Raw genomic sequence first — 72,089 nt, forward strand, 5'->3', positions numbered from 1 at the left:
ACATTTTTTCCATTAAAAAAACATCAAATTGATCAGAAATACAGTGTAGACATTGTTAATGTTGTAAACGGCTTTTTTTTATGGAATATTTACATAGGCGTACAGAGGCCCATTGTCAGCAACCATCACTCCTGTGTTCCAATGGCACGTTGTGTTAGCTAATCCAAGTTTATCATTTTAAAAGGCTAATTGATCATTAGAAAAAGCAATGACTAGCTGAGTATCTGGAGCATCAGCATTTGTGGGTTCGATTACAGGCTCAAAATAGCCAGAAACAAAGAACTTTCTTCTGAAACTCGTCAGTCTATTCTTGTTCTAATAAATGAAGGCTATTCCATGCGAGAAATTGGCAAGAAACTGACGATCTCGTAGATCACTGTGTACTTATCCCTTCACAGAACAGCGCAAACTGCTCTAACCAGAATAGAAAGAGGAGTGGGAGGCCCCGGTGCACAACTGAGCAAGAGGACAAGTACATTAGTGTCTAGTTTGAGAAACAGACGCCTTACAAGTCCTCAACTGGCAGCTTCATTAAATAGTACCTGCATAACACCAGTCTCAACGTCAACAGCGAAGAGGACTCCGGGATGTTGGCCTTCTAAGCAGAGTTGCAAAGAAAAAGCCATATCTCAGACTGGCCAATAAAAAGAAAAGAGAAAGATGGGCAAAAGAACACAGACACTGGACAGAGGAAGATTGGAAAAAAGTGTTATGGACAGACAAATCTAAGTTTGAGGTGTTTGGATCACAAAAAAAGAACATTCGTGAGACGCAGAAAAATGAAAAGATGCTGGAGGAGTGCTTGACGCCATCTGTCAAGCATGGTGGAGGCAATGTGATGGTCTGGGGGTGCTTTGGTGGTGGTAAAGTGGGAGATTTGTACAGGGTAAAAGGGATCTTGAAGAAAGAAGGCTATCGCTCCATTTTGCAACACCATGCCATAACCTGTGGATGGCTCTTAATTGGAGCCAATTTCCTCCTACAACAGGACAATGACCCAAAGCACAGCTTCAAACTATGCAAGAACTATTTAGGGAAGAAACAGTCAGTTTGTATTCTGTCTATAATGGAGTGGCCAGCATAGTCACCGGATCTCAACCCTATTGAGCTGTTGTGGGAGCAGTTTGGCCATAAGAAGTGCCCATCAAGCCAATCCAACTTGTGGGAGGTCCTTCATGAAGCATGGGGGGAAATCTCTGCCAAATGTCTGCAAGGCTGTAATTGCTGCAAATGGAGGATTATTTGACGAAAGCAACGCTTGAAGGACACTATTTCAATTTAAAAATCATTATTTATAACCTTGTCAACATCTTGACTATATTTCCTATTCATTTTGCAACTCATTTCATGTATGTTTTCATGGAAAACAAGGACATTTCTAAGTGACCCCCAACTTTTGAACGGTAGTGTGTATAACTTTTTCTAAATGAGAAAATATTAGATCAACTTACTTCAGAATCGTTTTGTTAGTGACTTGCATTTTTTATGAGAGCTATAGCATTTTCAGCTGAGCAAGAGTAGTGGCAGCCAGGGAAAGTGGTTTCTGTGAGAATTACAGGGGGCAGTTACCCAGGGGGGCTAGTTACCCTATTCAATGTGCACATGGCATTTACCTCCTCTACTTGACTTTTTATTGATTCTATTCTGCGAGGTCAAAGTAAAAAATGTGGGTGAATGACTAAACGGCTGTGGTGCAGAACTATGAACAAGTTGTAGGTCTTGAAAATGTGAAATAACTATTTTAAACAATACCTGTTTACTGTCACTTGGCAATAATAATTATTCATAGCTTATACAGTTACTTGATTTTTCAAGTGCATCTTTGCAATTCATTCATCTTGATATTATTGAGAGGTTGTGTCCATTCAGGTTGCATGCTATTGTCCCTTTTCACAGTGAAATAACAGGGCTATTCTTTCCTGTGTCGGTGTTGGTCCTCTGTCTGTCAGCAGCTCTGCTTGGCAGACCTATTTCACACACAATTGGACTGTTATTTAATTGCCTGTGAAAGAAAGGGAGAAAAAGACCTGATATTTTAAATTAGCCTTGGATAAAGAGCATTTGTAAGGCATTGTTATAACGTTGACTTCTCCTTCCCTATCACCATCAATCCCTGGTTACAAGCAATGAGCCATTTGCCATTACAAAGCTTGTTAGGAATGTCCAGGCTGTGTAATTACCTGTGTCAGCGGCAATGATTGTCTCCAGTGTCAGCTGATTCATCACTACATAATCTTACAGGTTGAAACATTTAAGAAATCTCTTGGAAGAGAGGTGTATACACTGAAAATGTTTGTCATATGTTCTTGAAAGATTGACATGGCTTGAAATAATCACTTAGCCACATTATACACATTCTGGATGCATCTTGCAATAACAAACACTTTGACAGCCCTCTTCAAGAACATATTTGTCGTATACATGTTATTTATAAACAAAATTGAGCTTTGAAAAATGTTTGGCTTTGGGATGAATTCTACAACTGAGTTTCATCATTGGATTCGGTCAATGTTGGTATTGCACATGGACCCTCTTTTTTTTTTTTTTTTTATTAGGGGGAGGCTGAGTTTGGTGCAAGCCACAACATCCCCCAGACAGCTAACAACTGACTCCACGTCCACGGCAGCAGCTGTCCTTTACAGTTCCCCGTGCCGCAAATATTTAAGTCGCAATATTTTGCTAATATAAAAACGTTATTTAATGTATCTGGCTCGACGAAACTCACGCTAAATTGCTGTTTTTCTGTCATTTACGCAGAGATAATAATGATGAGGTAAGTGCTTCCGGTCGCCATACTTGTGGTGCTTAATAATAGCAGCAGCACAGATAGAACAAGGACCGATTTCTGAATATATTTGGCAGAAGTGTGCAGAAATTGTATGGCATCGACCTACTTTTGTTCCTTATTGTGGATAACTATGTGTAAATAAAAGGATGTCTAGACGACATCGGTTGGGTTTGGGAGATTGTTATTCATCGAGTAAAAAGAGTCTTCTGATGGGTGTGTAAAGGGAATAATAGGGAGAGGATCCTTTTGTTTTCGTGTTTCATGGGCACTGCAGTGCAGGTGGTTTTTGGCTACAGCTAACGTCGTTCGCATGCTATCTAGCTAGATAAAATGTAAATGGCGAATGGACAAAACGTCCAGGGTTGTGCATGCGGCGAAAAAGTATTCTAGTCTAGTTACGTTAGTTAGCTATCTAGTCTTTTAAATAAACACGAAGTATAAGCTAACATAGCTAGAAAGCTCCTGAACCAGGCTAACGTTACAGAACAGTGCAAAAGATGCATCATTCATGCACGTGGGTAGCCAACTTAGGTATGTAGATAGCTAGTTAGCATCCAGTCAGTAGTATTGCTAATGCTAGCTAGACCGCTATCATGGCAAGTTAATGTTAACTAGTTATGTTAGCTAACTATATTATTTGTGTTTTTAAACAAGAAATGTAAGTGGCTAGCTGACATGCTTTAGGTGTGTTTTGATTAGAACTACCCGAAAAGCCGTCTGTCCATTGGGTATGCCAGTAGCATACCACCATGCATCCCACTGCTGGCTTACTTCTGAAGCTAAGCAGGGTTGGTCCTGATCAGTCCCTGGATGGGAGACCAGATGCTGCTGGAAGTGGTGTTGGGGTCGTTAAACGGGTGTCTTGACTCTTTTTGGTCACTAAAGATCCCATGGCACTCATCGTAAAAGTAGGTGTGTTAACCCCGTGTCATGGCTAAATGCCCAATTTGGCCTTCATACCATCATGGCCACCTATTCATCCCCCCCTCTCCCCTGTAACTATTCCCAAGGTCGTTGCTGTAGATGAGAATGTGTTCTCAGTCAATTTACCTGGTAAAATATGGGTTAAAGAAACATAACGCACTGTTAACTAGCTAAGTCACAGACTTTATACATTTCTATAATGGTTTATAAAATCCCTAGCTATATAAAATGTCATTTGTATGTCATCAGATGATTCAGTTGTCAGTGGACATCAACGTGGTGCTGAAACACATGGCCAACTTTGTCAGAACACTATTCATTCATTAATTAAGTCCTTTGCTATAATTGGGTACTGAAATGTCAACATTCTAGGCCCATAAGAACATGACACGAGTTCTGAAGGGTCAACTGGTGTGTGTATGTATGTACCCAAGCCAACATGATGTCCTAGGAAATAGTGCAGTTGCTCATGACACAGGCTACATTGCTAAGACCAGTTTTAGCTTTTTGCCAATTCTTCAAATGGAGTCTTCAACTTTGGTCTCATCAAAGAAGGAAAATCAATACTTTGGTTCTTGGGTGCAGACATGCATTGTAGCATAATAAAAAGGAAATAAAGATCTTGCCCTGCTACATTGCCACAACCAGTTTTAGCCTTTTGCCAATTCATCAAATGGAGTCTTGAACATTGGTCTGGTCAAAGAAGGAAATTCAATACTGGGGTGCAGACGTGTTGTAGCATAATAAAAAGGAAATAAAGATATCACCCATTTGTAAAAGGAAAGTGTTCCCCTTTTGACTTTTGATATTTTAGCCTATTAATTTCTTTATTAATGTGACCTTTGCATGCAACACTTGATTACATCCTTCTGCAGCGTGAAAGGGAAAAGCGCAGTAACCTTTTCATGTTATTTGAGGAAAAGGACATGACATAACCGAACCGCGGCACATTCTAGGATCTGAGCTGTCCTATTTCTGTGTTGGTTGTTGGGTTCATTCCATTTTGGAATGGTGATGGAAAAAGAGAAGGGAATGGGGCCTGGCCATATATATATATATATATATATATATATATATATATAAGAAGCTTTGTCTAGTCTGTCACACTACTCACATTCATGCCTCAACCACAGGCGAGACCGCGACAGGGACCGCGACGAGCGGTCGAAGGACAGGGACAGAGACCGGGATGTCAAGCCCTCTGGCATGGCCCTGAACCTGGCTGTTGGCAGCGCAGGCCTCTCCCACAAGCAGACAGCCATGCAGCAGCAGATCAACCCGTTCACCAACCTGCCCCACACGCCGCGTTACTACGAGATCCTGAAGAAGAGGCTGCAGCTGCCAGTGTGGGAGTACAAGGAGCGCTTCAACGACATCCTGGGACGCCACCAGAGCTTCGTGCTCGTCGGAGAGACGGGCTCCGGCAAGACCACGCAGGTAAGCAGGACAAAGGGTAGAGGCTTTACATTCATGTGGTGAGCTGGAATGTATCTATTCATTGTTCTCCAAGCAATATATCATTGTATTCACGAACAAACAGTAACACAGCCAACTGATAACTCAATACTGTTTCCTATGAGATGCCTTGATGCCCTCACACACTCTCCCGTTATTTTCAAAATAATCCTGCTACTGTGACTCATCTCCTTTTCCCTCCATCTTGATTTGTTGAAATGTTAAATGCAGAGTGTGTGTTTCCCTTCCCCGTAGCAAAGAGGTTGGTTGCCACTAACGGGCACTCATCCGAGCACAAGGCTAATCCGGCAGAAGAAACAGTTTCTAACTTTAGGCTGCTCTTAGCAGGTCCCCTCGTCTTTTGAACAGTGAGCGGGGGGATCCCCACCGGGAGTGCCTATCAGCAGAAAGCTGGCAGACTGTCTAATACAAGCTATCATCTCAACTTCTCTGGAGCTCGCAGTTGATTATCAGAGAGTGGAAGTGATCGGGGATGGTGGCATGGCGTTTACAGACAGTAACTGGCAGTTTTATTCTTTGCTCTCCAAAACATCCATGCTGTCTTCAGTGCCATTTTATAAAGCGCTTTTGAATGGTATTGGTTTGGTTGCTGATTTGTGGAAGGTCAAGGGATTGTAAAAGTGAGTGTGGTTGAGTAACTTCTTCCTCTCCATCTCCCTCCTCAGATCCCCCAGTGGTGTGTGGATATGGTGAAGGGGTTGGGTGGACCTAAGAAGGCAGTGGCCTGTACCCAGCCCAGGAGGGTGGCAGCCATGAGCGTGGCCCAGAGGGTGGCCGACGAGATGGACGTCATGCTGGGCCAGGAGGTCGGTTACTCCATTCGATTCGAGGACTGCAGCTCGGCCAAGACCTTCCTCAAGTAAGTGCCAGTCTCCACTGAAGTTGAACTGCCAAAACAACTGTTTTTTATTTCACTGGGGTTCAGTGGGGCACTTCGTAGGATATGTTTTCCATTGAAAAATGTATTGCTATCTGAACATTTAGCATGTTCAGATTAGAGGTCGACCGATTAGGATTTTTCAACGTCGATACCGATTATTGGAGGACCAAAAAAAAGCCGATACCGATTTAATCGAACGTTTAAAAAAAATAAAATGTTCCTTTTTTCTTTATTTGTAATAATGACAGTTACAACAATACTGAATGAACACTTATTTTAACTTAATGTAATACATAAATACTATCAATTTAGCCTCAAATAAATAATGAAACATGTTCAATTTGGTTTAAATAATGCAAAAACAAAGTGTTGGAGAAGAAAGTAAATGTGCCATGTAAAAAAGCTAACGTTTAAGTTCCTTGCTCAGAACATGAGAACATATGAAAGCTGGTGATTCCTTTTAACATGAGTCTTCAATATTCCCAGGTAAGAAGTTTTAGGTTGTAGTTATTATAGGAATTATAGGACTATTTCTCTCTATACGATTTGTATTTCATATACCTTTGACTATTGGATGTTCTTATAGGCACTTTAGTATTGCCAGTGTAACAGTATAGCTTCCGTCCCTCTCCTCACTTGAACCAGGAACACATCGACAACAGCCACCCTCGAAGCAGCATTACCCATGTAGAGCAAGGGGAACAACCACCCCCAAGTCTCAGAGCGAGTGACGTTTGAAACGCTATTAGTGCGCACCCTGCTAACTAGCTAGCCATTTCACATCGGTTACACCAGCCTAATCTCGGGGGTTGAAGTCATAAACAGAGCAATGCTTGAAGAATTGCGAAGAGCTGCTGGCTAACGCACGAAGGTGCTGTTTGAATGAATGCTTACGAGCCTGCTGCTGTCTACCATCGCTCAGTCAGACTGCTCTATTAAATATCAAATCATAGACTTAATTATAACGTAACACACAGAAATACGAGCCTTTGGTCATTAATATGGTCAAATCCGGAAACGATCATTTCGAAAACGAAACGTTTATTATTTCAGTGAAATACGGAACCGTTCCGTATTTTATCTAACGGGTGGCATCTCTAAGTCTAAATATTTCTGTTACATTGCACAACCTTCAATGTTATGTCATAATATGTACAATTCTGGCAAATTAATTACGGCCTTTGTTAGGAATAAATGGACTTCACACAGTTCACAATGAGCCAGGCGGCCCAAACTGCTGTGTATATACCCTGACTGCTTGCACTTCCCTAGTTATAAGAAATTCATGTTAGCAGGCAATATTAACTAAACATGCAGGTTTAAAAATATATACTTGTGTATTGATTTCAAAGAAAGGCATTGATGTTTATGGTTAGGTACATTGGTGCAACGACAGTGCTTTTTTCGCAAATGCACTTGTTAAATCATCACCCGTTTGTCGAAGTAGGCTGTGATTCGATGACAAATTAACAGGCACCGACCACATCGATGATATGCAACGCAGGACACGTTAGATAACTATACATGGTTGATGATATTACTAGTTTAGCTAGTGATTGTTAAGATTGATCGTTTTTTTATAAGTTAAGTTTAATGCTAGCTAGCAACTTACCTTGGCTTCTTGCTGCCCTCACGTAACAGGTAGTCAGCCTGCCACGCAGGCTCCTCGTGGAGTGCAATGTAAGGCAGGTGGTTAGAGCGTTGGACTAGTAACCGAAAGGTTGCAAAAACGAATCCCCGAGGTGACAAGGTAAAAATCTGTTGTTTTGCCCCTGAACAAGGCAGTTAACCCCCGTTCCTAGGCCGTCATTGAAAATAAGAATGTGTTTTTAATCTGACTTGCCTAGTTAAATAAAGGTGTAAAACATTTTTTTTAACCAAAAATACCGATTACCGATTGTTATAAAAACTTGAAATCGGCCCCAATTAATCGGCCATTCCGATTAATTGGTTGACCTCTAGTTCAGATAGTACCTCCCAGTTTTTCGCTGTTAGCAAAAAGAAGTTAGATTTCAAATATCTTTACGAGAGAGAGCTGGCTAATTTGGCAGTACACAGTTAGTAGTTAAATTGTTCGATGAAAATGTCCACTTTAAAGACTTACCCGTTGTGTTTCCTCCCTCGGTGCAGGTACATGACAGACGGTATGTTGCTGCGGGAGGCCATGAACGACCCTCTGCTGGAGCGCTACGGCGTCGTCATCCTGGACGAGGCCCACGAGAGAACGCTCGCCACAGACATCCTCATGGGCGTCCTCAAAGAGGTGGTCCGACAGAGGTCAGACCTCAAGGTACACGTCAATGTACTAAACCTTGCAGGTAGAAATGTCCTGAACAGAGCTGACCTTATTTGTACTTGACTCTACTTGTCAGAGGAGCATGTCAGTGCTATGGTGTGTTTCTATCTAAATGTTTCTTAACTTTGTGCACCACTTGAAAGCGATCTGATTCATGCCAGGTGAATGCAACCCTGGCCTTGCCAACAGTTTCCTCTCGGCAGTCTACATTCCACAGCATCTCATAGAGTCATGCCACAGAGTTTCTAAATCCAAAGGTGGACTTTTTTCTTTTATGGTTTGAGAAGTCAATGAGAGAAGTGAAAAGTTCTTCCTTATTTGTTGATTTTCTCAATTTCTAAAGGCACAACCTATATTCGAGCCAATGTCTCAAGTAGCTGAACCTGTCGTTACTACAACCTTGTGAAAGTGACAAACTGACACGTTTTCATTTGAATCAAAAACACCTTTATATCGGAAGAGTGCCTTTGATTTAACGGCCGCAGTTCGACACAACCTGCAGACTTATGACGTGTTTCTGCGCATGAGCTTAGCTAACTAACATCACCATGACATCGCCTACAAGCGATCAGGGATTTCTATTGGGGAAGCAGGTTCTGCTGTGTTCTTTACTGCTTCTCAAAGCCCTGTACCGTCTTCTCCTCAGCTCACTCTCCTAGAATCAAATCCTACCTCCAACCTACGCCTCTATCCTACACGAGAGCCTGCCTCTCTGTGTGCACACACCTGGTTTTGTACACACACACACACTCAATTATTACCCCCCCCCCAAAAAGCCTCAGTGTGGCAGCCTCTCCACGGGCTGACTGCTGTGTGTCTATTGAGGAAAAGACAAACGTCAGCCATTCAGCTCAGAAATGCACGGCGAGTCTCCTCTGCGGCAGCACTGAGATTGCTGCCCGGGTCAGCCCATTTAAGAGAATCAGACAGGGATGGGTGGGGTGGGGGTTCAGTTTTTATAGGCCGAATGTGCCGGACACAATTCTCATAAAACAGATGGGTAATGACTAGTTGTTGTCAGGGATGGCATCAAAGGTTACACACGTGTTCAGGGACTTTTAAATAAGGTCTAGGTGATCGAACCGGCCCTGCTCATGTCCCTCTTCCCAATCTCCCTCCTCTCCCAAATTTGAAGTGTAATTTGCCTTGATTAAGAGGAATTATAATGTCTTGTTATGCGTAAAGCGAAATAGTGCATAGACCGTGGACCGAAATATTTGAGAGTGAAAATGGGAGGAGAGAGGCGCGCCGCCCACCATCAGAATTTTTATGTGCTTAATGGGCCCTAGGGGAGAACATGGTGTGCCTGCGAGACTTATCCAGGCAGTGAGAGTTGTGATCCTCATGGGTCAGGGGTTCTGTCCTCCTGTGATATGTCCACCATCTTGTTTCCCCTCACTTGGCCAGGGTCCAATCTACAGTCTCTTTCTGGCTCACGCCCGCTTCCTATTCTCCTGCACAGAGGTTATTTATTATGTTTCCTTTTTTTTTATGGTTTTCACTTTGTCATTATGGGGTATTGTGTGTAGATTGATGATCATTATTGTTTATTTAATACATTTTAGAATAAGGCTGTAACGTAACAAAATGTGGAAAAAGTCCAGGGGTCTGAATACATTCCCAATGTACTGTATGTTCTACCTCCTAGGCCTTATCCATTTCATCAGTCACATGTGTCGACTATCACTCTTAACTACCCTGTGGTGAGACTACACCAGACCCTACCATTCGTCAACTTCTAAATACTCCTACCTTAACCTTTATCTACCTACACTATACTACCGTCGCTGTCCCCTGGTTATATGTAAGCTCCTCTCTTCACAGTATTGCTCCTGCTAAAAGCTGCTGTTTCGGGTAGCCCTTAGACACTGATCTAAGATAACGCTAATCAGAACCTGAACCATTAGGCCAAACTATAATCTAGAACTCTGATTAGTGTCTAGGGGCAACTTCATCCTATAGCATCATATAACCCCATCGGCAGCCATTTTCTCTTCCCAGTCCACCTCTCACCACCCTGTCCTTTGTCTCATCAGGTCATCGTCATGAGCGCCACGCTGGATGCCGGCAAGTTCCAGGTGTACTTTGACAGCTGTCCGCTGCTGACCATCCCGGGACGCACGCACCCGGTAGAGATCTTCTACACGCCGGAACCCGAGAGGGACTACCTGGAGGCGGCCATCCGCACCGTTATCCAGATACACATGTGTGAAGAGGAGGAGGGCGACTGTCTGCTCTTCCTCACTGGACAAGAGGTAGGCCCTTTTCTGCCACCATTCCAGCGTTTCGCACGCACACGACCGAGATGATCAATGCTTAGATGAATAGAGATATTGAACGCATGTGGCCTTTCCTGTTTTGGAACATACCCTGGTAAGAGGGAAAAAAGACAATGTCCCAGATTTTGCCTGCCCCATGAATCCTTGAAATTTCACTCCTAAAAATGTTGTCCACTAATGTGTAATGGAGGGTGAGGTTTATGCCCATAATGATGAATTTGGTCACAGCTGGGCGGGCACACGCCTGCCTGCCTTCCCCCAGAAACATCTGTCTGCCTCCCAGTTCACGAGTGGGAGAGGCAGCCTGTCTCAGGGCTCAGCAGTGCCACACTATTATTCTCACCATTCTCTCCCTACGTAATGTAACAGTTCGTGTAGCTTATGGTTGTGACATGAGAACTAATTAAGTGAGGTTTGTATGATTGCAACCCTAGACTGAGTTTAAAGGGATACTTGGGAGATTTTGTCAAGGAAACCCTTTATCTACTTCCTCAGAGTCAGATTAACTTGTGGATACCAATTGTATGTCTGGGCTCCCGAGTGGTGCAGCGGTAAAAGGCATTGCATCTCCGTGCAAGAGGCGTCACTACAGTCCCTGGTTCGAATCCAGGGTGAATCATATCTGGCCATGATTGGGAGTCCCATAGGGAGGCGCACAATTGGCCCAGCGTTGTCCGGGTTTGGCCGGGGAAGGCACTCGTTGTAAATAAGAATTTGTTCTTAACTGACTTGCCTGGTTAAACAAAAAAATTCAAAAAGATGTCTCTGTGTCCAGTTTGAACGAAGTTAGGGGTAGTTTTGCGAGCCAAGGCTATCTAGGAATAGCACAATGACTGGAAGTCTATGGGAACAGTTAGTTAGCAATTGCGCTAACGCTACTTAGCAACTTCCTTCAAACTGCATGCAGAGAAATAGAAACGTTATCTACAAGTTCATCTGACTCTGGGGAAGTAGGCTAGATAAATCTCTAAGTATCCTTCATGACCGAGCGTGAATGTTAATGTGCCTGGAGCTTCTCATTTTGAATGTATGGATTCTCTTACGTTAGCGCCACGTCATCATCCAGCGTAGCCATCTTTAAAAATAAATCATATCTGCTGAGGGCTCACCCAGTCAGATAATATGGCAGCCTATTCATTAACGGCAGCTATTTGTCATTCATCGGCGGGACGGCACTACCGCGCACCTACATCCGTTTTCATTTGCAGATACCGGATCGATGCCTGGTTCGTTATGGTAGGGATGAAGTCACGGAGGAGCATTGTATTTGAAGTGGTATCCTTCAAGGGGCTGGTAGATTAGATTAGTGGTGTTCCAGCTGCTCGGACAGCCAGGGAGCAGCATTGGCCTCGCCTCTTTGAATGTGCAGAGGAGAAGAGAAGCTTTGTGGGAAATGCGTTAAACATTGTTTAGAGGTGGGCAACGTCTCTTGCTGAGTATCCACCCCTCTTCCCACCTCCTCCAGCTCAATAACGCTGAACGCGTCAGGGTGTCAAGCTGCCGAGGCAAAGCAAGCAGTGCAGTCAGCGAGCACTCCCACGGCGAGTTCATTAACACTTTCCTAATTGGGTTAAAGAAGTCAATGTGAGGTAGCTCTGGAGGAGATGGGCGTTATAATAGTGCCTCCCTGGAGCGCATCTCAACCTCTCGTCTTCCCGCAACTTTGATGTTGACTAATGATCGGGTACGCAGATCTGCAATGTAGTTCTGTCTTTGAGGTAAAGCTGTTTTCATTTATGACAAATGAAAAGCGAAGTGGGCGGGTTTCTTTCCCTCCAAAGTATCTGGGGGAGATTGTCTGTTTTTTAATGGTTCGCGGCAGGGACAAACTCAAACTCCCCAAAAAAGAGAGGCAAAACTTATCACAGCTGCCTCGCCCTGATAAGTCCCACCATTTAAGCTGCCCCCTCAGCGGTTCACTTCAAAACGTAAAGATTCGCCCGGGCCTCTGCTAATTAAGTGGACCGAGGCGAGTGCCTAATTGAGTCTGGTTAGGTGCCTGGTGCTCCACCGCATCGCTCCTGGGGTCGCGTGGGCCGGCTGGTGTGCAGGTTCTCACAGTTGGCTGGCCGCCCCGCTGTGCACGCGCTCCATTTCTCTTCAGGCACTGGCACACCAGCTCAATCCCAGCGCCTTGGCAACGGCGTCCACTTTTCATGACAGCTGCTGCATCCAGAGGGTTGATGGTCTATTAATACCTAGGCTAATTTTACCAATCTATTCATTACTCTTTTCCACTCTAACTTGTCAACGTGTTGATTACATGGCCATCGGTGGGATGGATTTGACTTGTGTAGTGAGTGAACACAGCAGGGAAAAATTGGGCTAGGAATGCATTACTGTCTGCAAACAAAGTCCACAAACACACAGAGAAATCCTAGCTGAGGCTGCCTATGTTTTTGTGTTTTATTCAATCAGGGCAAAGCCTTGCCAGTTTTTACCCTGAGTAAAGTAAATGCCACGTAAAGAGTAAACGCTCCAGGTCAAAGGAAAGCATCTGTTCTACTGGGTATCTCTAGGTTGCAGTCAGTGTCACATTGTGGCTTTGGTATGACTATCAAAAATGGTTCCCATAATTTCAGAATACACCAAGCCCCTATACCCCTTTCTGCCCCAGCCCCCTTCTCCTTTGCACTCCAAAAAAACATTTATTTTAATCTGTTATTGCTAATTGTCTCGTGACCCCCAACCAAACTATAGAAGGAGCTGCACAGCTCCCTAGGGCCTGAAGGTGGAGCAACAGCACAGGCTGTGGCCGTTTACATGTCGGTGTACTTGTTTAAAGGGAAGATTGCAGAGTTAGGTTTCTTTTAAACATTCTGATTGGTTTCATCCTTCCAACTAAAAGTCCCAATACAACATGAATTTTAAGCGTTTCGGAAAAGTGATGTCAAGAGAAGGACACACAACAGGAGTGAAGCCACTGTCCACATAAGACGGTAAAGACCCACATCGTAGAGTCCTCATTGTTTTTGAAAAAATATTTTGGCACTCTGAATAAAGCCAACTTATCATCTGACCATATCCTGTGATTTCTTTTTTCTATATCAGATAAATGTTTTTTTTATCACTTTTACAGCACACAGGCTTTTAGCATAGCCCCTTTTACACTCCTATTACCTACCCACTAGCAGCTTTGAAACATCAAAGTATTCAGATCCCTTCACTTTTTCCACATTTTGTTACGTTACAGACGTATTCTAAAATGGATTAAATAAAACAATATCCTCATCAATCTACACACCCCATACTGACAAAGCAAAAACAGGTTTTTAGAAACAGGTTTTTAAAAATGTTAGCAAATGTATAAAAAACCTTTGCTATGAGACTTGATGATTCTTCAGATGTTTCTAAAACTTGGAGTCCACCTGTGGTAAATTCAATTGATTGGACATGATTTGGAAAGGCACACACCTGTCTATAAAAGGTCCCACAGTTGACTGTGCATGTCAGAGCAAAAACCAAACCATGAGGTTGAAGGAATTGTCCATAGAGCTCTGAGACAGGATTGTGTCGAGGCACAGATCTGGGGAAGGCTACCAAAATATGTTTGCCGTATTGAAGGTCCCCATGAACACAGTGGCGTCCATCATTCTTAAATGGAAGAAGTTTGGAACCACCAAGACTCTTCCTAGAGCTGGCCGCCCGGCCAAACTGAGCAATCGAGGGAGAAGGGCCTTGGTCAGAGAGGTGACCAAGAACCCGATGGTCACTCTGACAGAGTTTCTGTGGAGAACCTTCCAGAAGGACAACTATCTTTGAAACACTCCACCAATCAGGCCTTTATTGTAGAGTGGCCAGACAGAAGCCACTCCTCAGTAAAAGGGACATGACAGTCCACTTGGAGTTTGCCAAAAGGCAGCTAAAGGACTCTGACCATGAGAAACAAGATTCTCTAGTCTGGTGAAAGATTGAACTCTTTGGCCTGAATGCCAAGCATCACGTCTGGAAGAAACCTGTCACCATCCCTATGGTGAAGCATGGTGGTGGCAGCATCATGCTCTGGGGATGTTTTTCAGCTGCAGTGACTGGGAGACTAATCAGGATCGAGGGAAAGGTGAACGGAGCAAAGTACAGCGAGATCCTTGATGAAAACCTGCTCCAGAGCGCTCAGGACCTCAGACTGGGGGCAAGGTTCACCTTCCAACAGGACAACAACCCCAAGCACACAGCAAAGACAATGAAGGAGTGGCTTTGGGACAAGTCTCTGAATGTCCTTGAGGGGCCAAGCCAGAGCCCGGACTTGAACCCGATCGAACATCTCTGGATTGACCTAAAAATAGCTTTGCAGCGAAGCTCCCCAAGCCACCCTGGCAGAGCTTGAGAGAATCTGCACAGAAAAATGGGAGAAACTCCCCAAATACAGGTGTGCCAAGCTTGTAGCGTCATACCCAAGAAGACTCGGCTGTAATCGCTGCCAAAGGTGCTTCAACAAAGTACTGAGTAAAGGGTCTGAATACCTATTTTAAATGTGCTATTTTACAAAATGTTTGCTGTTTTGTCATTATGGGGTATTGTGTGTAGATTTGATAAGGGGGAAAAACAATTAATTCCATTTTAGAAAAAGGCTGTAACTTAACATAATGTAGAACAGGTCAAGGTGTCTGAATACTTTCCGAATGCACTGTATTAGCAGTTCAGCACAAGAGCATTTATTGTACTGTTACACAAAATCTAAATAAACCTTTATCATCATAGACATTGAACGTCTATAACCAAACTGTTGTTGGGTGATGGTAGCTATAGCTAGCCACATGCTAACCTGAGTACTAACATTACTAGCAGTAATAACAATAAATCCAGGTGTAATGGCTAACAAACATCAACCACCATGATACAGTTGAAGTCGGAAGTTTCCATACACCTTAGCCAAATACATTCTAACTCAATTTTTTCACAATTCCTGACATTTAATCCTAGTAAAAATTCCCTGTCTTAGGCCAGTTAGGATCACTACTTTATTTTAAGAATTTGAAATGTCAGAATAATAGTAGAGATAATGATTTATTTCAGCTTTTAATTCTTTCATCACATTCCCAGTGGGTCAGAAGTTTACATACACTCAATTAGTATTTGGTAGCATTGCCTTTAAATTGTTTAACTTGGGTCAAACGTTTTGGGTAGCCTTCCACAAGCTTCCCACAATAAGTTGGGTGAATTTTGGCCCATTCCTCCTGACAGAGCTGATGTAACTGAGTCAGGTTTGTAGGCCTCCTTGCTCGCACACGCTTTTTCAGTTCTGCCCACAATTTTTCTATAGGATTGAGGTCAGGGCTTTGTGATGGCCACTCCAATACCTTGACTTTGTTGCTCTTAAGCCATTTTGCCACAACTTTGGAAGTATGCTTGGGGTCATTGTCCATTTGGAAGACCCATTTGCGACCAAGCTTTAACTTCCTGACTGATGTCTTGAGATGTTGCTTCAATATATCCACATAATTGTCCTGCCTCATGATGCCATCTATTTTGTGAAGTGCACCAGTCCCTTCTGCAGCAAAGCACCCTCACAACATGATGCTGCCACCCCCGTGCTTCACGGTTGGGATGGTGTTCTTCGGTTGCAAGCCTCCAAGCATAACGATGGTCATTATGGCCAAACAGTTCTATTTTTGTTTCATCAGACCAGAGAACTTATCTCCAAAAAGTACGTTCTTTGTCCCCATGTGCAGTTGCAAACCGTAGTCTGGCTTTTTTATGGAGGTTTTGGAGCAGTAGCTTCTTCCTTGCTGAGCGGACTTTCAGTTTATGTCGATATAGGCCTTGTTTTACTGTGGATATAGATACTTTTGTACCTGTTTCCTCCAGCATCGTCACAAGGTCCTTTGCTGTTGTTTGGCGATTGATTTTCATTTTTTGCACCAAAGTACATTCATCTCTAGGAGACAGAACGTGTCTCCTTCCTGAGTGTTATGATGGCTGCGTGGTCCATTGGTGTTTATACTTGCGTACTATTGTTTGTACAGATGAACGTGGTACCTTCAGGTGTTTGGAAATTGGTCCCAAGGATGAACCAGACTTGTGGAGGTCTGCAATTTCTTTGAGACCTTGGCTGATTTCTTTTGATTTTCCATGATGTCAAGCAAAGAGGCATTGAGTTTGAAGGTAGGCCTTGAAATACACCCACAGGTACACCTCTAATTGACTCAAATGATGTCAATTAGAATATCAAAAGCTTCTAAAGCCATGACATAATTTTCTGGAATTTTCCAAGTTGTTTAAAGGCACAGTCAACTTAGTGTATGTAAACTTCTGACCCATTGGAATTATGATACAGTTAATTATAAGTTAAATATTCTGTCTGTAAACAATTGTTGTATAAATTACTTGTGTCATGTACGAAGTAGTTGTCCTAAAACTATAGTTTGCCAAAACTATAGTTTGTTAACAAGACATTTGTGGAGTGGTTGAAAAACGAGTTTTAGCCTTATAGTGATCCCTTAATGCGCCAATCCCGTTAGCGGGATAGATTTGACAACATCCAGTGAAATTGCAGAGCACCAAATTCAAACTACAGAAATATCAATATTCAACATTCACGAAAATATAAGTGTAATACATCAAAATAAAGCTTAACTTCTTGTTAATCCAGCCGCTGTGTCAGATTTCAAAAAGGCTTTACGGCGAAAGCACACTAAGCGATTATCTGAGGACAGTGCCCTGCATACAAACACATGAAAATCATTTTTTAACCAGGCAGCTGCGACACAAAAGTCAGAAATAACGATATAATAAATGCCTTAGCTTTGAAGATCTTTTTTTTGCAATCCCAAATTTCTCAGTGAGACAATGAATGGTTGTTTTGTTTGATAAATTCCTTCTTTATATCCCCAAAATGTCCATTTATTTGGCGCGTTTGATTCAGAAATACACCGGTTCCAACTCGCCCAACATGACTACAAAGTATCTAATAAGTTGCCTGTAATCTTGGTCCAAACATTTCAAACCACATTCCTAATCCAACCTCAGGTATCCTAAAATGTAAATAATCGATCAAATTTAAGACGGGATAATCTGGATCCAATACCGAAGAAAAATAACCCAGAGCGCACTCCTGTTCACGCGCACCAAAATACTAGAGACCTTCAGAGTGACACATACAAAGCATTGGAAAACACAATGACCTCAAATGTTTTCCCTGGATGGATTGTGCTCGGGGTTTCGCCTGCCAAATCAGTTATGTTACACTCACAGACATTATTCTAACAGTTTTCGAAACTTCAGAGTGTTTTCTATCCAAATCTACTAATATACATATCCTATCTTCTGGGCTTGAGTAACAGGCAGTTTACTTTGGGCACGCTTTTCATCCGGACGTGAAAATACTGCCACCTATCCCTAAGAAGTTTTAATGTCTCCAACCTAAGTGTATGTAAACTTCCGACTTCAACTGTATATTGGCCAATAAAGATCAGACAATTCAGCAAAAATAGGGACATACCTTACAATAAACAATGACATTAATCCGGTGTTTCCCAAACTCGGTCCTCGGGACTCCAAGGGGTGCACGTTTTGGTTTTCGCCCTAGCACTACACAGCGGATTCAAATAATCAAAGCTTGATGATTAGTTAATTATTTGAATCAGCTAAGTAGCGCTAGGGAAAACAACTAAAGGTGCACCCCTTGGGATCCAGAGGACAGAGTTTGGGAAACACTGCATTAATCCGATTTGGTAATTGACCATTCATTTCTGGAAAACATGCAGTGTTGTTGTAGCTTGCTTGTAGGTTATTCCATCCCCGAAAACCATGCTAGATCCGAGTGGGCCAGTTCGTTTTGCATGGCCCAGTGCACTTACATAGCTGGCTTAGTTTTTTTTATAATCTACTATCAACATAACATGACAACTCTTTGGGCACTTTAGTACCTACTTTCCCCGATTCGCCTCTATCACCAAAGCCACCAGCAGGCTGTTCCTCTCTTGACGTCAAAGCCGCAATGTATTGTTGGTATGACTTTTTAATACATTTAATTCAAATTGCGAAAATAGAAGTGTGTAATTTTTTGGGAAACTTTTGCATGAAGACTGTTTAGCTGTTAGATTTGTGTAACCTTTCCTTTAAGTATGAACATGAAAATTGACTTAATCAGGCAGTGGCTATCGCTTCAGTACGTTTTCTGGTCTTTTCGTAGCTAACATTGTCCAATGTCTGGAGATGGGGGGGGAAAACAAGTGTGGTCTTTAGTGTAGGAATTATAGACACTTATCAGGCTATATAGTATTATGTAGGCTGTATATAAGCTTGTCACTTAGGGTTCTCGTGGGCATGGTCGATTGCAAAGTAATAGTCTTAATTATTCATGGGCCGTTTACCGATTTGATATGTTGCATTTGCTAACGTCACATTATGGCAGTCCGTACTATGTTGGTTTATTATATTCAGGCTGCCTAGATCAGTCGGAGTCCTAGCCTTTTGTCGTCTGTCATGTTTTCTTATTCCCCTGGTTGTTAAGTTTCTCTGTCTGGGAGCCCACTGGCTCTATAATGTTCAGCTCCACTAAACTGATCTGCCATGATTTGCCGCTGGTTATGCATCAGTGCAGCATTCTCATTTCACATTTCCCCTACAATATTGTGGTATAGAATAATGAACCGTGTGTGTCTGTGTTCTCCTGATTGCTGCATTTGACAACACAGCCATGGGGAGCTCAACCAAGCACGTGGCAGTCCAGGTTTAATTTCCTCAGTCAGATGGAGAGATGGGCAGAACAAATGTTCTCCTTCTAACCCCTCCTCTCCTCTTCAGACCTTTTTCTCCCCATTGTCTCTCAAGGTGTTATTCAAACCAAGCCCCAGGTTACTGTGTGCCCAAATGCTTGCTCCTCGTCAGCCACCCTTCACCTGCCTGCCCATTTGTACTTTTTCCGCTTCATTTTTCAGGAAATCGACGAGGCCTGCAAGCGCATCAAGAGGGACATCGACGACCTGGGACACGACGCGGGGGACATCAAAATCATCCCGTTGTACTCGACGCTGCCGCCCCAGCAGCAGCAGAGGATCTTTGAACCGCCACCACCCCGCAAGCCCAACGGAGCCATTGGGAGGAAGGTAAACGACACTCAAATCACTCCTCAGCAGCACAGGGCATCCCAGCAACTCAATATTTCCCTTCCAGAGAGGGAGGGAGTGAAAGTGGGAGAAAGTGAGAGGGCTAAAGAAAGCGAGAAATGGAGAGTGGCAGAGAGACAGGGAAGTAGGTGGGTGGATATGGAGAGGGAGGAGTGGGGGGGGGGGGGTTAGAAAAACTGTTTTCCCGCTTCAGCTTTGGTGCAGGACTGACTCACACAACATATGCTGCTTTTGTCAGCATATGATTCCCTGCTCTAAAATATAACTGGGGTATTACTCACTCCCTCCATGCCTGAGGAAAGCACTGAAGCCACAGTCTTTTAATCTCTTGCACTCCTCTATTGGTTTTGCACAGCCTCTCTCTCTGAGAACAGAGGCCACAATCATCTGGTCTTCTCAGTGCCAGGGAAAGGCAGCATGCATTACTGGAACTTTGCTCATCTACAAAAGAATGTGTGAACATTCCCCTCTTCTTGTTCCCTTGTCCTGAACTGGTCCCACAGAGCAATGTACGGCCCTTCGACTTCATGTTCCATTATTAATACGGACCGCAAACCTGTCCAGCGTTTTGTTTATGGCTCGGTGTTCAAACGAGCGCACTATAATCACAGCAGTGGAACCACCTGGACGGCCGCGCTGTTGGCAAGGAATCTAATGGAATATCAAAACCCTGTCACACCGCCAGTAATTTGCGAACATTTGCCCCAACATCTGACTGGGATTTGATGAATGACTCATTGTGTGCTGCCTACCCAATCGAGGCTGATTTGGCTGTCATTGGAGCCCCGAAAGATTATTGATGACTTATTTGGAATAATGAAGTCACCGCCTGATCATTTTTATATATACAGTGCATTCGGAAAGTATACAGACCCCTTGACTTTTTCCACATTTTGTTACATTGAAGCCTTGTTCTAAAATTGGTTAAATTGTTTTTTTCCCTCCCCTCATCAATCTACACACAATACCCCATATTTATTTTGCAAATGTATTAAAAATAAAAAACTGATCACATTTACATTAGTATTCAGACCCTTTACTCAGTACTTTGTTGAAGCACCTTTGGCAGCGATTACAGCCTCGAGTCTTCTTGGGTATGACCCTTTAACCAAGGGACCCTTCATCCAACCTGTATTTGGGGAGTTTCTCCCATTCCTCTCTGCAAATCCTCTCAAGCTCTGTCAGGTTGGATGGGGAGCATTGCTGCACGGCTATTTTCAGGTTTCAGATGTTCGATCGGGTTCAAGTCCGGGCTCTGGCTGGACCACGCAAGGACATTCAGAGACTTGTCCTGAAGCCACTCCTTCGTTGTCTTGGCTGTGTGCTTTGGGTCGTTATCCTGTTGGAAGGTGAACCTTGGCCCCAGTCTGAGCTCCTGAGTGCTCTGGAGCAGGTTTTCATCAAGGATCTCTGTTCTTTGCTCCGTTCACCTTTCCCTCGATCCTGACTAGTCTCCCGGTCCCTGCCACTGAAAAACATCCCCACAGCACCATGCTTCACTGTAGGTATGGTGCCAGGTTTCCTCCAGACGTGACGCTTGGCATTCAGGCCAAAGAGTTCAATCTTGGTTTCATCAGACCAGAGAATCTTGTTTCTCATCGTTTGAGGGTCTTTAGGTGCCTTTTGGCAAACTCCAAGTAGGCTGTCATGTGCCTTTTACCGAGGAGTGGCTTCCATCTGGCCACTCTACCATAAAGGCCTGATTGGTGGAGTGCTGCAGAGATGGTTGTCCTTCTGGAAGGTTCTCCTATCTCCACAGAGGAACTCGATAGTGCTGTCAGAGTGACCCTTGGGTTCTTGGTCACTTCCCTGACCAAGGCCCTTCTCCCCCGATTGCTCGGTTTGGCTGGGCGGCCAGCTCTAGGAAGAGTCTTGGTGGTTCCAAACTTCTTCCATTTAAGAATGATGGAACCCACTGTGTTCTTGGGGACCTTCAATTCTACAGACATTTTTTGGTAGCCTTCCCCAGATCTGTGCCTCGACACAATCCTGTCTCGGAGCTCTACGGACAATTCCTTCGACCTCAAGGCTTGGTTTTTGCTCTGACATGCACAGTCAACTGTGGGATCTTATATAGACAGGTGTGCCTTTCCAAGTCATGTCCAATCAATTGAATTTACCACAGGTGGACTCCAATCACGTTGTAAAAACATCTCAAGGATGATCAATGGAAACAGGATGCACCTGAGCTCAATTTCGAGTCTCATAGCAAGGGGTCTGAATACTTAAGTAAATAAGGTATTTCTGATTTGTTTTTAATACGTTTGCAAACATTTCTAAAAACCTGTTTACACTTTGTCATTATGGGGTTTTGTGTGTAGCTTTCTGAGGGGAAAAAACATATATATTTAATCAGTTTTAGAATAAGGCTGTAACGTAACAAAATGTGGAAAAAGTCGAGGGGTCTGAGTACTTCCCGAAGGCAAGTCTAGGCAGTCTGCTGTCGTCACATTCCTTTCTACCGCTGTGGTTTGATCCACAGCAGTTTGACAGGCCCCTCTTTTCCTGATGTTCAAGACGAGTCGGATGAAATGCTTGCTCCGGCCTCCCTCGCTCACCCTCCCGGTGTGACATTATTTTATCTCTCTCCTCCACGTGTGTGTTTTGTGTAAAGGAGGCTCAACAGTTTGGCCTAAGCCAGGGCCTGGGATCTTTCCAAAGTTCAAACATCATCCCTGTGTTTGCTTGCGCTGTTCAAAGGGATGTTGACATGAAAGAAGGACACGGGCAGCACAGGGAGTGGTTTGGATGCCTGGTCCCAGGAGACCCCACCTCCACATCTTTGTAGATTGGGACGGGGTGTTTTGGGTGGTTGGGAGAACTGGTAAGTGGCTGTAAATTTGCATTCAACAATTCTTTGAAGACTGAACTTCTTCCCAACATGCACTCTCAGCAGTGCCAGACTCCTCCCTGGTGTTTACAGACCGTCTCAACAGCGTGCTACCTCTCAGGTAGTTTTGTTTTCATGTTGTCCCCCATACCTGGCCTGAAGGGACTGTCACATGGAGGTGAGCTGGTGTATGTGTCTGAACTTACATTGCAAACAGGGAGAGTGAGGCTAGAATGACCGTGTAGGTCGCAATGATCATTGAACACCATATGACTTGCTTTCACTCAATGTCCAGGTTGATGAATATCATCAATTCTGGTCTCTCACTAAGCTCAATTGGTCAAGGGTCTTGAATGTAGCAGTGGCAGCCAATGGCATTTGTCTTGAATGGACAAAAGCATGCACAGAGTGAGTTTGGCCTTCTGTTGTCAGTCTGACGCCGTCAGTGGCTGAGCCTTAGGTGAGGTGAGATGTCACCCAAGCAAGTCCAAGGAGAGGCAATGAAAGAATTAAGGTTACCGGCCTCTGCTGTCCCACATGCTAATGGCTGCATTAAGCACTCCCGCCATTAACATAACTTGCTTTCCCGTCATGTCTCCCCAGAAAAGCCACTGATCTCCTATTTTAGAACATTTTAATGATTTAGTGTTGGAGCTTCAATTCACTGTGATTACTAGCAAAGACTTTAATCCCCCCTCTCCCTTTCAAAGTATCATCGTTATGCGCTTTTGACAAATGGGCTCTTGTTTAGTGTTAGGTTTGTTTTCTATCATCCTCACGTGTGTGGATATCCCTTCAATAGTCAGCGACGCACGCCCGCTGGGATCCATTCCAGTAAGTCACTGATGTGGCAGGGCCCAAATTGTTCGAGGCGCCCTCCATTTTTACCAATCAAGGGAAGGTTTTATTTTTCAACAGGCAGCTCCTCCCAGAGGGTTGGAGTGAAAGATGGCCCCTGTTAGCCACAGTGCTCACCCCCTGCAGGTTAATAACCCAGAAATAATGCGCAGAGATGATGCTCTAATGATATTACTGATGAAAAGTCTGGAACGCTCAATACAGCTGACAGACAGACAGGAAGGAGCCGCACTGTGCTTCTCTGTGTAACAGGCCCCAGCCTCCAGACGCATTCTGAATCAATGCAGTCAATGAGAGGCCCTCCTATATGGTTATGAAATGTGAGGAGACAGGCTAGCTACCGTGGCAGCTGCTAAAGCACTGACCGACTCTTCCCTGACGTACAGGTCATTGGCCTAAACTGGTGGGAGTCATCCCATTGAACCTTTCACAGCTCCCTTTGAACAGGACACGAAGTGCTCCTTGCCACCCGTTCCTCTTGGGGAAATGTTGGCCGACATTGTTGTTTTCCAGAGATGATGGTCCAACCTGCCGGTCCATGCTAGGCTAGCCAACTTTGTTCAAGATTGCTTATCAACTGGGTCATTGACTCAAAGAAGACGCAATTTCTCCACACCTACGGGTCACTGAATGTGGCTGGGCGTTCTTAATGTCTTGAACTCTTTGCCAAGCAATTGGCTTTGGTTTAATTACAGTGTTGCTCTAGTTGTCAGCATTCAATTTTGTATTAAAAGGTGGTTGATTCCTCTTAGTTCAAAGAGATCCCCTCAGACGTATTGTGAAGTGATACCTGCCACCGTTAATTCTTGCAATGCACCTCTAGTGTTCAATCCGATCAAGATGTACATCCCTCCCGAGGGGGAGGTGTAAACTAATCGAAGTGACCGTTGGCTTGACCAGGCTGCCTTCTGACAGGTTTAAAATGGGTCGTCTTTGGCTGCTGCCTCTCTCCTCAGCATGAATAGAAAGCAGAACGCTTCTACTTCTGACGGCAGAATTACACAAGGCCAAGGGCTGGGCCCCCAAAAAATGTCCAAGGCATTAATAACTAAACAGTCAGGCATTCTCTGGCTGGAGAGAAATCCTTGCTTAAAAGGTAGGATTTTGAAAAGCCTTTAAGGCGCACAGCTTTAGACAGCCAAACGAAACGGAGCTACGCAGGATGGGCGGCAAGTGCTCAGAATCTGTTTTCGACCCATATCGATGGATGATAACTCACAGAAGTATTTTTTGCACCGGCAAATGTTTGATCAAGAGATGTGAAAGCATTAACGAAATGCATTCACATACAAGCCACATGTACACTAACAAATTAAGTACATGATTGGCAGATTTGTTAGAGGTAAGTGATGCAGTCTTTTTCCTTGGGAGAATGTTTCTCACGCCTGTCATTCGTTGCAAGGAAGTGTCTGTTCAATGCTTTTGCAGATTTAATGCAAATGGATAACTTTCGTTATTAGCATCTTTCCTGGGCTTGCAGTTGAACTGGTATTACTTTTCTATATGAAAGAAGTGGCAGTGCACAGAATATGCAATGAAGCAATTTTATTCCCCCCCCCCCCTACATTATGCTGAGACATTGGAGTGGGAGTGGAAGTTCCCAGTACAGCAGGTTTCTGCCTGTCTGACTCAGTCTCTAGTGCCATGGTGCACAATGTAGTTCGAAGGGTTCTGGGGCCAATCAGGCTCCGCCGTTACATAACGGGAACACCCCCCCCAGCGGCGGTCAAGGCTCGCGTGAGAGCAGCTGCAGATCTGCCTTCCTCCCCTCCTCTCCTGTTTGTGTAAACGCTGACAGAGAGAGACCCATAGGGTGATGTGACTCATTTGATTTCGGTGCTCCGATTCAGCTGTCATTGCTCATAGACAGCCTTGCTATAGGGGATAATTGTAATAGAAAAAGATCTGGGACTGGGAGATGTGCGACTCCACAGCAGCTTCCCCGTTTGCGTTGATACCACAACCCAAACGGCTTTTCATTTCAGTTATTTCTCTTCCTCCTCTCCCCTCCCTTACGCAGTATTTCTCTGCACCCTATTACATTTTTGGGAAAATAAAGGTTGCAGCCGGGCCCTGATGCTTTGATCAACCGACGCACCCTTCTGACAGCTGAGGAGTGGGCTTTTTTTCCCTCCTCGTCTCCCCTCTGCTTCTAAGTATTACTGTGTTACCTCGGATGAATTTCTCTTAAAAAAACCCAGCTGTAATGTTTCTAACATTATACTTGGAAATGGGGAATCATAGGAAAAGAAAACCCCTCCTTGGCTTTGAAGCAGTTGAAAACAAATCTCTGTTCTCATCACCTGCTCTAGTTTAGAGCCTCATTTTGCCGTGACTCATTTTTTGTGACTCTAAACATAATTGCCGCAATCCTCCGAGCTTATTAATTTTAATGCAACTTCGCTTCTATTTCGAGGTGGGTTTCGAGCACATCTCTGATTGCCGGAGTGAGTGATTTTAATTTGGTGGGCGCTCTCTTGCTGCCACACGACGCCTGCACCTTGGGGCGCATGAAACATCCGTGTGTTGCTTTGTTTGTTGAAGGCGACAGGCTCCATTACTCAGAAGCCAGTCAGAATTTGATTTCCTTTCATTTTTTCACCACAACTTTCATTTTAATCTAAAACAAATTCCTCCAGTCTTGTCAAACTATAATCTCAGAGGATGAACGTCAACGTACACAGTGATTCTGAAAGAACTGCATTTTAAATGCAGGCCACCCGCTGGAAAAGGAACTATTACATCAATTATTTGTTGTAATTTTGAAGACCTGTGGGAGGGGCTTTTTGTAAGAGAGAAGATGACATCTTGTGGAGACTGGTAGCGTGCTGCGAGCTGACAGCGGCACCCCCTCCAAAAAGAGCAGTGGTAATACATGTGGAAGGGACACTCAGCGGCGAGGCAGCCCGCTGCAGTTTGCAGACATCTCATTCGACTTGATTGCAACAACTGTTGCAGTACTCCCCTGTTGGGTCCTATTAGACAGTGTGTCTGCGATGGGCCATGGAAGTGTCTGCAGAACTTAATTCATTCAGATGTTGATGCGTACTCATTGTAGAAATGTAATGACTTGAGTGTTGAGCAGTGTCTCCACCAAAGGGGGATTTGTATGAGGCCACAAATTAACTCTTGGTCATTTTTCCTTTTATTAAAACATTTGCTCCGTCTCCCTCTCATACTAAGATATTTTGACCTCCCCCAATGGCAGTAGGTTTTGACCTATGACCTAATCATTTCCCTCACAGATTCAACACCTTATGACTAGACTCTTGTGTCAAAATTGAGAATTCATGAATATACGAATGACTGAATTATTAAACTATCAAATGACCAAATACCGGAGTGAGTGATTGAATAGTGCCACTCCATTACAGGGCCTCGACCCATGTTACTCTCCCTTTCCCACAACTCCTCCCTAACGACTGATTCTAAACCCAGCTGTACTCATTTCCGCAGGTCGTGGTTTCGACAAACATCGCTGAGACATCCCTGACCATCGACGGCGTGGTGTTTGTAATTGATCCCGGATTTGCCAAGCAAAAGGTTTGCCGCCGTCCTTCCTCCCCTGCGCCACCCCCCCATCCACCCCCCCTCAGCCTAATCTTCTCCAATCATCTGCCTCTGTTGCCTGAAAATCCCCAGATAAACAGAGCAGCGCTGCACCTGACAGCGGCAGAGATGGAAAAGCCAGTTATTTATTCCTCTGACATTTCTCTAGCCCAGAGCCAAGTCGTACACGTGGCTCAATCAGAGATGATATATTTTCCCGGTTGGATTGTGTGAGCTTGTGTGTTTGTGCTTGTATGTGATTTGGGAATATGTGTGTTAGTGTCTCTTGTGTATGTGTGAAACTCAATTTCCCCCTGTAACCTGTGTATAAATGCTGGTCTATTTCTCAACCATGATGCCCCCTATGGCTCATCCCTTTTGTAAATGATTGTGTATCTGTGTTTGTATGTGAAAAGAGTGATTTGAATCCTCTCAATACCTCACCTGTCCCCCTTGCTGTTCCTTCCAGGTGTATAACCCTCGTATCAGAGTGGAGTCCCTCCTGGTGACGGCCATCAGCAAAGCCTCGGCCCAGCAGAGGGCGGGGCGCGCCGGGAGGACACGCCCAGGGAAGTGCTTCCGCCTCTACACAGAGAAGGCCTACAAGACCGAGATGCAGGTTAGTAGTGGTACTGCTATAAGAATTATATTAGTCCCAGATGAATTGTTGTCTATAACCGATTTGATTATTTGAAGCTGCTTAGGAATGCTAATGTCCCGAGGTCGAGACATACCTACGTCTTACATTATTTCCCGAGAGTGTACAGAGCATTGTCGTTCATTGCTTACTTGTATCCGTGATTCTTATAAGTGCAGTGCACTTGTACCTCTAGACTATACAGAGAAAAGGCATATGAGGCTTAATTATACCTGTATACTGAAAATAAATATCTCCATTTCCCAGCTATCCAGTATTTCCACTTAGAACCTAAGTCGCCTATTCCTTATTCAGCCCTTTTCACTCTGACAGCTGGATTCCCCACCAATCACCCACAGCCCTTTTTAATAACCTGCGCCAGTGACACGGATCCCCCCTGTGACAAATGAACACGTGAAGGACCCAGTCCTCCACTTTAACAGGGTAATTCTTTCACGTCACACCGACTGGCAGAGGGCATTTTAAAACAAGTTAAATAGCCCTTCAAACGGCCCTAGACTTCTATTTTCTGTTCACTTTAACGTACGAGTGCGTGTGACGAGATAATCAGCAGCCTTACTAATTTGTTTTGATTTGAAACCGTCTCCTCCGGTTTCCCCTCCCCTTCTTCTGTCACAGGACAACACGTATCCAGAGATTTTGAGGTCCAACCTGGGTTCGGTCGTGCTGCAGCTCAAGAAGCTAGGTATCGACGACTTGGTACATTTTGACTTCATGGACCCACCAGGTAAGAGCTCTTGTATTGCATTTTGTTAACAGGGATAGATCTTTTTGTTGGGTTAATATCTTGTTGGGTTAATATCTTGTTTTTGTGTTACTAGGGGCCCTATTCAGTCAATCTCAGTCAAGGCTAAATTAATTTCTTTCTTCACAGTGTGTGTGTGTGTGTGTGTGTGTGTGTGTGTGTGTGTGTGTGTGTGTGTGTGTGTGTGTGTGTGTGTGTGTGTGTGTGTGTGTGTACACAGTGTGATTGTATATGCTGCTGAGTTTTTCTTTGTTTCACAGTGTAAATCACAAAGCCAAACATGACTTTTTTGACTTAAGAGATGAATGTTCTTGACTTGTCCTGGAAACCCAGTTACGGAGATTGATTGAATAGGGCCTCAAGTTGTAAAGTTTGGGCTTTGATAGATAACATCATGGTAAATTTCTGTCTCATTTCAATCAAAGCATCATCTGTTAAGGGCTAATGAATAGACATGGACGGGTATAAACTGTTGCTCTCAGGTCCACAAAACCTTTTTGTTGAACTGAAAATGTTTGATGTATGACACCCAATGTGGGTCAGCTAGGAGCTTAGAAAAATGAAAAAGAGAAAATGTGGAGTGTTTGTAGAGTCAAAAATAATTGTTCTGTCTTGGAAGTTGAGCATAATGGCCACATTGGACCTAGTGGTTCTTTGCTCCTTTGCCGGAATAGGTAGTTAAACTGCACTGTCAAAACAAGTCTGTTTCTATCCGCTGTGGGTGGACATGGTGTAGTGACTAGGGAGGAGTAGTTTGGCTGGTCAGTTGATGTGTGTTTGGGCTGTCGCTTCTCCAGGCGCTCCCTATTCCCCCTGTTCATCTGCACTGGACTGGAGCCTGGCCAAAACGCACAAGAGGTGCCTTGTCTCGTCCCAATGTCACTTACTTCCCTTCCCAGCAGCCCCGGAGCCAACACACCATGCATGTGTTCTTACTCTCCCCAAGGAGAACCCCCCCCCCTCCCTCGGTCTCTCTGTCCATAGCCTTAACCCCAGACCCCCCCACCCCCTCCACCTTAATACAGTTTTCATCTCACCTCCGAGATTAAACCCATCTCTCCCCATCCACGGCGCCAAACACCATTTTGAGAATGAAATTGGTTACATCAATAGCCCCGGTATCGCCTTGGCTATTGCCTTCTCTTTATATTCCGCCGGTGAAACGTGACTGACCTATTCCCCCAACCTCCGCCACCCCGCCCCCTTCAGTTCTCTCCCACAACTATACGTCTCCTAGCACTTAAGGGTTAGCCCCCCCGCCTGGTCCACTCAAGCCTTGTCCATTTAGTCTAACTGGGAATGAGGGGAAGAAATGATTACCTTATTCATCCACTTAGAAAAAAAGGCTGTCCCTGGAAGTTCTACACGCTGTCAGTGGAGGCACTGGGTCCGTCTAACTAGCTGCTTAGCGCCCCGGGAACACGAGCTGATTGGACTAGAAAGATGAATAGCCGGAGTATGCTGTGCCCTCGCTCCAACGCACTTCAAAGCTTCTCCTCCAAGAAAAGTCTTTGTATCTCGCCGGCGCACAGGTCAATTTGACATGCGGCGCAGAAGAACCACTCCCAGGATGGCTACGCCGGAGTTGTGGGTTCAGCCAAGTGGATCTCTGGAACTGGTTAAAGAGAGCAATGGATTTGGGTCTCCAGGTAGAGGGGCATGATTGGAACATGTTTTGCTCCGTAGCCTAGCGTTTCCCAAACTAGGGGTCGCCTGATTTTGAAAATGGGGTCGTGAGAGAAACTCTGAAATACTGGCCAAACGCTCTAACCGCTAGGCTAGAGCGCTAGTCCCAATTTGTAATAGACTGGCATATCCCCAATTAAAAAAGTAAATATTGGGCATTGATTTTTTTTAAATATTTTTTTTGTTACATGTCAGGGTTGCAAAACAAATTTGGAATCACAAATGGGGTTGCAGACCAAAAATGTTTTGGGAACCCCTGCCTTAGCCTGTAGCCATTTGGATTGTCCACACACCGTCATCTGACTGATGAGGCCACACAACCCAATGAATAAAATGTCAGCTCCTCAAAGGGCTTGAGAGATGGAATGCTTCCTTGAGATGATTGAAAACCTCTGCTGCTATGATGGTGGGGGGATGCGTCCCATCAGCCATTTCTTTTAATTTATCATCATTTTGGGCACATTAAAAGGATTTAATCACGACTTGGGTTTGTGCTGCTGTCATTGAGGCAAGTGGGGACATTGTCATTGAGCTGCTGCTCTCCTCTGTGGCTGTATGCAATGAAAAGGTACAGGCAGGGTGATAACTCGGAGTGGGCAAGGATTGGAGGGATCCATATATTTTAAGGTTAACCAAAGAACCCAGGCATGGAGGCCATTGGCTTTTAGTCTGTGTTGCATTTGAGTTGGGCCTAAATCTTAATGGAGAACCTTGGTTTCCACCCTGTAACCAGGGAGCACACGAGCGGCCAGTCTATTTCTCTGTCAACCTGCCTCGCTCCACGCTCAATAAGTGCAGTGGCGTGAAGCGGCTCACCAAATCACATGGAAAGTCCAAAAGGAATCAGTAGCGATTTACAGGAAGGACCAGCCTTAGGTGGGATTCATTTGCCTCTTGACATTTGCAGAGTAGTACATTTCAAAGCCAATGTGAGTTTAATGTACCTTTTAGCCTTTAGTCCCATTGATTTGGCCCTTGGTTAATATATTGGATTCTCATGTATTGAGGCGGTCAATAGTTTATTTCTGATGAGGTGCGTCATGTATAGATTGCATTTCCACACTTGTGCATCATGTTACAGATACTGCAAAACCAGATTTTCCTCCAAAAGGAATGCGTTCGCCACAAGCCATTGATATAGTAAGTAATGTGGCTAGCTCTCACTTTTCTATAACAAAAGTAGGTTTGATGCCCCGAATCATCTATTTGTTCGTCATAAGAAAATACCTGCTTGTATTTTGAAAAAAGCTTTTTTTAATTCCTTATTTGAGAGAAATTAAAGTGAACAACATGGCCCTCAGCTGAAGCCGAAGCTAATTTTCAGTTGACATGCAACTGGTCATTAGGCTTCAGTTCTCCCGAGCCGAAGGTCAATAATTGCATCTTGGGGAAAATCTTTTAACCAAACGGTGGGAGCCCTGTTTTGATGCATTAAGTGAAGGGTTCCCCTGTAATTGCATTAGAGTTGTTTTGAATCAGTGGAGCGGAAGATGAAAAATGAGCCTCCCCACCACCATTAAAGTTTCCGTCCGGGGTAACCGGCCATCACATATAGAGGTGCTTGTTTTAATCTCCCCTTGTGTTCTGTTCTTTCTATCTTCTTCCTCTGCGGTTTCTTTTTTCTCTTTCCTCCTATGCCATCCCTTGCGCTTCCTGTGCTTCTCTGCGATTTCTTATTTAAATATTTTATTTAAACCTTATTTATCCAGGCTACTCTCATTTGATATAAAATCACATTTTTGTGTGAAAAGACCTGGTCCAAGATGGCAGCGGTTGACAATAGTACAAATATGTTCTTACCCTCGTCTCCCTCTAGCACCGGAAACCCTGATGCGGGCCCTAGAGCTGCTCAACTACGTGGCGGCGCTCAACGATGACGGCGACTTGACGGAGCTAGGCTCCATGATGGCCGAGTTCCCCCTAGACCCGCAGCTAGCCAAGATGGTGATCGCCTCCTGCGAGTTCAACTGCTCCAATGAGATTCTGTCCATCACAGCCATGCTGTCAGGTAATACTCAGGGAGAAAAGTGTGGTATGCCCATCATAAGCCACCGTCATTATTGTGCACACTAATTTTCCTGTGAAAGTTGTATGTTCATGGCAAATTTGCCCTTCATCCTCGACAAAAGAAGGATTCAGTGCCCTGCATCTGCAACTTATTTTTCTCTTAGTTGTCTAGACGATGATCCCTTCACCCTTGACCCCTTTTTTGTTTAGTCTATTTCACCAGTCAGGTTTTGGAGATAATTAGATTATATGTTTAAGCCATGAACTTGCCTAGTTAAGTAAATAAAAAAAGTCATGAACTTCTCCTGAAACTCAAGACTTTTATGTGATTGGGTCTGCAGACACAACATGAAGGCCCTACTCTAGCCTTTGATATGCAGTTGTTGAAATTAGATTTGTTTGTGTGGTGTCTAGAGCTGGTCCGAGCATTTCACACCTGGTTCGTTAGAAAAACATATTTGTCCGGGAAAGAACATAAAACCATGCCTCTCTGTCATTGTAGCAATGGCATCACTCTAGTACTGATGCAGCACATGGAGCTCTAAAAAGAGCTGTGTATAGGAGGTGTAATCTGAACTCCATCTCTGCAACTGTGTATTTCAATAACGATGTTGATGAATGTGATTTGACTTGCGGCTGATAGCAAATTTAATCTCTAATGGGCCTTAACTTTGCACACAACTCCACTGAACACAGTGAGGTAGAAAGAGTAGAGCAGAAGGAGTTGGTGGTGTCAGTCAGTTTAATATTTGTCAGGCAGGAAAAATGCATGTCTACAGTAAATTAATGAGTTTATAGTCTGAGCAGCACCAATGTGCTGCGGCAGTAATTGCACTTTAGGCTTGCCAAAGCAGAGTGCTGCTCATTGAGATGAATCCGATGCTTTTGAACAGAGGGAAAGGGAATTTAACTAGCTGTTTGGACACGCTGCACATCTATAACTGGTGTGTCAAGGAACCCGGTTTTCTGCTGAGTTCATTACCGAGTCAGCAGTGGATACTAGGCCTCGCATCGCCCAGGCAACCAAGTGTAGGGGTTCAAATCGATAAACACTCAGCTTTCACCCGTTAAGCTCACGATGGAGCATGTTTTAACGTTAGGCTGCTCACAACAAGTTTTGGGAAGGCGGGAGGTGTTTGATGCAGCCTTTTGATGTACAAGTGCTTTTCCGCTAGGATGCAAGACCACGGTTTTCCCTCTAAAGTGCTCAGGCAAAGATTGAGTGGTTAAGAGGACACTTTCTTTGGTGTCCCTCTGCACCACCGCTTAAAGAGCTTATGAGTCAGATGCAGGCTAGCCTCATAAATGCCCTTTAGCCAAACAGTTTGAGTAAAGATAGTTTTTGGGGGGTTGGAGCCCCTTTCTATACCCCTCTCATACCCTGGCTGAGGTTAGGTCTTACAGTATGCAGCTTGTAAAACAGCTAAACTCAAACCTGCGCAGTCAACCCTCCTTTGCCTTCTCCCACCCCCCTTCACCCCCTTCTTCCGACACGCACCTGTGGCAATGCTCTTTGCCCTGTGAAGTGCTCTCTCTGGCCTCTCTGACCCGAGGCCTTGTTCTTCTCTGTGGGAATTGCTTAACTCATCCCTATGGGCGGCTGTGTTGGGGCCCATACCAACCTTGTTTAGTCCCACAGTGCTTCGTACGACCCACGGAGGCTAGGAAGGCGGCCGACGAGTCCAAGATGCGTTTCGCCCACATTGACGGAGACCACCTGACCCTCCTCAACGTCTACCACACCTTCAAACAGAGTACGTGTCTCACAGAATGTCCATTGAGCATGCTTTATTAGAATTCAGGACTAGGCTTAATCCAACCTTAATGTCACATAACATACAGTGCCTTTTTGTGAACGATCTACACAATGTCAAAGTGGAAGAAAAATTCTAACTTTTGTAAAACATTTTTGAAAATTAAACACTATCTTGATTCCATAAGTATTCAACCCCCTGAGTCTGTACATGTTAGAATCACCTTTGGCAGCAATTACAGCTGTGACTTCTGGGTAAGTCTAAGAGCTTTGCACACCTGGATTGTACAACATTTGCACATTATTCTTTAAAAAAATTCTTCAAGCTCTTGTCAAGTTGGTTGTTAATCATTGCTTGCCAGAGATTTTCAAGACGATTTTTAAGTCAAAACTGTAACCACGAACATTCAATATTGTCTTGGTAAGCAGGTCCAGTGTATATTTGGCCTTGTGTTTTAAGGTATTGTCCTGCTGAAAGGTGAATTTGTCTCTCAATGTCTATTGGAAAGCAGACTGAAACAGGTTTTCCAGTAGGATTTTGCCTCTGCTTATTAACTCTATTCCATTTATTTTTATCATAAACTCCCTAGTCCTTGCAGATGACAAGCATACCCATAACATGATGCAGCCTCCACCATGCTTGAAAATATGAAGTGCTAGTCATGTGTTGTGTTGGATATGCCCCAATCATAACACTTTGTATTCAGGACAAAAAGTTAATTTCTGTCATATTTTTTTGCAGTTTTACTTTAGTGTCTTGTTGCAAACAGGATGCATGTACAGGCTTCCTTCTTTTCACTCTGTCATTTAGGTTAGTATTGTGGAGTAACTACAGTTTTTGCCTATCATAGCCATTAAACTCTGTAACTGTTTTAAAGTCACCACTGGCCTCATGGTTAAATCCCTGAGTGGTTTCCTTCCTCTCCGGCAACTGAGTTAGGAAGGACGCCTGTTTATTTGTAGTGACTGGGTGTATTGATAGTGTAATTAATAACTTCACCATGCTCAAAGGAATATTCAATATCTTTTTTTTTTACCCATCTACTAATAGATGCCCTTCTTTGCGAGGCATTGGAAAACCTCCCTGGTCTTTGTGGTTGAATCTGTGTTTGAAATTCACTGCTCGACTGAGGGATAAGTGTATGTGTGGGGTACAGAGATGAGGTAGTCATTCAAAAATCATGTTCAACACTATTTATTGAACACCGTTCTATGCAACTTATTATGTGACTTGTTAAGTTCATTTTTACTCCTGAACTTATTTAGGCTTGCCATAACAAATAGGTTTAATACTTATTGTATCATTAATTTGTAGACCTTTCTAAAAACATAATTCCACATTATGGGCCAGTGAAACAAAATCTAAATTTAATCAATTTAAAATTCGGGCTTTAACACAACAAAATATGGAAACTGAAGGGGTGTGAATACTTTCTGAAGGCACTGTAAATCTATGTTTCACCTCTCACAGACCATGAGTCGACACAGTGGTGCTACGACAACTTTGTGAACTACAGGTCGCTGATGTCGGCCGACAACGTGCGCCAGCAGCTGTCCCGGATCATGGACCGCTTCAGCCTGCCCCGCCGCAGCACAGAGTTCACCAGCAGAGACTACTACATCAACATTCGCAGAGCACTGGTCACAGGATTCTTCATGCAGGTCAGTGCTCACTGGCCAAACAGAGAAAGGAAGGGCCCAGAGGGTTCTCTCTCGGAATGTGTCGTCATGCTCTATGGCGCCATATTGTCCCCCAACAACACAGCACTTGGTTTTGACCTTTGGGTAGTTGGCTAGTCCCTTGTACATGTTCCAAAAATGTCACAGGCCAGAGTAGAGTGTGTGGGTTAGTCAGTTAACCCTAGTCAGCGTTTTGAAATTGAAAAATAGCACTGTACCACTGACTTATGGTTAGATAACCCGTCTTCAATATAAGCTTGTTAGCTTGTCAAACTAATGCCATCCCTTAAAGTAGCAATCAACAGTTGAAACAATAACAAAGTGTAAAAAGCTGAGGGATGGGGCTGGAGAAATGTAACCGCTCTGAAATTCGTACACAGAGCTATGGATGCAAGGGCTGATCTAAAAATGATAGTTTTAACCATGTTTTGAGGCTATAGTTTTACATTTACTTTAACAAACATTGGCGTAAAACAAGCTTATATTTTGGGTTCTGATGGGGTACGACAGTTGAACTAAACTCACGAGACAGAAGTTAAATTCTTTGTAGCAACTGCAGATTGCCCTTTTAAGACTGAAGTAAGATGCAGCGCTGCTTTTGTGCTTCACCTTGGTGTTCTTTTCTCGAACTCACCATGTCTGTTTAGTTAACAGGTGTTTACACTGTTGCTTAAAAACACAACACGTCAAGATACTTATTGTAATGGATCGCCTCCCCTAAGTGTTCGCACACAGGCACTACCAGTTAAACACATAATAAGAATTCAAGGCAATTTGCTGCCTGCTAAGGGAAAATAAATGACATTTTGTTGAAAGTCCATTTCTGGGGGAACCTGAAAACAAGCGACCTGACAAGTTGAATTACGCCGTTAATATGAAAATATTTGTCAACATTAACCTTTTCGCAAAAACACATTTGTAGCTCATATTGCAGTTTAGAGGCGTTTGAGCGCACGTCTTTGTTTGGAGAGGTCTTTATTGAGACTGATTGATTGGCCTCGTTAATCACAGCAGCCATCGTCTGCATATTGAAGTACCCCGAACGGAAACCAAAAAAGGAACCGCCCTCCTTAACTTGGCAAATTCTGCTGAAGTTAAAACGCCTAAGCCCAGAGCTGCCTCTTCTTCCCTTTTCTGTGTAATTGATTGTGTTCATTGTACTTTAAGATGTACACTACATTCCATGGGGTCAGTCTAGTTCAAACCTGAATAGGCCAATTCGGCTGCAGGGATTATAGATGGTCAAAAAAAACTGTTAAATCGTCTCAGGCAAAAAACAAAAAAAACTGCAGATCACGAGTGCCTGATCAGTAAACCTTTGATACTGTGCTTCTATGCGTGTACGGTAGGGATGTAACGTTTGATATGCATCGGCCCCTGGTTCAAATGTTTAAGATTTGAGTGCATCAGTCTGTGGGACCTCAAACCGATCCAAATGTTGCATGCATCGGTCAGAAAATAGATTAAAACGTTATGAATCGCCGGTTCACTAAAATGTTTTGCTCATATTACTTTCTGAAAATACCGACTTTTTTTGCGACAACTGATACGTCCTCTTCTTCAGTGTCAAACTAAGCATATAACTGTGTTGAACGTCATTGATCTACAAGTCGTTTTTCATGCTGAAACACCCCAGGCAATATCAGTAGCCTCGTCAAACTGCTCACTGTGCTGCTTCGTGCGCTGACCAACAAGATGTAGGCGCACTATTCCTGATCTTGCACATCTGCACGGCACCTTCAGCATTCAAATGCTTGTCAACTGGCTTGCACAATATTAGTTGAGTGAAAACCAATGTAATTTGATAGGTTATTGTGCAGTTAAAATGTGTTTTACCGGAATAAAAGTAAGCTACCGGAGACAACATTCATCTGGCAATAGCCTATACCTGCTGCTCGGGGCTTACATTAGATTCTAATACGATTGTTCAGGTTCCCCATCAGCAATAGTTTTGGTAGTTTTGCTTTACATAATCTGTGTATATGGTCAGTTTTAGATATACAGGGTCAAGTTGATAATTACATAACGATCAAAACCATTCATTTTGGGACGGGGTGAAATCCAAAGTTGTGCTATGTATTCATTGCCATAGCTAATTATTTAAGTTAAATATTGATACATTACTAGCTAAAACACGTTTAATTCAGATCAAAAGAGAAAATCATACATTGCCCCCCAATCTGACAGTGGCTCAGGTGACTACATACACCATAGACATATACTGTACATAATTTACACACACACACACACACACACACACACATCAGCTCAGAAGATTTTAATTGAAAATGGAAAATGAATGTGTTTATGCAACAGATGTTAGAGCATCGAATCGTATCCCACCGAACCGCATCGATTCATTCCTCTAATCAAACCGAATCGCACCAAATCATTTCAAACTAAAACATATTGTTTCTGTATCGTATCGGAGCCCATGTATCTAGATACGTATCCAATCGTCTTGAAAGATGCATATCCCTCGTGTCTGGACTTTAAATTAGTTAATACTGTATGCATTAGTGAGATTTTGTTAATAAATGTCAATGGAAGCCCTCTTGAAATGTAGTTAGTCTTGTGTGAACATGTGCCCTGTGCAGCTAATATCTAGCCTACTTATTCCTGTCTCTGTATGTGATTGACAGGTAGCCCATTTGGAGCGTACAGGCCACTACCTGACTGTGAAGGACAACCAGGTGGTCCAGCTGCACCCCTCCACTGTGCTGGACCACAAGCCGGAGTGGGTGATGTACAATGAGTTTGTGCTGACCACCAAGAACTACATCCGCACCTGCACCGACATCAAACCAGAGTGGTAAGCTCACTGCCTGTCTAGCCCCAGGTCCATCTTGTCTAGTGCGTGTGCTCCTGACTATAGTCGGTCCTCTCCTAGATTCTTCTAGGCGTCTGTGTATGGGCTTGCCTGCAGTCAAACCGCCTGCTCCTAGATCAATATTCCAGAGAGAGACTACAGCTTCTAGTGTTCATGTTTCCTTCTAGACTAGTGAGAATGTGGGTAGCGTGTGTAAAAAAATTAAAAAGCAGTCAGCCCACTCCTTATGTGTTTGTGAGACTGTGCCCGTTGTTGGTTTACATGTCTGCACCAATGTCTGTCTGTCTGTCTGTCTGTCTGTCTGTCTGTCTGTCTGTCTGTCTGTCTGTCTGTCTGTCTGTCTGTCTGTCTGTCTGTCTGTCTGTCTGTCTGTACGTACCTGGGAGAGAAAACCTTCCTTCACTTTCTCTCATACACACACAATCCAGGCACATTTCATGACTGTTTATTTGTGTCCTTTCCCAGGCTGGTGAAAATCGCCCCGCAGTACTATGAGATGGGTAACTTCCCCAACTGTGAAGCCAAGAGACAGTTGGAGCGCATCGTTGCTAAACTCTCAACCAAGGAATACTCTCAGTACTAACACTACAAGTGTGTATGAGAACAATACCATCACCACCAGCACTAAGGAAATCTGAACTCTTTATCTGAGCACTCTTCATTTTCTTCAAAAGCCTTTTCTTCTCATTGGTTCATAATGTATTATTTTCATACTTTTTGTTTGGCTCTTCCTTATTTTGACCACCTGTAGTCATTTGTGATTAGCAGGTGGTTGGCACTGCGGCTGATCCGGGTGGGAGTTAGCGGTCAACACAATTACTGCCATTGACCATGGTAAAGCATGACCATTTATGTAGATGTTGACATTCCTTTTTAGAAAGCGTAAACTCTTACTGAAATGTACTTAGGTAGAGACAGTCCATGCTAATTCATTGAACAAACTTTGACTTCAATTTAAGGAAACATACCAGCGTGGACGGTTTAGCACCCACCGTCTTGCTTGTATAGCTACCAGACGTTGGTGTTATGTTAGGGGATCAATAGGTTGAAATGTTAAAAATGTGATTGTCTTGTGTTTTATATAGTTTTTGAGGTTGGAATAATGCTGTGAAAAAGATAATGCCCTTTTAGTGTAAAAGCTGTTTGAAAAGAGCCTGACATTTCAGCCTGTTTTGATGGGATGAACTTTTGTCAATTAGTTGATAGACCAATAAGAGTTCCAAACCTCTGCCAATAACAGCTAGTTTTCCGTTTTCCCCTCGCCACTCAGACCACTCCCAGACAGTCCAAGCTAAGTTCTTGCTTGAGAAATTGCTTTCTTTTTGACCATTTTAATTGAAAACTATCACAGTAAGGTACTAAGTTAACAAGAAAGGTTTGATATTGATATAAAAACAGATGCATTGTGCCCTTAATGCATTTTAATGTTAATGGACACAAGGGCACTCCCCTTGTGTGAACAAATGTGAGATTATAGTGGTGTGCGGACTGGGAAATCACCTGGTCATCCATTTTAAATTACATGAATAAACTGTAATAATTTGTAATGGTCTTTGAATTTTTTGGCTTTTCAAGCTTGGCCTTGGAAGTCAGTTAGCTATTTTTTGTGTATATAGATATGTACTCTATGTATACTGAACAAAAATATAAAAGCAACATGCAACAAATTCAAAGAGTTCATATAAGGAAAGCAGTCAATTTAAATAAATTCATTAGGTCCTAATCTATGGATTTCACATGAATGGGAATACAGATATGCATCTGTTGGTCACAGATACACTATATATACAAAAGTATAAGGACACACCTTCAAATTAGTGGATTCGGTTATTTCAGCCACACCCATAGCTGACAGGTGTATAAAATTGAGCACACAGCTATGCAATCTCCATAGACAAACATTGGCAGTAGAATGGCCTTACTGAAGAGCTCAGTGACTTTCAACGTGGCACCGTCATAGTATGCCACCTTTCCAACAAGTCAGTTTGTCACATTTTTTGCCATGCTAAAGCTGCCCCGGTCGACTGCAAGTGCTGTTATTGTGAAGTGGAAACGTCTAGGAGCGTCTGTGACGTCTGTGAGCTTGTGTGGTAGGCCACACAAGCTCACAGAACGGGACTGTCGAGTGATGACGCGTGTAGCGCATAAAAATCATCTGTCCTCGGTTGCAACACTCACTACCAGGTTCCAAACGGCCTCTGGAAGTAGCGTCAGCATAAGAACTGTTCGTCGGGAGCTTCATGGGGTTTCCATGGCTGAGCAGCTGCACACAAGCCTAAGATCACCATGCGCAATGCTAAGCGCGGCTGGAGTGACGTAAAGCTTGCCGGCATTGGACTCTGGAAACGCTTTCTCTGGGGTGATGAATCACGCTTTACCATAAGGCAGTCCAATGGACGAATCAGGGTGTGGCGGATGCCAGGGAAAGCTTAACGCTACAGCATACAATGATATTCTAGACGATTATGTTATTCCAACTGTTTGGGGAAGGCCTTCATTGGCCTGCACAGAGCCCTGACCTCAACCCCATTGAACTCCTTTGGGATGAATTGGAACGCAGACTGCGAGTGGAGGCTGTTATAGCAGCAAAGGGGGGAACAACTCCATATTGCCCATGATTTTGGAGTGAGATGTTCGACGAGCAGATGTCCACATACTGACTGGTTTTCTGACCAAAAGTATCTGGTGTGACCACCATTTGCCTCATTTAGCACGACATATCTCCTTCGCCTAGAGTTGATCAGGCAGTTGATTGTGGAATGTTGTTCCACTCCTCTTCAGCAACTTCACACAGCCGTTGGATATTAGCTGGAACTGGAAATGCTGTCGTACACGTCGATCCAGAGCATCCCAAACATGCACAATGGGTGACATTTCTGGTGAGAATGCATGCCATGGAAGAACTGTGACATTTTCAGCTTCCAGGAATTGTGTACAGATCCTTGCGACATGGGGCCATGCATTTTCATGCTGAAACATGAGGTGATGGAGGCGGATGAATGGCACGACAATGGGCCTCAGGATCTCGTCTCAGTATCTCTGTGCATTCAAATTGCCATCGCTAAAATGCAATTGTGTTTGTTGTCCGTAGCATCTGCCTGCTCATACCATAACCCCCCCGCCACCATGGAGCACTCTGTTCACAACGTTGACGTCAGCAAACCAGTCGCACACACGACACCATACATGTGGTCTGCGGTTGTGAGGCCGGTTGGACGAACTGTTAAATTCTCTAAAACTACATTGGAGGTGGCTTATGGTATGAAATTAACCTTCAATCCTCTGGCAACAGCTCTGGTGGACATTCCTGCAGGCCTCAACTTGAGAAGTCTGGGATTTGACAAAACTGCATATTTTAGAATGGTCTTTTGTCCCCAGCTCACGGTGCACCTGTGCAATGATCATGCTGTTTAATCAGCTTCTTGATATGCTACACCTGTCAGGTGGATGGATCATCTTGGCAAAGGAGAAATGCTCACTAACAGGGATGTAAACAAATTAGTGCACAGAAATTTGAGAGAAATAAGCTTTTTGTGCATATGGAACATTTCTGGGATCTTTTATTTCAGCTCATGAAACATGGGACCAATGCTTTACATGTTGTGTTTTTTATATTTTTGTTCAGTGTATATCAGCCAATAACTTGAAGTCTGCACATTTCAGGGAAATTCCAGATATCACTTTTAGTCTGAAAGTAATCATAGATGAGTAACTAAACGTTTGAGGGTTAAAAAGATGTGAAAATCTCTTTGCCTGCATCTGTTGGAGTGGTAGGGTCTTTAGTTGCATAAAATTGCTCAAGCTTTTGTCAAGCCACTGATGAGGCTGCATAATAATTTGAAACAGGACCCAATAACATTCTAAACGTTCTTCAGTACACTTCCTAAATTGTCATCAGGATTGGACAGCTAGTTCTTATCAAACTTTGAACAGAAAGGAATTTAATATTTATTTGCTTCTCTAGACAAGAAAGTTTGATGAGCCCTGGAGAAGTTTCTTAGAGAGCTCCCCTGTCATCCTATGGGTCAGCAGCCCAAATGAAACACATCGCTGTGTGAGGCGGTGCGTGAAGCCACAAGAAATTGGATGCAGGACTCCTTAGAGATGAGAGCCTTGAAGACAGGGCTGTTCCCCAGGCTCAGGTCAGCCCAGGTCCCAAAGAAGGCTAGCCCAACTGGTGGAGCATCTTGGGTCCTTCCACCCCTCAAGGCTCCCTAGTGGCTGCTTTGGGTTGAGGGGGTTTCGCAGTGTGTGTCCAAGGCAGCTTCAGCTGGCTCTATTTGAGGCTCGGCAACTTCCATAAAATCTCTATATTATTCAGAGTTAAAGCCTCCGACAGTTATATGAACTCTGGCGTTTTGTCCCCCTATGGTGGATCATGCCTTAAGAAAAATGTCAATGGCTGTGGATGCAGTTCTTTTGAGATTTAGTGCTTATTCCCTAATATATGGTGCCCTATGCACTGTGACCGTTGCAGGTGAATTCTGTTGGTTTTTCCCTGTTGTGACATTTCTCTTTTTTTCCCCCTCTTTCTCTACCTCATTGTATATTCTCAGTATGGCTGTGAAGGTGGTCCTGTTCATCTCACCTGAATGGCTGCCTGTGTCTGGCACACCTCTGCCATTCCAGGTACTTTATGTCCATTTCTTTTAAAAATGGCTGCCCTTGTGTTGCTGGGCAAAAACTAAAGCATTTGCAGCAGCACGGTTCATGTTTCTGCAGCTGACTACGTGGGCGAGAACGCAGTTTGCCACGGCACCCAAGGGGTCTTTGTTTTAGCTCCGTGATGATCCATTAGTCTTACATGAGGACCAAATAATTTTTTCTCCACCTATGGCATAATATATCTCACCCGTGTGCCTGAGAAGTGTTGAGTCTTATGCTAAGAGACACGACTGAGGAAGACGAACTTCAAAAGCGACCCTTAACTTAGCATTTGCCCCCTGATTGAAGTTTCAAAGGCACCTCAGCCTCAAAGGCACCTCAGCCAAGTGGGGAGGGGAAGTTTAAGTGTTTTCAGAGCGGTCTTTAGTAGCGAGGAGAGAGGAGGGGAATGTGGCACCCTATACTACTGAGGGAGTATTAAGGCTATGGTTTGCGCAGTATGCAAAGTCAGGAGATTAGTATGTTTATTTTATATTTCCAGACTGTTGGGAGGCAAGTTTTTCAGCCCAAGTTTTTAAATCGACTACATTTTGCACAGGAACATGAATGTAACCACGAGATGGTGCCAGGGAGATTAGCACCCCTAACTGAAGCCAACGGAAAACCCATAGGTTTGAGCTGATTGGGAAATTGTCATGCTCAATATTTCCAATCGATCCATTCTGTCATACATAATTACAAAATAAAAATCACTCCTTTTTTTTATTATTTGTGAGTGGCTAATGAGACACAGTGAAAGCATAACATATATTTAACAAAATGTCATTTTTAGACCCATCCACAATATATCCTTTTGTCTTACAACGGCCGTCTGCACTGACAACGTTTGCTGCGTTAGTGTCTCCATCTGTCGGAAGACAATGGTGTGGAGTACAGTTCATTTCGGTGGCATGGTGAAATGTGTGTTATGTAAACATAACGTCCTCTGTGTCTGAATTGTACTTACATAGTTTACAACATGGACCGTCCACATACTAGCTGATATTTCCCCATTAAATGGCATTAATTTATGCCTAAGCAGTCATGATCGAAGTTTAGTAATCTCATGCTTCAGTATAAAGGAGTTAGTATAAAGGAGTATAATTTCAGCAAATGCATTCTATTTTAGAGGAACCTTTAGTCCTGGGTGATAAAAGGCCATGGATACATTATTATGTCGAGGAAGGAGATTGCCTGAACCAGAGTAACCTCAGATCATCACTGTTCACCCAACCCTCACCTGCTGACACGGTCATTCTCAGCCTTTGCTGATGTGCCCCCCTTTGAATGTGACAGAGGACAACACAAGGGACCATTCAACAGCGGTCTGCGAACATAACTTACCAAAACCACAAATTCTGAGACAAAAGGACGAGGAAATGGCTAGCCAACCGGCACACAAATCACCACTTTGTATGAGAACGACTGCATCTCTGGACCACCCATGGGGCGCTGGATGGCGGCCTCATCATTTTGGGAGGGGGTTATTGCAAGACACCTCAGCATTTCACAAACCCTTTCCACCATCTAACCCATCTAGCCCCCTACCATCCTGCACCAGACTTTCCTCCCGATACGAGCCCAGACAGGTGTCTTATCTCCATCACGCAGCACAAGAGCAGCCAATCTCACAGGAAGATGGCGACTGGAATGTGACAAATCCATCTGTCCTGGTTTGAATTTGTATGCTAATTTGAAGTAATAGCCTCTCTGGTGACAGTGCAACGGAACAATTCAATCATGCCATCTCTGACAGTCGCTTGCCAGCCCTTTATGTGATATGGTATATATGCATGAACCACTGGGTTAGGCTTGATAGATTGGCTATATAGGGGGAGGTGGGTGGTAGTCTGCATGTTTAAAATTGAGCTGCCAATTGGAAATTAATCTCGCCCCCCCAACTAGAGGGATCTATGCAGAAATGTGCTGGCAGGAAATGAAAAACAATATTTGCATCATTTGTGACTTCATCTATTTCCTCAAGCTCAGTAGATAGATATCCTGACATATCACCTAACCAGTTCACTGGTGTGGTCCCCTTATGAAAAAAAACATGGAAATTATTAAAATATACCAGTATTGAAATGGCACACATGATTGTCACAGTGGATTATTACTACCTGTCAATGCGATTTCTCTGAAAAACAAATATGCCCCTAGAATTAGACGTAATAAGAAAGGGAGATCAGAGAAAGCAAAGATTCAGTACATTGCAATGGACCCTGAAGGGTAGCGTGTGCCATAATACATTTGTTTTTAAAAAGCTTGCTCAGACTATTGTGATTTCTCTCGCTGTGCAGCTCCCCTGTGCTGTGTAAATGCATGGTGCTCTGCAATCTTTAAATTAATCTACAGTAGAGGACAGATTATGGTAGATTATGACAGAGAAAGCATAACCCCCCCCCCCAGTGTTCATGTTGCGTGCATCACCCCTCCACCCCCCACTCTCTATTCTTTCATCTAGGCCTCCTTACTCTTACTACTTAATTGGTTAACCTATTTTCTTTCTACCCATAGAAACAAGGTTTAGGCTATTTACAGACATTCTAAAAGGCAGTACCACACTTGGGAATTCTAACTAATGACCTTAATAGGAAAGGTCATTTGCAATCACTAGTCCGGAGAAATATAGGAGGAATGAGTAGGAGAAATTATAGTGGAAACATGACACTAATGATCCTTGGTGGTAAATCCCAATTAAGACAATTTGATCATATTTAATTGACAAATTAAATACAATTACAGAATGCATTTTGATGTGAAATTTGCATGATACATGAATTCCCTATTGGCCACATTAACTGTGACACATTAAACATGTGTTTTTCTTATCTTCCTCCAAACCAAGTGACCATGCTGAAATCTGATTGCTGTATGAAAAGCCTTTTACAGTGAACACAGTTTCTCCTTCCATGTTAATACCATCAGTGTCCATTTCATTTTTACATTACTCTAGCCAGTGAAGTGTATGACAAGTTGTGTGTGAATGAAAATGCACAACATTGAGCCACTCAACCAAAATTCAAAAAGGTCACAGCTGATGCGTGACAAACACACGTCAAATCAAACGAGGAGGAGAGCAAAGAGAGATACAGAGAGAGAATGAAAGGCTCTGGCTGCTTTGTGGTCCTCAGCAACAAGTCATGATAACAGGCGAAAGACAGCCCTCCAAACAAGCTCTGTTGGTGAACCTAGTTGAAGTGAGTCAAGAATAAAGGCAAGAGAATCAGGCTTGTTTGATGAGCAACATTTGGTATCCTTTAATCCAGTGATTCTCTACGGTTGGGTTGTGAGGTTTCGAATGGGTTGCAGGTGTCTGGGGAAAAAATATATTTATATATTTTTGGGGGTTGAGAAATACTCCAGTCTGAATTTAAACAACTAAACCCAGGTAGAAAGTGATTTAAATAATTTAATCTCTAAACAATTTTTCTTCAATCACAGTATTTTTAATATAGAGCTATTAGCAGCGCTATTTAGCGGATTTGGTAGATTTTATGGTCTCAAAATAGTTATCTTATTAATGTTCTTAATGGAGAATATGGGCAAAATGTAATTATTTCCTATTTTCCTTTGTCATATAATTGCTACTTCTATCAATATAGCATTAAAAATACTTTTCCAGATTGCATTTTGGCAATTTCTCCGCAATGCGAATATTGGGTCGCGATATTTAATCTCAACGACCCAAAACCAAATTGAGCTCTGGGGCCTGCGGGAAGATACACGATTTGCATCTGGGGGAAAAACGTAGATGTTTGGCCTAGTGCGAGTGCAGGAACCAGGGTGGACCGTCTTTGGTAGCTGACACACCCCCTCCGACATTTTTCTGGGTCAATGTGACATCTTGCTGTTATGTCTCTTCTCTTGCACATGTACGCTCCCCTACGTATTTAATTGGACAGTGAAGCTAAAACTTTTCATTTAGCTCTACTCCAGCATTTTGGATCTGAGATCAAATGTTTTATATTAGGCGATAGTACAGAATGTCACCTTTTATTTGAGGGTATTTTCATACAGTCCATTCGGAAAGTATTCAGACCACTTGACTTCCTGTATTTTTTTCCTTTCGCTGTCCACATTGTTACAGCCATATTCAAAAATGTTTTTCATTGTTTTTTCCCCCTCAATCTACACACAATATCCCATAATGACAAAGCAAAAACAGTTTAGAATTTTTTGCAAATGTATTAAAAATAAAGGGAAATATCACATTTACATAAGTATTCAGACACTTTACTCAGTACTTTGTTGAAGCACCTTTGGCAGCGATTACAGCCTTGAGTCTTCTTGGGTATGACGCTATAAGCTTGGCACACCTGTATTTGGGGAGTTTCTCCCATTCTTCTCTGCAGATCCTCTCAAGCTGTATCAGGTTGGATGGGGAGCGTCGCTGCACAGCCATTTTCAGGTCTCTCCAGAGATGTTTGATCGTGTTCAAGTCCAGGCTCTGGCTGGGCCACTCAAGGACATTCAGAGACTTGTCCTGAAGCCACTCCTGCATTGTCTTGGCTGTGTGCTTAGGGTTGTTGTCCTGTTGGAAGGTGAAACTTTGCCCCAGTATGAGGCCCTGAGCGCTCTGGAGCAGGTTTTCATCAAGGATCTCTCTGTACTTTGTTCTGTTCATCTTTCCCTCGATCCTGACTAGTGTCCCAGTCCCTGCTGCTGAAAAACATCCCCACAACATGATGCTGTCACCACCATGCTTCACCGTAAGGATGGTGCCAGGTTTCCTCCAGACGTGATGCTTGGCATTCAGGCCAAAGAGTTCAATCTTGGTTTCATCAGACCAGAGAATCTTGTTTCTCATCGTTTGAGAGTCTTTAGGTGCCTTTTGGCAAACTCCATGGGGGCTGTCATGTGCGTCTTACTGAGGAGTGGCTCCCCTCTGGCCACACTACCATAAAGGCCTGATTGGTGGAGTGCTGCAGAGATGGTTGTCCTTCTGGAAGTTTCTCCCATCTCCACAGAGGAACTCTAGAGCTCTGTCAGAGGCCCTTCTCCCCCAATTGCTCAATTTGGTTGGGCGGCCAGCTCTAGGAAGAGTCTTGGTGGTTCCAAACTTCTTCCATTTAAGAATGATGGAGGCTACTGTGTTCTTGGGAATCTTCAATGCTGCAGAAATGTTTTGGTACCCTTCCCCAGATCTGTGCCTCGACACAATCCTGTCTCGTAGCTCTACAGACAATTCCTTAGACCTCATGGCTAGCTTTTTGCTCTGACATGCACTGTCAACTGTGGGACCTTACAGTTGAAGTCGGAAGTTTACATACACCTTAGCCAAATACATTTAAATCCAGTTTTTCACAATTCCTGACATTTAATCCTAGTACAAATTACCTGTCTTAGGTCAGTTAGCATCACCACTTTATTTTAAGAATGTGAAATGTCAGAATAATAGTAGAGAGAAGGATTTATTTCAGATTTTATTTCTTTCATCACATTCCCAGTGGCTCAGAAGTTTACATACACTCAATTAGTATTTGGTAGCATTGCCTTTAAATAGTTTAACTTGGGTCAAACATTTCGGGTAGCCTTCCACAAGCTTCCCACAATAAGTTGGGTGAATTTTGGCCCATTCCTCCTGACAGAGCTGGTGTAACTGAGTCAGGTTTGTAGGCCTCCTTGCTCGCACACACTTTTTCAGTTCTGCCCACAAATTTTCTATAGGATTGAGGTCAAGGCTTTATGATGGCCACTCCAATACCTTGACTTTGTTGTCCTCAAGCTGTTTTGCCACGACTTTGGAAGTATGCTTGGGGTCATTGACCATTTGGAAGACCCATTTGCGACCAAGCTTTAACTTCCTGACTGATGTCTTGAGATGTTGCTTCAATATATCCACATAATTTTCCGTCCTCATGATGCCATCTATTTTGTGAAGTGCACCAGTCCCTCCTGCAGCAAAGCACCCCCACAACATGATGCTGCCACCCCCGTGCTTCACGGTTGGGATGGTGTTCTTCAGCTTGCAAGCGTCTCCCTTTTCCTTCCAAACATAACGATGGTCATTATGGCCAAACAGTTCTATTTTTGTTTCATCAGACCAGAGGACATTTCTCCAAAAAGTACGATCTTTGTCCCCATGTGCAGTTGCAAACTGTAGTCTGGCTTTTTTATGGCAGTTTTGGAGCAGTGGCTTCTTCCTTGCTGAGTGGACTTTCAGGTTATGTCAATATAGGACTTGTTTTACTGTGGATATAGATACTTTTGTACCTGTTTCTTCCAGAATCTTCCCAAGGTCCTTTGCTTTTGTTCTGGGATTGAGTTGCACTTTTCGCACCAAAGTACATTCATCTCTAGGAGACAGAATGCGTCTCCTTCCTGAGGGGTATGACAGCTGCGTGGTCCCATGGTGTTTATACTTGCGTACTATTGTTTGTACAGATGAACGTGATACCTTCAGGCATTTGGAAATTGCTCCCAAGGATGAACAAGACTTGTGGAGGTCTACAATTTTTTTTCTGAGGTCTTGGCTGACTTCTTTTGATATTCCCATGTTGTCAAGCAAAGAGGCACTGAGTTGGAAGATAGGCCTTGAAATACATCCACAGGTACACCTCAAATTGACTCAAATGATGTCAATTAGCCTATCAGCAGCTTCTAAAGCCATGACATCATTTTCTGGAATATTCCAAGCTGTTTAAAGTCAGTCAACTTAGTGTATGTAAACTTCTGACCCACTGGAATTGTGATACAGTGAATTATAAGTGAAATAATCTGTCTGTAAACAATTATTGGAAAAATTACTTGTGTCATACACAAAGTAGATGTCCTAACCGACTTGCCAAAACTATAGTTTTAACAATAAATTTGTGGAGTGGATGAAAAACGAGTTTTAATGACTCCAACCTAAGCGTATTTAAATTTCCGACTTCAACTGTATATAGACAGGTGTGTGCCTTTCCAAATCATGTCCAATCAATTGAATTTACCACAGGTGGACTCCAATTCATTATGGGGTACTGTGTGTAGATTGATGAAATTTAAAAAAAAATCCAAATCTCTTTTACCATTTAGATATTAAAGCACTTTATGTATCTAGTCCCCCCCCATTTGAAGGTGTCTTAAGTATTTGGACAAATTCACTTAGCGTATTACATTTAGTCAAAGGTTTAGTGTTTGGTCCCACATTCCTGCACGCGATGACTACATCATGCTTGTGACTCTACAAACTTGTTTGATGCATTTGGAGTTTGTTTTGGTTGTGTTGTGCCGAATAGAAATGAATGGTAAATATCGTCTTTTTGGAATCACATTGCAAATAACAATAGAATGTTTCTGAACACTTCTACATTGTGGATGCCACCATGTTTAGGGATAATTATGAATTCATTGTGAATAATGATGAGTGAGAAAATTACAGAAGCATAAATATCATACTCCCCAAAATGCTAACCTCCCCTTTTATTGGTAATGGTGAGAGGTTAGCATGTTTTGGGGGCATGATCTTTGTGCATCTGGAACTCTCACTCATCATTATTCCCGATTCATTCATGAATAACCTTAATTAATGTAGACATGTTTAGAGACATTCTATTCTTATTTAAAATAAAAGTGACTCCAAAAATGACACCATTCATTCATTTCTATTGTGTACAACAAACCGAAACAATCAAAGCAAACTGCAAATGCATCCAACAAGTTTGTAGTCACAAGCTTGAGGTAGTAATTGCTAGCTTGGAATATGGGAACAAATACATTTTGACTAAATGAAACACACTATAAGTTAATTTGTCCAAATAATTATACTGAGTATACAAAACATTTGGAACACCTTTCTAATATTGAGTTGCGCACTCCATTTATGTTTATTGAAATGTATGTATGTCTGAATTGGTGTTTTTGGCTTGACTTTTTTCATCTTTTTACTTTATGTTGAAGGTTGGGTATTACGTCCCAGCCGTTGTCATGTCCAGTTGAGTGGATCCATGTCTGTGAAATGCTAACTTGTGTATTGTCTAAAAAACAAAATCTTACAATAGATTTTTAATACACGGGCTGCTTGCTGGACTCCCCTTTGGAGAGAGGCTGATACTGCCTGAGTGTACAAAACACTAAGAACACCTTCCTACTATTGAGTTGCACCCCTGCCCCCTACCTCTTTTGCCCTCAGAACAGCCTCAATTTGTCTGGGAATGGACTCTACAAGGTGTTGAAAGCGTTCTATAGGGATGCTGGCCCATGTAGACTCCAATGCTTCCCACAGTTGTCAAGTTGGCTGGATGTCCTTGGTGGACCATTCTTGATACACACGGGAAACTGTTAAGTGTGGAAAAACCCAGCAGTGTTGCAGTTCTTGACACAAACCGGTACGCCTGGCACCTACTACCATACCCCGTTCAAATGCACTTAAATATTTTGTCTTGCCCATTCACCCTCTGAAAGGCACGCATACACAATCCATGTCTCAAGACTTAAAAAAAAATCCTTCTTTAACCTGTCTCCTCCCCTTCATCGACACTGATTGAAGTGGATTTAACAAGTGACATCAATAATGGATAATAGATTTTTACCTGGATTCACCTGGTCTGTGTCATAGAAAGAGCAGGTGATCTTAATGTTTTGTGTAGAACACCATTACATGCTGGGACTAGACACACAAAGTGCATTCATTTCTAAACGGTAAAAGAGATGTATGGAAATACATATAAAAGGTGACATTATGTACTGTTGCCTCAAACATTTGATCTCAAATCCAAAATGCTGGACTATAGTGCCAAGTTAAATGTAATAGCTTCACTGTCCAAGTAAATAAGTAGGGGAGAGTACATGTGAATCCCCAACATACAATGCAGCATTAGCTTGGCCAATCAATGGCTTCCCAATGATGAAATGCAGAGCAAATTCCCATACAGACATTTTAGAAGTATGGTCAATGAATCACATACTGTAGATGTTACACTTTTCCCCATTATGCACACAACAACCATTGGTAGGCTATGTGTACCATATAAATGGGATGGCACTCTCGTTCTATGGGTACTGGACTTGATTTCACTACATTCAAAAAAATATAAATTTCAATGATTTCAGTCTGTATGAAATCAAGAGTACCTGATGTAGCCTCGTTTCTAAGGCAACATGATGGTGAAAAGCCCCCATGAGGTAACTAGGCTGGCTACCTGTTGAAGTTTATGCCAAGTCACCAGCACAACGTCTGACTGCGAGGCAACAATTGCAAATAAGTTTGTAAAAAGTTTGCAAAAGGTTTGGTTCAATTATTGTGCTGACAGGCCATTGACTGTCGTCAGGGAATGAAAAAAAAAACGAACTTGCTAGAATCTTGGTCCAGTGAAGGCGTCCTGCATCCCCGATTTGGGGAGAAGGTGCCCACGTGACGGAGCCAGCAAGCAATACAGCGGTCGTTCGTTTTAATACACGGCGCCAGAGCAGCAAGCGGGGCAGAAATACTCGTCGAGGGAAGAAATAAAACCTTTCCCGAACAAAAATTCTACTCACTCGTCGCGACACAACAGACCATGGACGGTAATGCGCTGACAGAAGATGAGCTGTTTTCCTCCTGCCTCCTGAACCTCACCTGGGAGAATTCTTATGAGCAGGTAGGAACGTGACTCCACTCTTCCTCGCCGACTCTATGAAAGTATCCATCCTGTCCTCTGCCGCGAGCAGGTGCATGCTTTAGGATTTATTCAACCCCATTGAGAAGCGCAGCAGTGAATAGCTCGTAGTCTAGGCTGCTATGTATCATTTTAATAACCGAGGTAGACATAAATGAAGTTTAGGAAATCGTGCAAAGCAATTTAACCATGTCTGGAAAATGCAACGTGATGATGGCGACAATTCAGTTAAAGAGGCAATCAGCAGTTGCTACATACATTTTTTGAATGATAAATGATTTAAATATGTACCCATTTGATTCTTGAAGAATATAATTTAGAAATGCCTCATGAGCTTAGTTCAACGGTCGTACCCCATAAAAAGCCAACATATAAGCTTGTTTTATTCCAATGTTTGAAAACAAAGTAAATATAAAACATTTTATAGCCTCAAAACATGGTTAAAACTAGAATGTTGATATCATGAATGGTCAGCCCTTGCATCCATATCCCTGTCTATGAACTTGAGTGGTTACATTTCTCCAGCCCCATTCCTTGAAACATGGGCGGGAAAAGCTGATATTATTTGAACTCCTGATTCCCACTTTAAGAAGAGTTGTCTTTATTTAAATTTAGCCTAATTCTTATGGCGGTGTCACACTATGCTACTTTACTGCACTATGGCTACATCACTGTCCCCATGCTGGGGTATCCCACCAAATAAGCCTATCAAGTTTCCAAAGGTTTATCATGACATGTGAGGTGACATCACCCATTTCAATATAACCTGACCTGTAGGCTACTTAAGCAATAAAGTCTGGGGTGGTGTGGTATATGGCCAGTATACCACGGCTAAGGGCTGTTCTTAAGCACGACGCAACGCGGAGTGCCTGGACACAGCCCTTGGCCATGGTATATTGGCCATATACCACACTGCCTCGGGGGGATTTATTGCTATTGTAAATTGGTTACCAACGTAATTAGAGCAGTAAAAAATAAATGTTTTGTCATACCCGTGCTATATGGTCTGATATACCACGGCTGTCAGACAATCAGTATTCAGGGCTCGAACCATCCAGTTTATAATATCATACATAATATAAAATTGCAATAAATACAAACTCACTGCAATTTCTTACTAATTTGACTTTCCATTACATCAGAATGCCTCTGTCCCACTCAACATAGTTTTAAATTTCCATCTTCAGGCATTATGAACCTTTTGGTTCAGTCTGGATATAACTTTTCTACTTGTGATATGCTGATGGAATTGAATTGCATCGGCTAAGTGCCTGCCCTATACTCTCCAGGAAACAGCAACCCCCATAACTCAGATAGGCTACCATTCTAAAGTTACACAGCTTTGGGCAAGGGATCAAACAACTACTGCACGCCCTCGAAATCAATAATGAATTAACCCAATAGAGAGAATAAATCTTATGCCAGAAGTCCTATCAATAAATCAGAACCAACAGGAACACAACATTGCTTTGAAGGAACTCAAATTTTATATTTGATATCCACTGGCTGCATGCTCCATAGTTAAACTACATTTTGCATTAAAAGCATAAGTGAGTCAGGGCCTCCCGAGTGGCGCAGTGGTCTAAGGAACTGCATCGCAGTGCTAGCTGTGCCACTAGAGATTCTGTGTTCGAGTCCAGGCTCTGTCACAGCCGGCCGCGACCAGGAGACCCATGGGGTGGCGCACAATTGGCCCAGCGTCGTCCGGCTTAGGGGAGGGTTTGGCCTGCAGGGATGTCCTTGTCCCATCGTACACTAGCGCCTCCTATGGCGGGCCGGGCGCAGTGCACGCCGACACGGTCGCCAGGTGTACAGTGTTTCCTCCGACACATTGGTGCGGCTGGCTTCCGGGTTAAGTGGGCATTGTGTCAAGAAGCAGTGCGGCTTGGTTGGGTTTCGGAGGACACACGGCTCTCGACCTTCGCCTCTCCCGAGTCCGTACGTGTGTTGCAGTCTTGAGACAAGACTGTAACTACCAATTGGATGCAATGCCTGTATACGTGAGGCAATTTGAAGTGATATACAAGTTATTGGTTTTCAAACAAAGCTACCTGATGATGAGCAGTATTGCCAGGTTTTCATCCTGCAGCACTAGGCCTACAACTGCTTCTACAGAACAGCCATATAGTGTCTGGAGATAATTTCTTGAATTCCTTGATTTAAATTTACTTGGATGGCGTCTCCTGGGTTAAGGATACATTTCTTGGAAAGGTTGCTTTTATGTAATTGTATTCAGGTCAGTTGCAATACTGTTGCAGGAGGACACATTGAAACAATAAAACACTTGCTGTTTAGCATGGAGAACTGTTTTGAATTACAAGCAATTGCGAATTAAAGCGGATTAGGTGCTTAAACCAGGCTTTTAATTGGCAATGCAAAAAAAATCCTATTGCAGCAGTATTTAGGCGGGGAAAACAAAAGGCATCCCAAACATTATTAATGTCATTGTGAATGCTATATAATTGTGCCACCATTAAGACTTTGCCGATTGCATTGCGAAACCCAAGCAGAAACTCTCAATCCACATGTGCAAATGAGTGGGGCAACAGAAACTAAGCGATGTAATTAAAAACTCTGAGCCACATAATTTCACACATTTACCATACAGATCATACAAAGTACCAGTGTGCTTACTACTACATATGGGCTGCATATACAGCGCATTCGGAAGGTATTCAGACCCCTTCCCTTTTCCCACATTTTGTTACGTTACAGCCGTGTTCTAAAATGGATTCAAACATTTTTTTCTCAACAATCTACACACAATACCCCATAATGACAAAGTGAAAACAGGTTTTTAGACATTTTGAAAAACAGATACCTTATTTGCATAAGTATTCAGACCATTTGCAATGAGACTCGATATTGGGCTCAGGTGTATCATGTTTCCATTGATCATCCTTGAGATGTTTCTACAACTTGATTGGAGTCCACCTGATTTGGAAAGGCACACAGCTGTCTATATAAGGCCCCACAGTTGGCAGTGCATGTCAGATCAAAAATCAAGCTATGAGGTCGAAGGAATTGTCCATAGAGCTCAGAGACGGGATTGTGTCGAGGCACAGATCTGGGGAAGGGTACCAAAAACGTGTGTTTCTTGACCGATTCCATTTGGTTAATGATGTTTGTCCCCCAAGCCTATTTCACTTCCTCAAGAACCTGAATTAATCTAAGATCATTTAAAAAATGTGGAATTAATGGGCAGGTCTGCCCCTTCTGGGCAGGTCTGTCTCACCGTCTATGCTATTGTATAGGGCGCAATCACTGCAGCTGTTCACCCAATGTTAAGTGGGTGAAATGTACATGGCCAAATCAAAACCAAACCTTCCATACTCCATTTTAGACAGGACTGACTTTATGACCAAAATGTTCCTATTTGCACTTTGTAGTCAATTTCGACACTAGAGTTACTGTTTCGAATCGATGCCACATAGGCTGTTTTCAAAGGGATTTAGAAAGTTGCCTATCCTACATTTTACAATGTACATTTCTTTTTAATCTGTCTGTCTGCATATTTCAAGACATGGCATATGGGGGTGCGGTAAAATACCCAATGGGTTGGACCATACTTTTCTCATTAATCATTTTGAAAAAACGTTTTACTTGAAATCAAATGATCCTCCATCGTTAAGACAGTGGATGAATCAAATGCTTTATTCAAATATTTAAAAAAATGTGGGCTACAGAGAGAAACAAAATTGCACAATTTGAAGCCATATGACAAATTATTACAAGCACAAAAACTATCCAAAGGATAAAAAATTAGGAAGAAAATGTTATGAGAACAAAAAAGACTGGTATGGATACTGTGGGAATATGTATCTTCAGAAAGTATTCGCACCTCGTCACGTTTTACAAATTTTGTTGTGTTACATCCTGAATATAAAATGGATTAAATTGAAAATTTGATTTTTTTTGGTCACTGGCCTGCACATAGTACCCCATAATGTATGTCAAAGTGGAATTATGTTTTTTGTCATTTTTACATATTAATTAAAAATGAAAAGCTGAAATGTTTTGTCAATAAGTATTCAACCCCTTTGTTATGGCAAGCCTAAATAAGTTCAGGAGTAAACATTTGCTTAACGAGTCGCATTATAAGTTGCATGGACTTACTGTGTGTGCAATAATGGTGTTTAACATGATTTTTGAATGTCTACCTCATGTCTGTAACACACATGTACAATTATCTGTAAGGTCCCTCAGTCAAGCAGTGAATTTCAAACAGAAATTCAAAGACCAGGGACGTTTTCCAATGCCTCGCAAAGAAGAGCATCTATTGGTAGATGGATTTAAAAAAGAAGACATTGAATATCCCTTTGAGCATTGTGAAGTTATTAATTACACTTTTGATGGTGTATCAATACACCCAGTCTCTACAAAGATACAGGCGTCTTTTCTAACTATCTTGCCAGAGAGAAGGAAAACCCCTCAGGAATTTTACCATTATGACTGTTGACTTTAAAATGGTGATGTTAAAACAGTTACAGAGTTTAATGGTTGTGATAAATGAACTGAGGATGGATCAACATTGTACTTACTCCACAGTACTAACCTAATTGACATAGTGAAAAAAATGTATCCTGTACAGCAATAAGGCACTAAAGTAAAACTGCAAAATTAACTTTATCTTGAATACAAAGCGTTATGTTTGGGGCAAATCCAATACAACACGTCACTGAGTACCACTCTTCATATTTTCAAGCATGGTGGTGGCTGTTATGGGTATGCTTGTCATCGGTAAGGACTACAGAGTTTTTTTTAATGATGAAACAGAATAGCGATAAACAAAATCTTATGAGTAAAACCTGTTCAGTCTGCTTTCCAACAGACACTGGGAGACAAATTCACCTTTCAGCAGGACCACAGGAGGTTGGTGGCACTTTAATTTGGCCCGTGGTAATGGCTGGACAGGAATGAGTACAATGGTATCAAATGCATAAAACACATGGTTTCCATGTGTTTGATGCCATTTCCTTCGCGCCATTCCAGACATTATTAAGAGACATCCTCCCCTCAGCAGCCTCCTGTGAGCAGGACAACAACCTAAAAACACAAGGCCATACACTGGAGTTGCTTACCAAGACGACATTGAATGTTCCTGAGTGGCCTAGTTACAGTTTTGATTTAAATCAGCTTAAATCTATGGCAAGAGTTGAAAAATGGCTGTCTAGCAATGTTCAACCACCAGCTTGACAGAGTAAAATTGTTGCCAAAGGTGATTATAACATGTATTGACTTGGGGTTGAGTACTTATGTAATCAAGATGATATATTAGTGTTTTATTATTTCTAAGATTTGTAAAAAAAAAAATGTTTTTAAATGTAATAAAAATCCACTTTGACATTACAGATTATTTTGTGTAAATCAATTTTAATCCCACTTTGTAACACACATTTTTTGGGAAAAAGTCAAGGGGGTGTGAATACTTTCTGAAGGCACACTGAGCAAGTATGATGTCATAAATGTTTGTTGAAATGTATGTACGTCTGAGTTGGTGTTTTTCTCTTGACTTTGTCTTTTTACTTTATGTTGAAGGTTGTGCATTAAGTCCCAGCCGTTGTTGTGTCCAGTTTAGTGGATCCATGTCTGTGAAATGTTAAGTTGTCTATTTTGTATTTTTAATTGTTTGTTTATATATGTATGTATGTATGTATGTGTGTGTGTGTGTGTGTGTGTGTGTGTGTGTGTGTGTGTGTGTGTGTGTGTGTATGCATGCTGATACTTCCCGGGTCTACAAAACATTAAGAACAGCCTCAATTTATCTGGGCATGGACTCTACAAGGTGTTGAAAGCATTCCACAGGGATGCTGGCCCATGTTGACTCAATGCTTCCCACAGTTGTGTCAAGTTGGATGGATGTCCTTTGGGTGGTGGACCATTCTTGATACACACGGGAAACTGTTGATCGTGAAAAACGAAGCAGCGTTGCAGTTCTTGACACAAACCGGTGAGCCTGGCACCTACTACCACACTGTTCAAAGGCACTTAAGTATTTTGTCTTGCCCATTCACCCTCTGAATGGCATATACACAATCCATGTCTCAATTGTTTCAAGGCTTGAAAATCCTTCTTTAACCTGTCTTCTCCCCTTCATCTACACCAGGGGTGTCAAACTCATTCCATGGAGGGCCTAGTGTATGCTGGTTTTTGTTTTTTCCTTTCAATTCAGACCTAGACAACCAGTTGTAGAGAGTTCCTTACTAATTAGTGACCTTAATTCATCAATCAAGTACAAGGGAGGAGCGAAAACCCTCAGCCACTTGGCCATCCGTGGAATGAGACCTGTGATCTATACTGATTTGAAGTGGATTTAACAAGTGACATCAGTAAAGGATCATAGCTTTCACCTGGATTCACATGGTCAGTTTATGTCATGGAAAGAGCAGGTGTTCTTAATGTTTTGTACAGTCAGTGTATATTTCTACACCGAGGTTGGAATAATACTGTGAAAAGGATGATAATGCCATTTTTTTAGTGTAAGTGCTGTTTGAAAAGACCCCCGGAAATTTCAGCCTGTTTTGATGGGATGGAGTTTTGGCCTGCTGGTGACATGGAACAGACTATGGGAGGTACACAGTACTACATAGAGCCATGACTACGTGGAACTCTATTCCACATCAAGTAACTCATGCAAGCAGTAAAATTTGATTTAAAAAACAAAAAACAGATAAAAATACACCTTATGGAACAGCGGGGACTGTGAAGCAACACAAACATAGGCATAGTAACATGCATTCCCCCTCCACACCACTCATCTATGCATAGTCACTTTAATAACTCTACCTACATTTATTTATATTTTACTAGGCAAGTCCGTTAAGAACAAATTCTTATTTTTAATGACAGCCTAGGAACAGTGGGTTAACTGCCTCGTTCAGGGGCAGAAAGACAGATGTGTACCTTGTCAGCTCAGGGATTTGATCTTGCAACCTTTCGGTTACTAGTCCAACGCTCTAACCGCTAGGCTACCTGCCGTCCTACATGTACATACTACCTCAACTAACCGGTGCCCCCACACATTGACTCTGCACCAGCACCCCCCTGTTTATATTGTTATTTTTTTACTGCTGCTCTTTAATTTCTTGTTACTTTTATCTCTTATTCTTAGCCATATTTTTTTTTAAAACTGCATTGTTGGTTAGAGGCTCGTAAGTAAGCATTTCACTGTTGTATTCGGCGCATGTGACTAATAAAATTTGATTTATTTTGGCGATAACATACGCACTATACACACGTACACATGGATTTTGTGTTGTAGATATGTGGTGAAATCTGTTGTGAATGTATTGTAATGTTTTTAAAATTGTATAACTGCCTTAATTTTGCTGGACCCCACGAAGAGTAACTGCTGCCTTGGTAGCAGCTAATGGGGATCCATAATAAATACTAACACAAATAACCAGGTGGTAAATGAGTTAATAGACCAATAAGAAAGAGAGTTCCAAACCTCTCTGCCAATAACCACTCGTTTTCAGTCTTCCCCTCCCCACTCAGACCACTCCCAGACCGTCCTAGCAAAAATCTTGCTTGAGAAATTGCTATTTGCTAAGAAGCAATTTTTTACTTCTTATTTTTGACCATTTTAATTGAAAACAATCACAGTAAGGGATTTAATTGTTACCCAGAAATGATTTGATATTGAGATGAAAACATTGCCTCTCCCTTCCCAGCTCCTGGTGTAGTGGAGTGGGGGGGGGGTAAATAAATAAAGGAAATGTTGACGTTCTGTCCTTGTGGCTAGATTATTCACTCATGCTTGAGTACTGGGTAAAGGCTCTACATTATTCAGTCTGAGACACGGAGGCCTGGGGAAAACTGTGGAATCGCTGGCTCCTGCCGGGGGTTAGAGAGTGTGTGTGTGTGTGAATAGGGTAGGCTATCTGTGTGTGTGTCTGTTGTGGTGGGGTGACTGCCTCCAATTCTAAAAGACCAGACAGCGAGACCACTGAGCTGCATGAGGAAAAAGGGTTGACATGTCCACTTAATTTACCAAATCAACTCTATGGTCCCTGTGTCTATCTATGTGAAGAGAAAGCAGCACACATGTCTCCCTTTGTCTGGGGGGGTTCTTCAGACAGCTGTCCAAGGTGCTGAAAGTTTCATCAGACATTTTGCGCTGCGTGCCTTTAAAAATTCCAGACTCGGTCGCTGTTTGGCCCCCTCGCTCTTCAAAAGCGATGTATTCAGTTTGTCTTGACAAAGCACACAAGCACTCTCTGCCTGGGCTGTAAAGCGTGATGCCTACCATTCAGAGGCTTCAAAAAGCTGCAGGTACCACATCCCCGGTCTCAGAGTAGTTTCTGAGGACTCATGCATTTTTTAGCCTGTTTCCCCTTCAGCATATTGTATCACAGGTGGGTTCAGGTTGGGTTGCTACACTGCAGTTGAGTTAAATGAAAATGCCACCTTATTCACTCCATGCAAAGGTCCACCATACATTTGTACTGTGCAGTGTGTATCAAATGATTATCTAGGGGCGGGGGTGTATTGGAAAGGACCTATAGGTTTGACAGTATTTGATTCCCATAGTGCCAACACTGCTGGAAGATTGTAGATAGACAGACCAGACCCTCTTATCGTATATCATATAGTTGAAATATCATAACTAAGCTGCTGTGAATTTCTTCCTACATTCAGTACATGGCATGGAAAAAAAAGCTATCCCACAAAAAATATTTTTCTTTCACTTTTGAATGTCTGTCCAAACTGTGCATGCTTTCCCTCGTTATTGCGATGCATCGCCTAGCAATTTAGCTAGAACTGTCCCGGCTAATATTCCCACTTGAATGAAATTGTCTTACTTACTACATTGTAAGTTAGCAGACCATTTCTGTCAATAAGTATAGTGCTTTCCCAGTATCTTTCCTTTGATATAAGCCCACAGGAATAAGGCACGTTAGTGGTTTAATGAGCTAACCGCTTCTTTACTTTGCAACATATTGCCATGATATGGATGGATAATTATCTCATCAGACTTAATGAAAGTGACGCTACTTACTCAACACTGGCCTGCTAAATGACTGTCTGCCTTTAATACCTCGCTATGTATAGGCAACATCGTTTGCCTGAACACGTAACAAGTATCGCTGAAGATCTTTTACAAGATATTACTGACAATCCTGGCAGTACAACAGAACCCGGAGAAGAACATGTAGCTGATATCTTACCTGCTTTAATTGGTCTGCAAAGATCAAATGAAAAGACTAGCCTGTTTTTTTGGGGGGGGGGGTTTGCTGTCAGATTTTATCTCCCAAACATGGTTTCAAAGAGAATTTGGGTTAGTTTCCCACTAAGGGGTTTCTGTTTGTTTACATTTCTATGTACATCACAAATGGGTTATTATAGTTGTTCGTTGATATAGCCAAGTTATCTCACAGTTCTGCTGATGATTATCATGTAAATTCAATATTTGTTTTCGTACTCTGAGGTGGAATCTAAAGCGACTTATGTTGTACTCATTATCAATGGCGCTCGGACCATTGGTAAATATGTGGCGAGAAATGCCGCCAAACACTCGTGATACGGTGATATTCTATGCAATGTCGAGATGAAAGGAAATTCAGCTGATGGTAGGTAAGGCTTGCTTGCTCTCACTGGGAGGTAAGCAAGCAAACATTGAGCTGTGCATCTGAAGTGTTGGCAATTTCACCTGAAAAGGAGGGCCTCTGTGTCAGCACTGAGCCTCTGAGCTTTTGATTGTGCTTGCAGAGCTGTAAACAAGTGTTTACCCATCTCTCTCTCTCTTTCTCTCTCTCTCTCTCTCTGATTATCTCAACTGCCGATTAATTGCTTTTCTTAACCTCTGCACACGTGTTCCTACACCGCCCAGGAGCCCACCGCACATGCTCACACGGACCCCCGGCCGCTCTCTGCCACGGCAGAAAAACAAAACACACCACCCTCCTATCTCTCACCGCCTCGCAATTACTGACCTTCATCCTTTCATTTCGCCCGGGTTATTACTTATCGTCATTATCAGTTTAGTTGGTTTGTTTATTCGGTTACTTTGCTCACTGCTGCAGCTGGGTTGAATTTCATAGGAGGTGGGCTGGGTGTTCAAGCATCTAGGCTGGGTGTGGTTGAAAAGGTTTATTAATTTCTAGGCCGGATGAAATGAGCTTGGTGGGCGCGGGTTCGCACATAAATGTATTCACTGTCATAAAACGCGCCGGCTGCAGGGTCACTGGGAGAGGCGGTGGATTATTACATTGCCACTTCTTGAACTGTCCTTATTCTGTGATTAAATAGATTTTGGCCTTGAGTTCTGCTGCCCAAGCACTTTCTCTCTTTTTCATCTTTCTTCCTCCGTGAGCTTTTTTTTTTCTTCCACTTTGCCTTTCAAACATGCATGTGCATCGTGCGCACCCCTGATAGGACTGCTCCCCTGCTGTGGATGGGAGGGAGGCTGCGCCGTGGCGACGGCTCGCCTCCCCAGACCTTGGACTTTTTAGGACATCCTGGAAGCACGTCCGACCGCTGCCCATCTCAATGATTTATGCGCTGCATCTGAAATGTGGACCACCTGCTTTCAGATTGGACCGCTCTGTCGTAAAGTCCTCTAGTGGAGGACGGAGAGTTAGTTTGAAAGTAGAAAAAAAAGTAGGAATTTGTGTTTTTGTATGACACTCAGTGCTGCTGAGCCCATCCGTTTGGCTGTTCACTTTGTGTGGGAGTTGAAGTCATGCTATAATCAGATGTAAAAGGCTTGTTAGCTGAGAGTTTCTGCCTGAGCTGTTGGAACTTTCTTTATCTGGCAGGAGATTCCAGTCCATAGCTTGGAATCTATTTTTGGCCCTGGTTTCACACCAACGGCATATAAGACCCATAGAGTAAAAAATGGGTAGAATGTATCATATGATGATCCAAGAGCAGAACAGTAGTGATGGTGGAGAAAAAAATCGATACAGTTACATATCACAATATTATTTTGGATGATATTATATCGATACTCCAAGTATAGTGTTGTAAAAAAACACACAAAAACATCAAGGGGTTTGAATACTTTCCGAAGGGTGTGTGTGTGTGTGTGTGTGTGTGTGTGTGTGTGTGTGTGTAAACCCCTTTTTTCAGGACCCTATCTTTCAAAGATAATTCGTAAAAGTCACAGATCTTCATTGTAAAGGGTTTAAACACTGTTTCCCATGATTAATTGTTTATGGTTCATTGAACAAGCAACATGCACCTGTGGAACGGTCGTTAAGACACTAACAACTTACAGACGGTAGGCAATTAAGGTCACAGTTACGAAAACTTACAACACTAAAGAGGCCTTTCTACTGACTGAAAAACACCAAAAGAAAGATGCCCAGGGTCCAAATCAAATAAAAAATGTATTTGTCACATACACATGGTTAGCAGATGTTAATGCGAGTGTAACGAAGTGCTTGTGCTTCTAGTTCCGACCATGCAGTAATATCTAACCTAACCTTTTCACAACAACTACCTTATACATACAAGTGTAAAGAAATGAATAAGAATATGTACATAAAAATATATGAATGAGCGATGGCCGAACGGCATAGGCAAGATGCAGTAGAAGGAGTTTGGAGGGTACTATGGTGTTAAATGCTGAGCTGTAGCCAATGAACAGCATTCTTACATAGGTATTCCTTTTGTCCAGATGGGTTAGGGCAGTGTGATTGCGTCGTCTGTGGACCTATTGGGGCAGTAAGCAAATTGGAGTGGGTCTAGGGTGTCAGGTAGCGTGGAGGTGATAGATAGACTAGTCTTTCAAAGCACTTCATGATGACGGAAGTGAGTGCTACGGGGCGATAGTCATTTAGCTCAGTTACCTTCGCTTTCTTGGGAACAGGAACAATGGTGGCCCTCTTGAAGCATTTGGGAACAGCAGACTGGGATAGGGTTTGATTGAATATGTCCGTAAACACACCAGCAAGCTGATCTGCGCATGCTCTGAGGACGCGGCTGGGGATGCCGTCTAGGCTGGCAGCCTTGCGAGGGTTAACACATTTAAATGTTTTACTCACGTTGGCTGCAGTGAAGGAGAGCCCGCAGGTTTTGATAGCGGACTGTGTCAGTGGCACTGTATTGTCCTCAAAGCAAGCAAAGAAGTTGTTTAGTTTGTCTGGGAGCAAGACATCGTGGTCCGCGATGGGGCTGGTTTTCCTTTTGTAGTACGTGATTGACTGTAGACCCTGCCACATACCTCTCGTGTCTGAGCCGTTGAATTGTGACTCTACTTTGTCTCTATACTGATGCTTAGCTTGTTTGATTGCCTTGCGGAGGGAATAGCTACACTATTTGTATTCGGTCATGTTACCTGTCACCTTGCCCTGATTAAAAGCAGTGGTTCACGCTTTCAGTTTTGCGCGAAAGGTACCCATCAATCCACGGTTTCTGGTTAAGGGAATGTTTTAATAGATGCTGTGGGTACAACATCACCGATGCACTTGCTAATAAACTCGCTCACCGAATCAGCGTATACATCAATGTTATTGTCCGACGCTATGCGGAACATATCCCAGTCCACGTCCAAGCAATCTTGAAGCATGGAATCCGATTGGTCGGACCAACGTTGAACAGACCTGAGCACGGGCGCTTCCTGTTTTAGTTTCTGTCTATAGGCTGGGAGCAGCAAAATGGAGTCGTGGTCAGATTTTCCGAAAGAAGGGCGGGGGAGGGCTTTATATGCGTCGCGGAAGTTAGAATAACAATGATCCAGGGTTTTGCCAGCCCGGGTCGCGCATTCGATATGCTGATAAAATTTAGGGAGCCTTGTTTTCAGATTAGCCTTGTTAAAATCCCCAGCTACAATAAATGCAGCCTCAGCTGATCGTCCTCCCAGTGGCAGACCACGTGTAACAACACCTGCACAGGATCAGTACATCCGAACATCACACCTGCGGGACAGGTACAGGATGGCAACAACAGCTGCCCGATTTACATCAGGAACGCACAATCCCTCCATCAGTGCTCAGACTGTCCGCAATAGGCTGAGAGAGGCTAGACTGAAGGCTTGTCGGCCTGTTGTAAGGCAGGTCCTCACCTGACATCACCGGCAACAACGTTGCCTATGGGCACAAACCCACCGTCGCTGGACTAGACAGGACTGGCAAAAAGTGCTCTTCACTGACGAATCGCGGTTTTGTCTCACCAGGGGTGATGGTCGGATTTGCGTTTATCGTCGAAGGAATGAGCGTTACACCGAGGCCTGAACTCTGGAGCGGGATCGATTTGGAGATGATAGGTCCGTCATTGTCTGGGGCGGTGTGTCACAGCATAATCGGACTGAGCTTGTTGTCATTGCAGGCAATCTCAACGCTGTGCATTACAGGGAAGACATCTTCCTCTCTCATGTGGTACCCTTCCAGCAGGCTCATCCTGACATGACCCTCCAGCATGACGATGCCACCAGCCATACTGCTCGTCCTGTGCGTGATTTCCTGCAAGACAGAAATGTCAGTGTTCTGCCATGGCTAGCAAAGAGCCCGGATCTCAATTCCATTGAGCACGTCTGGGACTTGTTGTTTCGGAGGGTGAGGGCTAGTGCCATTCCCCCCAGAAATGTCCAGGAACTTGCAGGTGCTTTGGTGGAAGAGTGGGGTAACATCTCACAGCAAGAACTGGCAAATCTGGTGCAGTCCTTGAGGAGGAGTTGCACTGCAGTACTTAATGCAGCTGGTGGACACACCAGATACTGTTACTTTTGATTTTGACCCCCCCCCCCCTTTGTTCAGGGACACATTATTCAATTTCTGTTAGTCACATGTCTATGGAACTTGTTCAGTTTATGTCTCAGTTGTTGAATCTTATGTTCATACAAATATTTACACATTTTAAGTTTTCTGAAGTTTATGTATATATATTTTGATTTGTTTAATACTTTTGATTACTACATGATTCTATATGTGTTATTTCATAGTTTTGATGTCTTCGCTATTCTATAATGTTGAAAATAGTAGAAATAAAGAAAAACCCTTGAATGAGTAGGTGTGTCCAAACTTTTGACTGGTGCTGTACATACATACAGTGCATTCGGAAAGTATTCAGACCCTTTACTCAGTACTTTGTTGAAGCACCTTTGGTAGCGATTACAGCCTCGATTCTTCTTGGGTATGACACTACAAGCTTGGCACACCTATACACCTACCGTTTATATCTCCCATTCTTCTCCTCTCAAGCTCAAGGACATTCAGAGACTTGTCCCGAATCCACTCCTGTGTTGTCTTGGCAGTGTGCTTAGGGTCGTTGTCCTTTTGGAAGGTGAACCTTTGTCCCAGTCTGAGGTCATGAGCGCTCTGGAGCAGGTTTTCATCAAGGATCTCTCTGTTCTTTTCTACGTTCATCTTTCCTTCGAACCTGATTAGCCTCCCAGTCCCTGCTACTGAAAAACTTCCCCACAGCATGATGCTTTCACCACCGTGCTTCACCGTAGGGATGGTGCCACGGTTTCCTCCAGACGGAACTTTTAGCATTCATGACAAAGAGTTCAATCTTGGTTTCATCAGACCAAAGAATATTGTTTTTTATGGTCTGTGAGTCCTTTACGTGCCTTTTGGTTAACTCCAAGTGCCTTTTACTGAGGAGTGTCTTCCATTTGGCCACTCTACAATAAAGGTGTGATTGGTGGAGTGCTGCAGAGATGTTGTCCTTCTGGAAGGTTCTACCATCTCCACAGAGGAGCTCTGGAGCTCTGTCAGAGTGACCATCGGGTTCTTGGTCACCTCCCTGACCAAGGCCCTCCTCAGTTTGTCCGGGCGGCCAGCTCTAGGAAGAGTCTTGGTGGTTCCAAACTTCTTTCATTTAAGAATGATGGAGGCCACTGTGTTCTTGGGGACCTTCATTGCTGCAGAAATGTTTTGTTACCCTTCCCCAGATCTGTGCCTCGACACAATCCTGTCTCGGAGCTCTACGGACAATTCCTTTGACCTCATGGCTTGGTTTTTGCTCTGACATGTATTGTCAACTGTGGGACCTTATATAGACAGGTGTGTGCCTTTCCAGATCATGTCCAATCAATTGAATTTACCACAGGTGTACTCTAAGTTGTAGAAACATCTCAACGATGATCAATGGAAACAGGATGCACCTGAGCTCAATGTAGAGTCTCATAGCAAAGGGTCTGAACACTTATGTAAATAAGGTTTTTCTGTTTTTTATACATTTGCTAAAATGTCTAAAAACCCGTTTTCGCTTTGTCATTATATATACACAAATTTTGCTAGGTAGTGTTATCTAGCGCTAGTCTGTTGTACCTGCGCCAACAGTGCAGACAGATGAACTAATTTCACTTTTTCATAAGTCTCTCTTGTGCTTATTAACTTTCACTATGACTGCACATCAATTAATATCAGTGGATTTTCGGCATTTCAGCAAGTACGGTCCTAGTGTAGTCCAGGTGCTTGTTAAGGAAAGCACCATCGGGCTCCAATCCATCAGAGTGGAGAGATGAGAGCCACACACACAGACACAGAGCGAGAGAGAGGCAAGTAGACTCCCAGGGCTGTATATTACATGTGCGTGAGGAGGGTTGCCCCCCCCTCCCTCTTCAGCTTGCTGATTTTCCCCTATCAGCAGAAAGCCTGGCTGAGCTGAGCTAATTGAGATGGGAGGCCCGGCGGGGGAGTGGGCCCTCCACAGAGTAGACCCTCCACGTCACTTCCTCTCTCTCTCTCTGCATACACTGCTGTGCCACTGAGACTCAAACTTCCAACACAGCCCAAACCTGTCCCACAGTGAGCCCCGCCCATACCAAAAATAAATACAATTGTTAAATGCATTGGGAATATATGAAACATACATTTTATTATTTTCATTTTATTTAACTAGGTAATCAGTTAAGAACAAATTCTGACTGCCTAGGAAAGACAGATTTTTACCTTGTCAGCTCAGGGATTCGATCTTGCAACCTTTTAGTTACTAGTCTAATGCTCTAACCACTAGGCTACCTGCCACCCCTAGGGATAGGGATTGGTATGAAACTACACAAATACAAATTTTAACAATTACTGTGGCAATGCATAATTTCTGATGTATGTTTCATCCTTTAGAATTAGGAAAAAGTAGTTCCCTACAGATATATTTTCATTTTTTAAACTTAGTTCTAAAGGAAGGTACAAACAAACAGCTAATCCACCATCATCCTTATCCACACAAGCAGATAGCGGCTCTCATAGTCAGGAAACTACTTTTTTAGGCAGTAATCTTTATAAAACAGCATTACAAGCTTGGAGATTAAATTGGCTGCTGTTCTGCATTTTCTATATCTGGGAGCAACGGCAAACAACAGAGGCAGATTAACCCGATCTATTTGAGGGTAGCAAGACATTTTATGGTGTTCCCTAGCCCCTGGGGGTCCCATTGTAAAAGCCATCACAAGCTGTTGAGATGGCGACCCAGAGAGTTGTTTTTCATTGTAACCTGCACTCAGGGAGTGGTGAGTGTCTAAAAAAAAAACGCCTTTTACACAGAAAGTCACATTCAGCTTCAGCTGTCCAACATCGGCCGCCTGGTTGTTAGCACGGATAATGTCTCGTTAAGCCACACAATAGAGGGAGTTATAGACTTTTTGGTCAAAGTAGCACCTCGTAAGAACGGGAAAGGTTGCTGGTGCACAAAACAATAGGTATCCTTATGTACAATCGTTCTCATGCCCTGGCACAAGCATTTTAGTGTTATTAGTCGATTATCTGCTGGGGCACGCCTTACCAGCCCACCAAGCCCCCACCCCATCCAATAAAAAGTTAAACATTTGGGCTAATCCTTTATTAATTTTCATGGTCCACTACCAACAGAGAGTGAGAGAGGGAAAGAGCTCGAGAAAAGCGTTTTACATTATCAGGGAGATAATTACAAAGCAATCATGAAAAGTTGTTTCCTGGCAAAGTGGTAAACAAGCCAAGGGCTTCTGCTTTTCCTTCTCCAGAGTAACTAACTAATGCTGGTTCCGTCTTCTATTCATCAGAGTCGCTCCTTGGACTTAATTTTGCCCTCATCATGCAGCCAGATTGTGTATATTTTACCGTTGAGGGAAGGAAACGCTCTCTTAGTCTCTTTCCTCTCTTTGCTCTGGAAGTTCTTCTGCAGGCTTTCTCACCTATCGCCGCTCGGCAACAGAACCTTCCATGACCCCTTTCACCCAGACAAGTTTGCGCTTGACACTGGAATATCATCCCCACCTGTCCCCGACACCATGGAATCTTGGCTTGTGGCACGGGTTCAAGAGTCCAAGACAAGAACAAGCTACCCCAGGCATCCAGTGGCTTGACAGTCAATACATTTGTTTTTATACATTGATATGGGCTGCTAATGTTGGCTCTTATGTCATTCTGTCTGTCAGAATGATGGGTTGAATACATTTGCTGACCACTATTGCCGAGCATATTTGTATCACGGCCTGGTGCATTCAGTGCAGCAGGTTTATACGGTGACGTAATGAATACATGTGCTTTGTTGTTCCAGGCCGTTCTGGGTTGTTCTGTCCAGGAAAACTGCTTATTTGGCCTCCGTGACATTTCATCCTCTGAAAACAAATTGTCTATCCATAGGAATAGTAGGCGCAGAATCCATAATGAATACTTTGTGCCAGAATGTGGGTACAATACTCCTTGCGAAAAGCAATCTGCACTGACAAATGACAGTGTAAGGATTTTTCCGTGTGTATGCTATTTGCAGTGCATCATCAAGAGCTTTAATTGTAGACTTTAATCATGCTGCGATTTAGCTTGTAGCCACACAAGATTATACTCTTACTGATCAGCGAATGTTTAACGCTGAATCCTTGAATCAGTTACTGTACAATAAATGGAACCAATCAAAGCGCTAACAATATTTACACGTACAATGTGTTCTCCTACATGTGCGTCGAGCATGATGCTTCCTCCATAGCCTCGGGTCACTGTCATGCACATAAATCAGCCGCCGTGCTTAGTGCCCCGCAGCCTGTCAAATTACAACCCTGACGTGTAATCATTACTTTGGAAACAAACAACATTGGAATCAGTAAACTATCCATGGAATCGGTAAACATGACCAACAGAACGCTAATTTCAACATTGAATCAATCTGCATAGCCTTTTTTCTCTCTCTCCACACCCCCCGCCCCCCATTTATCTGTGACACGGGTCAATGTCAGGGGTTGTTGCAGGTCCGTTCTGATGGATCTGCTCCTCTTGACGGCTTGTCTCTGATTTATGGTTGTTTTCCAGAGGAGATGGGCCATAAGCTCATCTCTGTCTGTAGCTGTAGCTAGCACACATAATGCTTTTCATGCTATTCCATTACTTTTCTTATTGCATTACTTCACCTTTTGATCTGAAACAAGGGTCTGTTTTATGGTGAGCATACGTACGTTTCATTTGTGTGTGTTTTAAACCACCTGGGTCTTCTTGGACAACATAATACGCTCTTCACATTGACTTTAGCCTTTCTGGTTATAACATAGGCTAGCTACAGTAACTCCCAGCTGACTTTATTAGTTAATGAAGTGGGCCGTGTCAACGTGGCACCAGCCCATGGGTGTATGCTGCTGCGGTGGCAGTGGAAGTTCAGGTGGGGGGGTCGGTGAGTGTGTGGTGGGGGGGGGGCTGATACCTGGCTCATGACATCTGAGGTTTATCACACTGGCTGGTGGAGCATGAAGCAAGGCCAGGAGAGCATGGTCACCTTACCCCGAGCCTCATTGTGACAGCAGCCAGCCAGCGAAGTCAACTAAGAACCCCATTGGAAATCAATAACCACCACTCTTTAATTGTGGAGAAAAAAGATTCCCTGTTTACAGCATCACAGGACAACCTGACTTTGATTTTTTTTTCTGTCTCTCTTTCGTCTTTTCTCTTCCACAGTGGAGCAGGATTTGCTTGCTGGCTGATTATGTGGTAGATTATGAAACTTGAGCCTCCTGTTTTTGTTTGGGAGTCTATTTGAAATGCATAGGGAACTGTTCTGGTTGACTTCAGAGAGCTGCGGGCGTTTTGTGTTTTATCTCAGTGAGTGTTTTGCTGGTCTGCTGGCTGTTGCTCTCCTAATGATGGCTCTCATACCGTGCCTTCCTGGCTACAGTGCACTCTGCAGCGCCCCCTGTCCACTCTGTGAGGTTACTGCCAGACCCAACTGTAGGCATTGCGAACAGCAGATCCAGCAGCCTCCTATTCCCAACTTCACAGTATCTTATTGTATGTGATTTGCAACCATGGCATGTAATGACTCAACGTTTATGCTTAGATACTAGCCATCCTTGAACAGTAGCAACATTAAATGTGGGTGTGTTAGTTTTCCACACCGGTTTTGTCTTTTTGCCTCCATTGGCTTTCTTCGAGAGGTGTCAGACTGGGCATATGAGGTGCCACCTTTCCACATCACCGTAGTTCATATGTACCTGTTCAAGCGGCTCCTATTAGCGCATCACCTGGGGAGGGACGGGCATCCAAAACGCTGATTAGGCCCTCTTTGGCTAATTAACTGCCAGGGCCACAGTTTTCCATTTGCATCGCTCATTGGAGGGCCTCTGTGCTGTCCTTCATCTGTCATTCCTGTGATTTATGCCCTTTAAGCCGCAATTTGTGCCATAAAAATGTATAAATAGCCAGAATGAGC

At 43.2% G+C, this 72,089-nt stretch overlaps 1 protein-coding gene across 3 annotated transcripts; it reads left to right on the forward strand.

The window, feature by feature from the left end:
- Nucleotides 1–2,568: 2,568 nt before the first annotated feature.
- On the forward strand, nucleotides 2,569–39,854 carry LOC115194243 (pre-mRNA-splicing factor ATP-dependent RNA helicase DHX15). 3 transcript variants are annotated; one of them, XM_029753762.1, is made up of 15 exons: nucleotides 2,782–2,989; nucleotides 4,115–4,127; nucleotides 4,846–5,149; nucleotides 5,854–6,047; nucleotides 8,199–8,358; nucleotides 10,401–10,619; nucleotides 19,523–19,690; nucleotides 26,856–26,942; nucleotides 27,418–27,567; nucleotides 28,225–28,333; nucleotides 31,854–32,045; nucleotides 33,676–33,798; nucleotides 35,269–35,459; nucleotides 38,120–38,289; nucleotides 38,773–39,854. In XM_029753762.1, exons 1-15 carry the CDS (start codon nucleotides 2,935–2,937, stop codon nucleotides 38,888–38,890), a joined length of 2,253 nt encoding a protein of 750 aa, XP_029609622.1. In that variant the 5' UTR covers nucleotides 2,782–2,934; the 3' UTR covers nucleotides 38,891–39,854. The 3 variants fall into 3 exon arrangements, with proteins under 3 accessions (XP_029609620.1, XP_029609622.1, XP_029609621.1); XM_029753760.1 differs by lacking the exons at nucleotides 2,782–2,989; nucleotides 4,115–4,127 and adding an exon at nucleotides 2,569–2,773; XM_029753761.1 differs by lacking the exons at nucleotides 2,782–2,989; nucleotides 4,115–4,127; nucleotides 4,846–5,149 and adding an exon at nucleotides 5,511–5,684.
- The last annotated feature ends 32,235 nt before the right edge of the window (nucleotides 39,855–72,089 follow it).

The sequence above is a fragment of the Salmo trutta genome, chromosome 5 (assembly GCF_901001165.1).
Source record: "Salmo trutta chromosome 5, fSalTru1.1, whole genome shotgun sequence".
NCBI lineage: Eukaryota > Metazoa > Chordata > Actinopteri > Salmoniformes > Salmonidae > Salmo > Salmo trutta.

Bases quoted from the DNA above. Each gene is read 5' to 3' on its own strand.
- LOC115194243 (XM_029753762.1), top strand. From the start codon at position 2,935: ATGTCTAGACGACATCGGTTGGGTTTGGGAGATTGTTATTCATCGAGT. The intron at 6,048-8,198 runs GTAAGTGCCAGT...CCCTCGGTGCAG, and splicing joins TCGGCCAAGACCTTCCTCAA to GTACATGACAGACGGTATGT. The intron at 35,460-38,119 runs GTCAGTGCTCAC...TGTGATTGACAG, and splicing joins TCACAGGATTCTTCATGCAG to GTAGCCCATTTGGAGCGTAC.